Consider the following 72089-nt stretch of genomic DNA (forward strand, 5'->3'; position numbering starts at 1 on the left):
CCAGCAACAGCACATCGAAGACAAGGGTGCAACAAGCAACGGTGGTGAGGGTGCAGCAGCAGCATGAAATGACAGCGACAAAGAGTCATGGATTTCACGACGATGCAAACCAGAGCAGAGATAGGACTGTAGGAGAAGTAGTCAAACTCGTGAACGGTGATAGCATGATGGAGTTGCGGATAGTAGAGATATGAAGAAATACCAAGCAGAGGGCAATATAGGTAAAATTCATGGACAATGGCGCAAATCAGAGCAGAGGTAGTAGACGCAGGCAAACAGCAGCAGCTCAACAGGAAATGGCGACTGCGGCAGAATATGGAGATAGTGAGAATTGAGAGAAACGACGTGGATGATTGAGTTTTGAGTGAGTTTTCTTTCATTCTTTCGGAGTGCTATCGTAACCCTAATAAAAAGAAGTATTTTTTTGGTTTCAAAATGACGCTTTTTTTAGCAAAAATGAAGAAAAATACAAACTAGTTAACTCGGTCCTAGACTCACGAGTTTGTCCGAGTTTGACCGAGTCTAGCCGAGTTTATTTAGGATAGAGTCTAAGCCCGAGTCAACTCGATTCCATATCTAAACTCGTAAACTCGAGTGTTTGATAATAATGCATCTCACCATGTCACCCCAAATCATTCCAACTTACTTACCAACACAGAATATTCTGGCCTAGATCAAGTTCTTATAGGTGATGGATCAAGTTTGTCTATTATGAAAATTTAATTCTTTATGCACAAGACTCAAATAGATAGTTTCAGTTACAAAAGCTAATTCACACACCACATATCACAAAGAATTTAATCAGTGATTTTAAATTTGCTCAAGATAACAATGTTTTCTTTGAATTTCATGCCTTTATTTGCTTTGTTAAATATCAGTTCTCCAAGAAGGTTCTTATGCAAGGATTTCGTAGAGGATGAATCTACAAAATTGTTAATGTTGTTATTCCTCATTTTTCTTCTTTAAATTTTGTACCTAGAGTTCTAGCTATTACATGTTCTTCTTTTGAATTGTGGCACAAGGGCTGGGACATGCTGCCAAACAAACTGTACACACAGTCTTAAAAAATGCAATATTATTACTCCAAATACAATTGACTCCTTTAATTCAACTTCTGATAATTCGTTGTGTGAAAACTGTGTTTATGCAAAATTACACAAGATGCTTTTTTTCTGTTATACTACTACTTACATTGTACCCCTTCAATTAATATATTCTGATGTTTAGGGTCCAACCCATATTATATCTTATATTGGTTTTAGGTACTATATTGTATTTGTTGATGCATATAATAGGTACACTTGTCTATATCTATTACAATCTAAATCTCAGGTATATATTGCATTTTTACAATATAAGACTTTTATTGAAAACTTAACAGGACTTAAATGGAAGGAGTTACAAACTGTTCATGGAGGAGAGTATAGCTCCAATAGTTTTAAAGAATTTATACTTAAACATGGCATGCATCATAGATATTCATGTCCTCATACACATGAACAAAATGGTAGGGTTGAGAGAAAGCATCGCCATGTTATAGAAATAGCTTTGGCAATGCTTTCCACAGCTTTCTTTCCCCTTACCTTTTGGTATGAAGCAGTAATTACTGTTACATACTTAATTAATAGATTACCTACTCCTGTTCTCCAAGTTAAGACACCATATGAATTGTTATTTAATCAAATTCCTAATTATCAACATTTCAGAATTTTTGGCAGCACATGTTATCCACTGCTGAGACCTTATAACAGACATAAGTTTGATTATAGATCTCACAAATGTCTTTTTTCTGGGATATGCAGCCAATCACAAAGGTTATAGGTGCTTGTCACCCACTGGTAAGGTATTTATTAGTAGACATATTGTCTTTGATGAATCTATATTTTCATATAAAGAATTATTTGTAAATTCATCTAATGACAACTTATGGTATACGAAGACTAGTACTAATAATAATTTCGTTAATTAGAGTTCTTTTCAGACTATTCCTACTATACCAACATATGCTTACTTACACAAACACTCTCTCATGATCAGCCCTCCCATAATTCAACTATTCATAAGTCGAGTAATAGTACTAACACTAGCTCTAATATAGAATTTTCTCTGATTAAGTTTCTCCTTCAATTCTGCATTATGAAACCCATATTCCTGGTTCTACTATAGAGAGTCAGTTATCCTGTGATAGCTCACAATACAGTCATAGTGTACTACAAAATTATTCCATTCTACCATACATTAATGTCCACCCTATGAACACCAAATCTAAGACAGGCAAGTCTAAATCCAATATTTTTCTAACTAAACATAGTGATGAAAAATCTGAAGAAAAGACCACCAAAAATTGTAGCTACTGCTCTCACTATACCACACTGGTGTGAGGCTATGAAAAAAGAATATAATACCCTTATAAGAACTAATACCTGAAATAATAGGCTCTAAATGAATTTTCACTACTAAAAAGAATCCTGATGGATCTGTCAAAAATACAAAGCACAATTAGTTGCACAAGACTTTGGACAAAGTGAAGATTTTAATTTTGACCAAGTTTTTAGTCCAGTGATTAGGCCTATTACTGTGATAATTGTGCTAAGCTTAGCCTTATCCAAAGGTTGGATTATTCAACAATTTGATTTAATAACCCATTCTTGAATGGAGATTTATCTCAAATTATTTATATGCAGTAGCCCAGGGGTTTTGAAGTCAATTCTGAAACCTTAGTGTGTAAACTAAACTGATCCTTATATGGTCTGAAGCAAGCACCACGAGAATGGTTCCTAAATTTGAACAAAACTCTAGAAACATTTAGCTTTACCACTGCAAAATAAGATGCCTCTTTATTTTTGAAATACACTTCTAATCATGTCATATATCTTCTATGATATGTAGATGACATGATTATTACAGGGAGTGATTCAACTCAAATTGACTTGATGATTAAAACTTTAAATACAGAAAGCATCTAGGTGAACTGAGCTATTTTCTAGATGTTGAAGTTAAAAGAACTACTGTAGGACATATTCATTTATCTCAAACAAAATATGTGAAGGATTTACTCTCAAAATTAAACTTGGGAGAGGCAAGTGCAATGCCAACTCCCATGATATCATCTCTTTAACTGTTGACTACAGGTTCAGAAGAATTTGAGGATCCAAGACTATATAGATCTGTTGTTGGAAGTCTTCATTATCTCACAATAACTAGACCGGACGTTTCCTTCGTTGTGAGCAAGCTTAGCTAGTTTATGCATGAACCCTTGCTTGCACATTGGAAGGCTCTAAAGAGAGTTCTTCGATATCTTCAAGGCATTAAGCAACAAGGATTACTCTTTCATAAGAATACAGACTTCAGATTATATGGATTCGCTGATGCTGATTGGGCATCAGACTTTGAAGACCGCAAGTCAGTCACTGAGTTTTGCATTTTTTTAGGATCTAATCTTGTGTCTTGGTATTGTAGGAAGCAAATCACTATCAGTAGGAGCTCGCCAGAGGCTAAATTTTGAAGTCTTGCAGCGTGTGTAGTAGAGACAATTTGGATCATGAACTTGTTGCTCGAATTGAAAGTTCAACTTCAAACATCTCCAATAATTTTCTATGACAATTTAAGCACTGTAATGCTTGCTTCCAATCCAGTGTTACATGACAAAACTAAGCACTTTCAACTTGATATAAAGTTTGTTCGAGACAAGATCAAAAGCAATGAACTACATATGGTCCATATCCTAGGTCAAGAGCGGATTGCTGATATATTGACTAAACCCTTGTCAGCAGCAACCTTTGATAAGCTCAAAAAGACAAGTACAAACTTAGAGTGGTCTCAAGACCAATCATAAGTTTGAGAGGAGTGTAAAAAATGTAGTGGACACTAAGATAAATTTGAATAATAGTGCTAGTGCAGGTCAAGAAAAACAAGACTCTGTTAATATGAGTCATAGTATAAATAGGAAGTCCTTGCTTTCAAAATGAAAAAATGTGTAATACATATTTCTCATAATTCCGTTTTACTTTACTGTATTTTCTTCTTTACTAAGTTGCCCTAAGTTCTTTCTTGATTTTCACTATCTAGCTTGTATACATCATCATCATGTCCCTGTTTTCTATTCATCTTTCTTCTGGAAAATTACATGCTTCAATTCTCTTGAGAAACTAAAATTAAAAAATTTAACTAACGTGAGTATCAACCTCAAGGTCGAGTGCTCCTATAATATGTCAGGTCGCATTCGATTTGTTGATATCCGAAAAACATACTTGTGTCATTAGAATTTTCTGAGAATCTAAAAATCTCTCCAAAACTCACAAATACTTTAAAAACACGCAAAATCTCACGCATACACACGTCAATGTTCACGTACACACGCACACACCCACCCACACACACATGTCCATGTATATGCACATACTAACTCCCACACCCATACATTTACACACATATTTGTTTGTTTTTATCTATATCTATATCTATATCTGTATTATTTCATACTACAAATACGCTTTTATAAGTATTTTCTTTTGACATTTTAATTTTTTTTCTTTCAATTAACTATTTTTTTGTGTTATGTCAAATTTAGAATTTTGTTGTTAAATTAAATATGGTTAAAATAGTAAAAATACTCCACTCCACTTTCATATATTTGTACACCCATAAGATAACTACTATTAATGCACCTCCTTTTTCCTTAATTTTGCTTTTAGTTTATCCTTCATATGTTGATTTCTTTCTTTCTTTCTTTCTTTCTTTCTTTCTTTCTTTCTTTCTTTCTTTCTTTCTTTTCTTATTTTTTAAAAAACACATATATATTTATTATTTATCTATATGTTACCTATTATATTTACCTATTATATATAATTAGAATAAACGATTAAAATAGTACCTAAAAATTTATATTACTAATACAAATAATTCTTAAAGATGCAAACGATAAAAATTTTTTAAAATTTAAATGATTTAAAAATGTAATAAAAATAACTAATAAATATTATATTTTTTATAAATGACAAAAAGTTTTATATTTAACAAATAGATTATCCATTTGATCCAAATTTTTGTGGCAAAACTTTTAAAAAAAATTTAAAAAGTACACAAAAATATTTGGAACAAAATTTGATCTCTAATTTTTTTTTTCAAAAAATGTGATCGTTCACAATAAAAATTTTTTAAACAAAATTCACTTGAAATAAAATATATATTTTATATGTAGTTATTTTTATAATGTTTTAAAATTTTCAAAAACTTATTTATCATTTGTATTTTTTAAAGTTATTTTTGTTAGAGATGTGAACTTTTGAGTATTATTTTAATAGTTTATTCTATATAATTAAGATCAAATTTTTGCATTTAAGGATAAAAATGATATGGCTTTTTTTAGGGTGTTTTCTAATTTATTTTGTTTCATTCATTAAATCAACTTAATTATAATTACTTTTTCAATCACATTATTAATTTTTTAAATTATTATTATTATTGCCAATACTCTAATCATATAGTATCTACTATTTTAAAAATTTAATATATACATCTAATTAACTAATGTAATTTTTTTACTATCAATATATAATAATTAAACTTAAAATAATATTGAGGTGACGAGATGTGCCCTAAACCATATACCTAAGCTTAAAACTAATGTAAGGTTTTTCCAATTTTTTTAGTTACATTAAAATTATACTATACACCAAAACAGGAACTTAAACCAAAAGCAGCACTAAAAGTAAATTGTTTCTTATAATTTTGCATATTTTATCATGTTTATTGTTTTTATATATAAAATAGATTAGACATATATCGTCAAGCTAGTTTGCCCGAGAGGTTAAGGGGGAAGACTTAAGATCTTCTGCACATAAGTGCGCGTGGGTTCGAACCCCACAGCTAGCACTTTTAATCTGTTATGCATCTCGTTACTCATAGAGAGAGGGAGAGAAATAATTAATGCTAACCTATGCTCTACCTTTATAAAACTTTTGCACTTATGTTACTTGTTATGATGATATTCATATTCCATCCAAGGCGAAATAATAGCAAGTTCAAGAGAATTGGAAAGTGCACCTAGTTGGCTACCAATTTCTCCTTGAACACATTCAACTTTAATTTGATATATTGATATGCAACTAATAATTGCGTATAACAAGAACAACAACAGAGAGAGTGGTGTGGTGCTCTAATTAGTCGCAAAATCTTTATATAGATCCATGTCTAACAGCAAGTCATCCCAATCCCACTGGCCGCTGCTCCCTTCGCCGGCGTTGATGATCTCTTCAACTCCTCCTTCGAATCGGAAATCCATAGGCAACTCACCAACAATGTCCTGATGCTCCAAGCATGAGTATATGTTGTTTTCTAGCTGCGATTCTAGCATGTTATGATGGCTTTGTCCGTCGGCATCAAACGACATTGTGGACGACATGCCACTGATTTCTTGTTGAGCAAGTAAATCGCTCTCGATCGGCGATGATGACTCGCCCTGAATTCCCCTTCTTCGCTTCATGGAGCTTGAAGTGCCAATGTTTCTAGCCTGTGGCCTTATCACTTCAACATTTTTAGTCGCTTGTGATCTGTCTTCGCCTTCCATTGCATTCAGTTTCTTGCTCAGATGACAATTCCAATAGTTCTTCACATCGTTGGCAGTCCTTCCCGGCAGCCTTCCTGCAATCAGTGACCACCTTAAAAGGAAAATGCGTGTTAGGCTGAATCACCAGAGATTAAGCACTACAACATAAGAACTAGAAGCTGCAAAATCAAAGTTAGAACTTAAGGTATTGGAGAATTTTTAAAATGCGTGTTAGCCTTCTAACGTTTATTTTCGAAACGTTTTCTTGGAATTTTTAAAATTTTTTACGAACTGTTTTAAGTAAATTGGAGAGAAACTAAACTGTATTGTCTAACAGAAATAAATATTAGAAACTGTTTTTTGTATTTTAAAATCTAAAGAATTAAAGTGTTTAATTTTAAAAGTTTCAAAATTTAATTTGAGTAATTATTCATAAATAAAAAAAAATTAAGAGTCAACATTTTTTTGAACCAATATCTTATTTTTATATTATTAGAATTTATAGTTTAGAATTTTATATAATGTTTAAAGTTGGCCAAATTAATAAATTTTATTGGTGATATATCATTATTTATAAATAAACAAATGTTAAAATGAGGAACAAAGACCTTCTTGGCATGAATAATGAATACAGAACTAACTGAACTGCAAGAATTCTTTTGTTATGAACCATAGTTGCATACGTGTATGAAACTAGTAATTTACCTTGTGGGGAACCATGCAGCCTGCTGGTCCCCTTTGGTTCCGCCTCTGGTTAGGGGGACCAAGAAATAGAGAATGAAAAAGAGGTGTTGATTGATTTTTTTAAGTTAACAAAAATAAAATAAAGGAGGGAGAGTTTTGAGAAAATGATGTAAAATAATTTTTAATTTAATAATTTCTAACTCTTTAAATAATATTATTGCAAAAAAAATTTAATTCTTTTATCTAATGGAAATTTTAAATCAAATAATACAATACATTTAAGATTAAAATTAGTCTTTTTTGTCAAAAAAAAAAAAAGAAGGGAATCTTGGAGTAACAGTTAGATAGTTTTTGAATAAAATAAACTCAAGTTTAGAAAATTCTGTCGTAGAATCAATCAAATATATAAAGAGAAAAATATCTATAGTCTATATTCACTATATATTTATCAGATAAACAATGATGTAATGTAAAGTTACTTTTTTTTTATAGATGAGCCACAATCAGTGATCAAATGAGATTTTCATTAAACTTCCTCTTAGGAAATTAATTTTAGAAAGAAAATCAGTTGTGAGGGACTCAAAATTATTTCTATAGTTTGATGTCCTTCTTGTTGCAATGAACATGGTATTAAAAGATTAGAGTGTTAATTAAGAGTTACCTATTTCCCAATAATTTGTGGAGTTTAACAATCATCTCCACTTCTTCCTCTGCAAAATTTCCTCTTTTTATGTTAGGACGAAGGTAGTTCAGCCACCTTAGTCTGCAGCTCTTTCGGCACCTGTTTAGACCTTCAATTCACAAATTTTGCATTCAAGAATTTATCAATGGAAAAAGTATTATATCTCTTGAAATTTTACTGAATATTTTCTTTTTAATGTAAAAATTAATCAAATTTTTGAAAGTTCTCAAACACGGTGATCTATTTAATCATCAGTCACTTATCGGATGAAAATATTAATAACCGTGCATTTCTTTTTAGTTTAGGCTCCACTTAGTTCCTCGGTATGAATCTTCTGCGTAAATATTTAACAATAATGCAAGAGAGATTATATTCCTGCAGGTTGCTTTATTTAATTTAATATCTACTATTTTGTATATGAAAAATACGGGTGAATAAATTATTTTTCTTTTTATGTCCTTTTTTTCTTCAACTGATTTTTATTATATTAATAAACAGACCAATTTAATTTAATTTGATTATCAAAATAATTTACTCATATAATATTATTGTATCATACAGATATATAATATCTACAATTATACGTTTATCACGTACAACACTATATAATTATTCTAGTAATAGTTAATAAATATTAAATAAAATAAAAATATTAAAAAATTATTAGAATTTATTATTTTTTTATTATCACTTAATTATTAATTCAATTCTTTTAATCTAATAATTTACAACATAATTTATCCCATATTTTTAGACGCAGATGACTTACTCATGGATAAAAACAATAAATTCTAAAAGTTCCTCTAGCGTGATGGATAAAAACAATAAATTTTAGAAGTTTCTCTAGCATTCGGGCTTAATTATTAAACCCAATTCCATCGGGTCGGTCTATTAAATTGGATTCCTAATCAGACTGGAGTTGCATTAAAGCTGGTCAAATCCTTAGAAATTAACGTGAACCGGAGGGGTGAAATACTGAAACGTGCACATAGAGGAGCAGGGGGCGTGAATGAAATTATGAAATTCTTAATGCAATCTTGGGACTTCTAGAATAGGGAGGGGGAGCACGCCCAGCACTCATCCACCAACCTATATATGAAGCTGTTTTTATATATATAGTTGATGTTTATAATTGATTTTGTGATATAATATCTCAACTTATATGATTAAAAGATTTAAAAATTAATTCTTGACCCACATGTTGGAATGATTTTAATAACTATTTTTTCATGGATGCCAAAACTTCTTATCTTATTTCCAAAAGTAATAGAACCCAAGTTCTCCCTAAAATGGTACTATGCTTTTACTATTATTTGAACAGTCTTGTTTGTATGCATAGAGTTCATGTATATATGTTATTGGACCAGCTTTTGACTTAACATCAATTTTTTAATAGACAGAAAATATTGTGTCATGATTCCTTAAATCATAATATTGAAATGAAATTCTGATAATCTTGTGAAGGAATAAAAAACTATAGCCTATAATCATTCTCTATTCTATTAGTACTCTTCTAGTGGGAGTTGAACTTTCTTGAATAAGACATAAGCAAATTCCAATATTGAACAAATCATCACTACACCGTTATATATAGCATGATTTCCTCGATCTTTTCTTTCGATCAAAACGAAATAAAAAAAATGATTAGAAATATAATTATTTATATATTTTTTATTAGTTCAGAATTTTTATGAAAATAATTTCGTAACATAATATTAGAATTTTTTATGATTGAAAAGTCCATTGACAAAAAAAAAAGAAAATTTATGTAAACTCTACGAAAATTCAAAAAATTCTTGTATACAAGACATATTAAAAATATAATCATATTTTACGGAAGAAAACTAACAAATAATATGAAGAAATAAGTAAAAGAAAGGTAGTTGAATTGAGTTTACCAGCCAATAGAGGAACCCGATGCCATTTGCCTTCACCATATTGTTGTATGCATTTCTTAAGCAAGTGATCCTCTTCTTCAGTCCAAGCAACTCCACCCATATTGTTGTATTAAATTCTCTCTCTTCTGATGATGCTACGACTCATTCATTCGTTCATTCATTCATTCGGTATTCGTATTCGGCCCCCTTAGAGGTTCATATATATATAGTTGTTTTGTTGAAATGCTACCCGCCAAAATAACAAGGCAATCCAGCAAGGCAATAACAATATGAAGATTTGTGAAGGGAGAATGATAGTAAATGGTCCAGTGGTCTTTCTAGAACTCTGAGGGAAAGCTCTATATTTTTAAATAGACATCATAAGTATGCAATGGTGGTCCTCATCATTGGATAAACATAAGGGGCTGTGTACTTACATCAAAACCCCATCTAATTCCTGTTTCAAACCCAAACCCGTCCCATCTGTATGCTTTGCTCATTTGTCATTTCATTTCAAATTAGGATAATCCTAAAATCACAATCCATAAATAAATAAATAACTTTCTCTTTGCAATAAATGATCTGCCTATGTCAATCAAACTATACTTTTAAGCTGCCTAGATCCGATTTTAGATTCATCCTTGCATAGTCATATAAGCTCAACTTTTAAGGGAAGAAAAAAAAAGAGGGGGGGGGGGGGGGCGTTGGTTAATTTTTTGGTTAAGTTTGAGTTAATTATAAATTTAATTAATTGATATTGCTAGATCCATTATAACAATATTTAAATGGTGAAAAAGATCTTTTAAAATAGGTAAGATAATAAAATAAAAGATTAATATGTTAATTTTATCTTTTTTTATCATATGAGTCTCACAACTTTGAGTTAAAATAAAGTAATTAGACAATATATTTTACTAGCTTTTTTTGTTTTAGAGAAACTTGATTCTTACGTGATAATTTAAATTTTCTTAACTAGAGTATTTTTTTAATGGGTTTAGCTAACACATGTCCTAAAGCAGATGATAAATTTATCATTAGTGAAAGGTTTTAAATTTTTTATATAATAAATACAAAACAAATGTATTAAAAATTTAAATTTTTTGTATTTCCAATAAAATTTTTTCAATTTATAATGTTAACTTAGGACCTATAATGCATGGGTACTGATACAGACACAGATACAAGATACGATACGATATAGAACACGCGGACACGTAAATTTAAAATTCTTATAAGACACAAGGACACAGTATATATATAAAATATAAAGTATTTTTTACTTAAATTTTAATAATATTTTAATATTTTATTGATATTAAAATATAAATTAATTTTTTTATTATTTTTGATATCTTTTTTAATTATATATAAAGTATTTAAAATATTTTTTGTTTTAATAATTAATAATATATACTATTTCTAAATTCATTTCAAGAATATATATTAAGAATAAGACTAGAAACGGTGACATATGATGGTATTTAAGTATGTTCAAACGTGTCCGAAGAAGAATTTTTTATTTTTATAAAGATACAGTTTGACACGGAAGACACGCGTGTTAGACGAGTGTCAATGTGCGTTATGTCTAAATGTATCCGACATGAAAGCACGACAAATAAAAAAAGTATCTGTACTTCATAACTTAAGACACATGATAGATAAACTCTTTTTTTAATAGATTCCATAAGATTTTATATTTTTTTGAGAATTGAATTGTAAAATTTCAATCTTTTTAGTGTTTAATACTTTAATTAATAGTTCATTTATGAACTGAAATCCTACACTTAATATTTCACAAAATTCCATACATGATACATCTATCATTTTCAATACCGTAAAATAAGAATTTACCATACATTGAATTAACTCTTTAATTATAAGGTCTCTTTCACCGAATTTCCACTCAAAAAAAAATTAATTCTTTAGACACTTGCACATGTTTGAAAAATAGTCTTTAATTTCAATTTTCTTGGTATGCAAATAACACTGTTGCTGAAAAAGTTACCTTTTTTCTTCAATGTGAATTTCGGTCCTCACCTTTATCCCAAGGTTTTGAATAATAATTTTGTCAAAAGGACTAAAATTGAACTTTATGATATAGAATCACAATAACATTAACATCAAGAGATATGAAGAAATGTACATAAAAACAAAGGGGTGGGTAAAGTATAGTATAGTTGGGTGATGACAAAAACAAGAGAAATGGAGTTTTTGGATAGGCTTTATTGAAGGCAAGGCAACCTTAAGTAGGTTGCTTGGTTAGATCTATGCATTGCGGTCCATGGATGCATAGATTCCAAAGACGAAGACAAAAGCTTATTAGAGAGGGAATGAGGACCAGTATATATCAACCAAGGCTTACTGGTCCTTGAGCCGTGTCTTTTTGTTGTTGTTGTGATTGCGACCCAATGTGTGCCTTCTTCATTAATGTGACACATTGTTGTGACCTATCTATCTTCTTTCTGATAAAATCCACATGCCCTACCACTACCATATCAATCCATTTAATGAACAAGCTTAATTATTTCATCACAATGCATACTGCCACACAAAATGTTTCTCATTCACAACATTCATGATTTATTACTCATCCTCCTGCCCACTTAATTTCACTTTTTCTTTTAGCTACCCATTCACATAATTTTTTTAGACCATTAGTTTTTACTAATTTTGGAAAGTATTTAGCTAATATAAATATTAAATTATTTTTTTCAACTAATTTTATTAATTTATGTGTGTAAATTCTGATAAATATAAATATAAATTATGTGTTTCTTATATGCAAATTTCCATAAATATAAATGTAAATTATTACTGATCATGTGTTGATCCAAAATGATAATATTTATTATCATTTAACATTACTAATTCACAAAAATTGTTTCTCTATTTTATTTTTTAAAAATAATTATGTTTATATTAAAAATTAACTATTGAATTAATTATTATGTATGTGTATAAATATGTGTTATTAATTTATTTTTAATATATATTTTATATTAATAACTAATTTAATAATTAATTTTTTATATACACATAACATGATTATTTTCTCTAATAGGATAGTAAATACTTAATCTTTTGATCAATATCCTAAATTTAACTATTGGAATTGAAAAAGTGCTTTGACGAAAGAACTGTTTTTTCTTCCTTTCATACAGTACCTCAGTCAATTTGAGAGATTTTGAATGGGATTCTTGGTAAAAGATCCATAAGGCCAGAAAAAAAAAAGGTTAAAAATTTAATACTCAAAAGTATTTTGTATACAACCACTAATTATTCATCTGCATTTAAATGCTTAGGATATTTATATTTTTTTATGTTTTTTTATTTTATTATATATAATGGGATAAAAGAATTTTAATACTTAATTTTCTTTTTTTAAAATACTCTTTATCATATATGATTCATATATAAAAAATATCTTTTTGTTATTTCTAGAACTTAAACACAGATTTCTTAGTTAAAGTGCAAAATATACTTACTATTTTAACAAACAAAAACACACTATATTTACAAAAAATAGTATATTTTATACGAATATTTAATTTTATAGTTAATTTTAAATATACAAGTAACATAATTATTACTGTCCGTGTAATATAGGTTCCCTCCCTCAAAAGAAAACCAGTATAATTGTATAAAGAATATTTTAGGAAACTTTGCTTTTGGGTAGAGTTTGAATATTTAATACGCACGTACCGAAGAAAACATAATCATATACAATTATTATACCGGTTCCGCTACGTTACCAACAGCATATCTGCCAACTCTTATTTATAATTGTGTTTTATGGAAGTGTGTTCGTAAATGTGTCTAATAATTAATAAAAATATCTTTTTTATAACTGTGTTTAATAGAAATATCTTTATAAATATATTTTCTGGATGTGTCTTTTTATATATGCATTTAAAATATATTAATTATTAGACACATCTACGAACACACTTCCATGAAACACAAATATAAATAAGAGTTGGCAGAAGTTGGCAGATAATATGTTGGTACCCTATACTTTTCCTTATTATACTTGCTTAATTGTACTGGTTTTTTAGCAATTACTACTGTTGTAGAAATTCATCCAATCATAATGAATCAGATTATCCCCTATTTTCTATGGGAGATTACTACTTCAGTGCAAATAAGAGTAGGTAAAAAGGAGGTGAAGAGAATTAGAAAAATGGAGAAGAACAATAATGCTTTGTTCTTCCATTAATAAAAGAGATATATATATAACAGAAAATGTATAGAAGAATACAAAATTTTATTAATTATATTATATATACATAAAAAAATTGACTACTAATTAATTATTAGTATAAAATATTTATTAAAATATAAAATATATAATAAAAAATTAAATAATACATATATTTATACATAAATATATAATAATTAATTTAAAAATTAATTTTTAGTATAATTTAATTAAATTAAGGACAAACATGACGCATGTTAGTTAACTTATTGGAGGCGAATTTAATTTATTATTTAAAATCTAAAAGACTAATTTGACTGCCTTGTAAAATTTGAAACACTAAATTATTTATTTACCTAAGAAACAATATTTAAATATTTTCATTGTACACTTCAAATAAGCAACTTTTTTTTTAGTATTGAAAGAAATTTTGTTGTATTTTCTTTTTTATCTTACTGTATACACTTTTAATACCAAAAAAGGAGTAAAAGGGAGAAGATTCTTAGTATCAAAAGAAAAAAATTGTTATATTTTTTTCTCTTCTTACAATGAAAGAAAAAGTGTACGGGGACAAGGGGGAAAAATAAGGAGAAAGGAAAGATTGGAAGGGGAAAAAATAAACAAAAATATTTTGTGAAAACCACTTTCCAATTACTACTAAAATAATTATTTATTCTCTTGACGTGTTTCCATCTCTTGCCACATACCACTTGTTCTTCTTTTTCTCCATTTTTTCCCTTTATGATCAAATCAAACTTACCATTAAATTAAAAAGTCTCCTTTATAATAAAAAAATGATAATAATAATAGTTTATTTTTGATGTATTAATAATAACAAAATATTTTATATAATTATTTAATTATTTTTTTGTGATGATTATTCACGCATTAAACTCTTAAATGTAAAAGATGATTATTTTACGAACATAATGTTATGTTATTAAATGAAGCATATAAAACTATTTTGTATTAAAAGTATATTAAAATTAAATTATAATAATAATAATTAAATACTATCAAATAAAATAATAAAACTATGTACAAAATAATCAAGTTAAAAGTTTAATTTAAAAAAAATATATAAAATAATTTTACACATGTATAATATATTTAATTATGTAACGTCATATTAAAAAATATATATTTTATATTAATTGTATAAATAATCATCTAAAAGAATGAATATTGTTTGATGACTCTATCACTCACCAAACTAAAAATCTAAGCATTCAAAATGATAATGATATGAACAAAAAATTAAAGAAGACGACGTTGACGATCATGACAACAACAAAAGACAGAGTGTCGTTAGAAATAAGGGGAAAATGGCCCCCCACGAGACTTATTTTTTGTATGTTGCCCCTCCCCTCCCCCAAATTTTGGTCCCCATCAAAACAATAAATAGTTTTACATCTCAAGTAACTTTAATAAAAATACGATAGAAAGTGTTTCTTGATGATATTTATTTGGTGTTTGTTACGGTACAATGATAAATTCATACGTACCGATACGTTTAAAATATAGACAAATAACAATAAGATATGTGGAATTTATTTTCCACGTCAGCATTTAATTTTTTTTTTAAATATATAATATATCACCACTTTTACTAAAACACCCTTTTAATTAAATAAAAATAAAAAACATTTATTTATTTAATTTTATAAAAAGACTTAAACATCCTTCTTTTATTTGATTAGACAAAAATATTCCTTTTAAATTAATCAAATTTTAAAATTTAATTAATCCTAATTTTATAGTTTCAAATAATTGAAACAACAAAACAAAAATACATTAAAAAAATAAAAAATTAAAATTGTTCTTCATCTATGTTAAACATATTAGAAAAACAAAAAAAAATTGTTCTTGGGTTTAGAAACCTTCTGGTGCAGGAATCACAACGCTAGCAAAGCCAAGGATAACTTCATCATCTGCAGAGTCTCGCAGCGCCACGTCGCTTGAACAAGAATTAGTGCACGTGCGTCGATCATCATCAACCTCCTGTAACGGCTTGAGGCAAGGCTTCTCCGTGGAGAATTTGGCTTCATCGTCGGATTCAGACAACACAATGAGATCAATGGCGACGTCTCTGGATGGCGGAACTTTGGAACCACGCGCTACTGCATGGAACTGGAAATCACAGAACAAGAAGGTTAAGAATAACACTGGACAGTGAAACGAGGAAGAGTGAGTGAGACTCACATGCTTGGAGGAAATTGTATTTGGTAACGGGGGAAGTGTGATCGCGAGAACGAGTGTCTCTAGGGTTCGAGAACTTGCTGAGGATGCGGCTAGAAGCATTCTCGATGTGCTCGTCATCTCCGCCGAACTTGAACACATCGAATTTGCTGCTTGAAGCTGCGGAAGAAGACGATGATCGCGTGCGACGAGTCATGGAGCGAGTTCCGCGAGTGGGACTTCTAATCCGAGATGAAGAACAATTTTGGTTTTTTGTTTTTTTAATATGTTTAACATAGATGAAGAATAATTTTGATTTTTTATTTTTTTAATGTGTTTTTGTTTTGTTGTTTCAATTATTTGAAACTATAACATTAGGATTAATTGAATTCTAAAATTTGATTAATTTAAAAGGGTATTTTTGTCTAATCAAATAAAGAAAAGATGTTTAAGTCTTTTTATAAAATTAAATAAATAAATGTTTTTTATTTTTATTTAATTAAAAGGGTGTTTTAGTAAAAGTGGTGATATACTATATATTTAAAAAAGAAAAAATTAAATGTTGATATGAGAAATAAATTCCACATATCTTATTGTTATTTGTCTATATTTTAAACATATCGGTACGTATGAATTTATCATCGTACCGTAGCAAACACCTATTTATAATATGGAGTTTTATACATTAAATTTTTCTATACAATCATCAGAAGCAATTATAACAAAATAGTGATTAATGCTTTTCTTCTTTTAAAAATAACTGCATATGACATGCAAAAAGAAAAAGTTGTACATATTTACGGCGTATTTATTGTGATAAACAGTGGATCGAGGTTTGAACTCTGTAATATATCGACATATTGATGTGTTTTATATTTTTTTTGTAACTTTAACGTATCTATTAGGAGATATGTGTTGTGTTTTTTAGGCTGTTTCATTTTCAATGATTGTTTTCGACTTTACGTTAGCGGTTACTTGCATAGTTCTTGCCTTCTTTCTAAGGGTCTTACTACTGATCATTTAATTTGAGTTATGTAAATATTAATATATGTATTTGTAAGACTAAATATTTTCGCCTCCTTCAGTGTTGAAACCGAGGAGAAAGAAGAGGAGAGAAAAAGAATTAAGCACCTCTTGTATGAAGAAGGAAGAAGAGCTCTCAATTTTTTGAAAATGGAATTTGGAATTATTTCAAAAATGATGATAAAAAATAACAAAAATGATTCTGCCATACATCTAATTATTTTTGTCAATTAAATTTAATCAAGTTGATTTGAATTTAACAAAATTTACTGTAATATGCGCATATATAAATTACACACTTTTTTATATTTTTTCTTTTTCATTGAGTGTTTCTTTCTCGTTGCTATTCTTTTATTGGTGTTGCTTGACTGCGTTTATTTTATTTCTTCTTCTACTCGTTCTCTTCTTGGTGGACATTGTAATACTTTTTATTTTTTTTTTATTTGATTTTTTTTATTTGTATTCTTCTTAAAAAGGTGAAATCAGAAAAATTATGAGAAAGTGAAAAAAGAAGGAGAAGATGAAGAAAAAGAAGAAAAAGATTACGAATGAAGAAGTGGAGGAGAAAAGAGTTTTGAATTGTACAAAATTTATCAGAAAATAGCACCAAAACCTTTTAGCCGTGACACATAAAATTTTTTTAATTTTGACACCGAAATTTCTTAACTGTGACAGAAGTTCTTATTCACAGGGTGAAATACCTGTGAAATAAGAATTATGAGAATATGAAAGAAGAAGAAGGAAAAGAAAAAGAAGAAGAAAAGGGAGGAGGAGGAGGAGGAGGAGGAGGAGGAGGAGGAGGAGGAGGAGGAGGAGGAGGAGGAGGAGGAGGAGGAGTTTCGAATTGTACGTGTAGAATTTATCAAAAAATTAGTATCGAAACTCTTGAACCATGACACAAGAAGTGTCTTAATTTTGATACCGAAATTTCTTAACCGTGATACAAGAATTTCTTAACTGTATTATTTTTAACTAAATAATGTAATTTTCTTATCACTGAACTAGTTGAATGGTATTAAACTCATATATAAGAGTTTTAGCTATTCCTATGTTATTTGCAACAAATTGATGTATTTTTTTTATTTCAAAATATTTGAATGTATTTTGTTGTTTGAGTGAGTTAAAGTTTTGGACTTATAATCCTTTAATGATTTTTTGTGTCATTTACTAAAATTTATGTGTCATTTCAATTAAACGATGTATTTTTGTAATCACTGAATTGATTGTGTGGTATTAAATTAATATATAAAAAATTCAACCATTCCTATATCATTTGTAATAATTTAATGTATTTTTTTAAATCTAAAACACATTTAAATGTATTTTGTGTGAGTTAGTTTTGAATTTGTGGTCTTTTGAAGATTTTTTGTGTCATTCACCAAAAATTTCTATAACTTTTTGTGTTATTCACCAAAAAGTTTGATATCATTTACAACTAAGTGATGTGATTATATAATCGTTAAACTAATTAATTGTGTAATATTTAACGAAGAAGAGGTATCATTTACAACTAAGTGATGTGATTATATGATCGTTAAACTAGTTGTGTAATATTTAACAAAGAAAAAGAAGATGAGAAAAAGAAGCAAGAGAAAAAAAATCAAATGAGAAAAGAAGAAAAAGGAGGAGGAGGTGGTGGTGTTGGTAATGAGAATGATGACAACGATAATAACGAAAGAGGAAGATGAGAAGAAATGAGAAAAAGAAGCAGCAATAGCAGTACTTGTAGGAAGAAATGTGTATGGGAAAAAAAGGAAGAAAAAGCGTGTACACAGTAACTTTGTTAGACTTGATTAAAAAATTACTTGATTGTCTAACTTTTCTATAAAGAAAAAGCCCTACATACATGTGTATACTGGATGAGTATAGAAAAGTTTATGTATAAATTCAGTTTTTTACGTGCCAGATATACAATGGTTAAAAAATTGAATTAGTAGTCTTCATGTAACAGGAATTTTTTTATAAATAAATAATTTAATTATTTTATTTACCAAAATATGTAATTTGTAGCGTATTTACCAATTTACATCACAATGATTTATCCCATTTACAGTATAAATGAAATAATTATAAATGTATTTCGCTTACACTATAAACGACATATATAGAATTTGAAAAATAAACATATTTTGTTTACAGTGTAAACGAGATAAATTCATAATTATCTCATTTACAGTGTGTTCCTGTGTGAGTAACTGGCGTCAAGGTATAACTCGTCCTGCTCGATGTTCAAACTTGCTTCTTCTCAAGTAAGGCGAGATATACATCAGATCTTCAAAGAAACGGCAGCAGTAGGCACCTGTAAAGGCACTCTAACACTCAACTCAGAAAAGGATATAGGATAGTAAAAGTGATATTCAGAGTGAATAGCGTACCTCTTTGCGTAGTTAAGGTTTTGGTGGTTACTCAGTGGGTCTAATATAGCGAAGCTATTGAGGATGTTAGCCTATTTATGTGGTAACTGCTCTTTAGTGATGTTCACGTGTTTATTTAGTTTTAAGCAAATTCTGATTTATCATTTTACCTGAGTCGGATTATAGCCAATGGATCACAGTCCCCAAGCTTAGCTTGTGAACGTTTTCAATTAAACAGGTTGAGTTTCGACCTATAAATCGAAATTATGATTATAGCAGCCCTGAAGCTCAACTTGTTGGATTGAACAGAAAGAAACAAGGAAAACATTGGTAGTGAAAAAGATATATCAAAAGATTGTGAATGATCAAACAGATGAAATAAATAACCAAATAAATAAATAAATAAAGATGGATAACACAGATTAGAAAGTGAGATAGTTATGTCTATCTATAAATTGGCTATGCAATAAGTCAGTGAAGCACGGACACTTCCTTGAATTGTCGTGTCCCCGTGTCAGACACATTTCAAACACGATATACGTCGACACTCGTCCGACACCCGTGTCTTCTGTGTCCAACCGTGTCTTAATAAAAAGCAAAAAATTCTTCTGCGGACACGCTTGGACACACCTAAATATCATTATGTGTCAGCATGTCCAATCTTATTCTTAACATATATTATTGAAATGAATTTAGAAATATTATATACTATTAATTATTAAAATAAAATATATTTTAAATACTTTATATAATTAAAAAGATATTGAAAATAATTAAAAAATTAATTTATATTTTAATATCAATAAAATACTAAAATATCACTACAATTTATCTAAAAAATATTTTATATTTTATATATATACCGTGTCTCTGTGTCTTATAAGAATTTTAAATTCGCGTATCTATGTGTCCCGTGTCGTGTTGTATTCTAAATCCGTGTTAGTGTCCATGCATCATAGCAATGAGTGGTAGCCCCCAAACTTAGTCAGCTATTACTCGACGCTTATTCAAAAACCAATTGAATGGTAAAAGTTGTTCGATCAGTATAATTTTGTAGGGAATACTTTTTCGCTTGAGAACAAATTTTCATGGCATGCATATAGTATTTGATTGACGCGAACTGAAAAGTTCGAAAATATGTATTCGTTGACGAAATCGATTGTATGATTCGAGGATATAATGATTAATTATCTTGAGAATTGTTTCAACCCATAACAACTTATTGACGAATTTCTTGTTCAAAACAATTAATTATTGAATATTGAGTGAATAATAAAAATGTTGTAGCATAAATAAAATGTGTTGAAAGTAAACATACATAAATAATGGTAAAATAGGAAAATAAAAGGGATGAGCCAATCAACCATATATCAAGAAACAATAATTACTAATTGAGATAATTGCTAATTGAGTTTGTTTTTAGATTGGTAAAAAGTCTTTTCTTTTTCTGGATTGATTAATTGATTAATTTTGATATATGACATGATAAGATACATAAATAATGTGAAGTAATTCAAGTATATAGAGTAGTAAATACTTCATAATAAGAAGCTATGATGTATTAAAACTTGACATAAAAAATTTATACAAACAAACTAAATTATGCATATACATGATTTTATCGAGGTAGAAATGACTTAGTAATTTAATTTGTTGAGGTCATTTGCCTTTCATTGCATTCTATTGCTGAGTCAACAAGTCAGTCATTATTTGGACCTCGACTTATAGGTCAATGTTCATAAGTTATAACTCGGTCTGAGTTGATGGAGGAAGAGATGAAGTTTGCTCACCAGCTATGATCGAGGTTAAAGAAAATCTCAGGACCATGAAGAAAATCTCATGCCCTAAACTGTTCAAGCTGTGATGTTGATGGTTTGATGAACCAGAAAGAATTAAGAGAAGAAGAAAAATAAGTTCTTCTCATTGTTGAAGAGAATGAAAAATCTCCTTGAAAAATATTTGTTGAGTTATTACACCTTATATACTATATACTCTTTATGTACTCTCACTAAAAAAATTACAATTATAAGCCTATTATTGATAAAAAAAAATCTAGGTAACACCCTCCTGCAAGCTAGAATTGTGTAAATCTAACAATTCTAGCTTGGAAACATTAGCAAGAAAAGGACCCTGTGGCTAAGAAAATCAGCAAATTGATATTTAGAACGAATTGGCATAAGATGGATGAGACCAGACAAATGCTTTTCACGAACAATGTGGCAGTCCACTTTAATGTGTTTGGTTCTTTCATGAAAGATGGGATTATTGGCAACGTGAATGGCTGACTGTTTGTCAGAGTGGTAGACTTTTAAAGTGGCAAACCAATGAAATCCATCAAGAAAGATAACCAACTAGCTTCACAAGTGGCAATAGTAAGAGACCTATATTCAGCTTCTGTAGAGGACTTGCCAACTGTGGTTTGCTTCTTACTCTTCCAGCTAACAAACGAGTTCCCAAGCATGAAGCAATAACCGGAAACAGAGCGACGAGTATCGACACAGGTAGCCCAGTCAGCATCGGCAAATCCAGTGAGATGCAGATTAGAAGTAGAGGAGAAGAATAGACTAATTGCAGGTCGGCCTTTTAAATATCGAAGTACGCAAAAAGCAGCCTGTAGGTGAGAAGTGATTGCATAGTTCAAAAGTTGGCTCAAACGTCCCACAACATAAGAGATATGGGGTCTAGTGTTTGTAAGGTAAAGGACTCGGCCAATAAGCTGTCTGTAAATAGTGTTGTCTGTTAAAATGGTACCTGATTCCTTTGAGAGTTTTTGACTATAATCAAATGGGGTAGAGAGAGGCTTGCAATCTAGATAACCTAAATCCCTAAGAAGGTCCATGGTGTACTTCCGCTGATAAATATGAATTCCAGAGTTAGAGTGTGCTACCTCCATTCCCAAGAAGTATTTGAGATAAGTAAGATCCTTTATTTTGAATTTTTCATCCAAATTTTGCTTGATGGAATTGATTTTGCCAATATCATTCCCGGTTAAAACCAAGTCATCAACATATACTAGAATGGCAGTGAAGCTTTTAGATTGTTTCTTGATGAAGAGTGAATGATCATAAAAAAACTACTTATAACAAGCATCCACAAGAGTCTGAGTGAGCTTAATGTTCCATTGCCTACTTTCTTGCTTAAGCTCATATAGAGACTTTTGCAATTTACAAAACAAACCTGGTTGTGACACAGCCAAACCGGATGGTATCTTCATATAAACTTTCTTGTCCAAATCTCCATGAAGGAAGGCAGTATTGACGTTCATCTGTTTCAAATTCCATTTCTTTGCCGCTGCTAATGCTAACATTACTCGTAGGGTAGTCATTTTGACAACTGGACTAAAAGTATCACCATAATCTACTCCTTGCACTTGAGTGAATCATTTTGCAACTAGCTTCGCTTTGTGCCTCTCTATGGTGCCATCGGGATTGAATTTTACCCGAAAAACCCATTTGCAACCCACATCCTTCTTGTCTTTTAGAAGTTCATTGAGACACCAAGTTCTGTTCTGATCTAGAGCTGTCAATTCATCTTATATTGTCTTTCTCCAATATTCATGTGCAGCCGCTTCCTCATAAGTGCTAGGTTCTGGATTTGAGGTGATGGCTAGAGAAAGTGACTTATATTTTGGGGTTAGTTTATCATATGACAAGTGTTGTGAGATAAGATATAAAGAGTTTGCACTTAAAGTTGCTAGAGTGAGCTGCGTGGGTTATCATACAATGGTAGTCCTTCAAATAAACAAGTAGTTTCTTGACTCTTTTAGATTTTCTAGTGATGTAGTCATGTGTGATGTCAGAGTGTTGTGATGCAGGTGCATTGTTAGTGTGTGGTGTGGTAATGGGTGCAATAGTGTGTGAAAAAATTGGTGAGTGCATTGAGCTTGAGAAATGTTCATTTGAATATGTGAGCGTGGTATGTGTGGGTGATTGCAAATGATGTGTGGATGGTGTATCATATTGAAAAAGATCAATGCATTGTGGAGTACGAGTGGGTACCGCAGAAATGTCAGTGCTAGTGGAATGTAAAAATGGAAAATAAGTTTCATAGAAAGTTACATTTCTGGATATGAAAATTTTCTTTGATTATAATCAATAAGTCGAAAGCCCTTTGTTCCTAATTTAATACCGAGAAAAGCTATTTTTCTGTCTCTTGGGTCTAATTTTGTTCTTGAATTTGTTAATGTGGAGGCATATGCAAGAGAACCAAATACTCTTAAATATGAAAGGTTAGGTAATTTATCATATAAAAGCTTGTAAGGACTAGCATTATCTAGTTTAGTGCTGGCAGCCTATTAATTAGGTGAATGACGTGAGCAACTGCGTATTGCCAAAAACAATGTAAAATTCCTGATTGAAATAGCAGTGCTCTAGCAACACCTAAAATGTGCTGGTGTTTTCTCTCTATAATCCTGTTTTACTCTGGTATTTCTACACAAGAAGTTTGGTGTAAAATTCTAGTTGATGCAAAGTGAATTCTAGCTTATTGTTAGTCGTTATACACTTAACTTATTTTTTAAATTGTACTTTTACAAAATTCACAAAATTAATAACCAATTGTGATGCTTCAGATTTGGTTTTCATAAAAAAAAATTCAAGTAAATCTGCTCTTGCCATCCACCACAGTAAAAAAATACCTATGTCCTTCATTGGAAGGGACAGAAATAGGACCCCAGATATCCATGACCTAAGTAAAAACAATCTTTATTTTCAATTGTGCTAAGATCAAAAGATAATTTCTTTTGTTTTGCAAAATGACATGAGTCACAAGAAAGTTTTGAAGCAATACAGTCTATAAAAGGATAATACTTCTTCAGTAAAATCAATTTATGCATGGGTATGTGTCCTAATCTAAGATGCCAAATATTGTTGTGCTCAGTGTGTGAAGGTGTTGTGGGATGAGTAGTAGTTGTAGTTGTCGCCAATGAAGCTTGCTTTGTTGGAGGAGGGGGAAAGTGAGAGACCTTCGGTTCTCTACTCATTGTATATAACCCTTCTATACAATCAGTAATGCCAATCATCTTTTATGTGGATTGATCTTGTATCTCACAACACTTATCATTGATTAACAGTTGACAATGTAAGTTTGAGGTTAATTTTGACACAAAGATCAATTTAAAATCAAAAGAAGGAATGTATAAAACATTTTTGAGAAAATTTTTTTTAGAGAATGTGATTGTGCCATTGATGGTACTAACAGTTTTGGTCCCATTTGGCAATATCACATTGATTGGATCAATATTTTGAAAGCTTGCAAAATCTTTTAAGTCAAAAGTCACATTATCTGTTGCACCGGAGTCAATGACCCATAGTGCAAATTTTGGAGTGATAATGCTCATAAATCTCGCATTAAAATGTAATGTAATGGTTTTACCTGGAGTGGAGGTCTGAATCGAATTAGTCAAAATTTTGTTTGCATTATGGGGTTGTTGTTGCACACTCTTGTCTTTGACCAACTCTAACAAGGCAAATCTTTGCTCTGGAGTGAACCCAGATCTTGATATTCCAGTGTTCTCTTGGAGACAATTGAGCTGGAATTATTTTTCACTGAGTATAGCATGCCTCTTAGTGATCACGTGATTGATGGTGGTGTTATGTTGCTGTCGTTGATAGAAATGGGAAGAGTACCCATGTAGTTGATAGAAATGGGAGGACTACCCATGCTTCTTATAGCACACATGCCTTGTTTGTTACAATGAGAGCATGCCAATGTAGCTCCACGATCTCTACTACCTAAATTTTCTCTAGGATGGAGAAAATAGGGGTTTTATTGATATTGAAAACCACCACTCGAGGATGTGTTTACCATATCTGCCATTTTGAGAAATCAATGAATCACAGAGTAATAAGGATTCAGATCTTCTTCCTTCCAACTCGTTGATCAGAACAACTATATTCACCAAGAAAGAATCTTGAGAAATAGCCTCTCATCAAACTCTATTAGATGAGTTTGAAGGAAGAAGTAAGAATGAGAAAAAGAAAAAGGTCGAAAGAAGAAGTGGAGAAAGAAAGAAAATGGCAAAATTGGATTGGATCTCAATTCACAACTTTTTTAATTTGATTCACACCTTGGTTGCTCTTCACGCTCACAACTTTATCAAAATAAGTTCTTTTCATTGGTGAAGAGAATGAAAAATCTCCTTGAAAAATATTTGTTGAGTTATTACACCTTATATACTATGTACTCTTTATGTAGTCTCAGTAAAAAAATTACAATGATAAGCCTATTATTGATAAAAAAATAATCTAGGTAACAGAGGTCCTACAAAAAAGAGAAAATAACAAGTGAAAAAAATATGGGATAACGTTAAAGTCGGGCATTTATTTTCGCAGATTTAAATTAGGTAAGTCCCAATTTATGACACTATGAATGATAATGACGATTTCATCTACGAGAAATATGGCTGACATTGTTGTCAAACTCTCGAGTCAACTCGTAAACTTGTACGAGTTTACGAGTTTAAATATGAAATCGAGTTGACTCGAGCATAGACTCTATCTTGAGTAAACTCGGCTAGACTCGGTCAAACTCGGATAAACTCGTGAGTCTAGGACCGAGTTAGCAAGTTTGTGTTTTTCTTCTTTTTTGCTCAAAAAAGCGTCATTTTGAAACAAAAAAATACTTTTTTTATTAGGGTTACGATAACACTCCCAAAGAATGAAAGAAAACTCACTCACAACTCACTCATTTGTGTCGTTTCTCTCAAGTCTTACTTTTTTCATGTTCTGCCGCAGTCGCCGATTCCCGTCGAGCTGCCATTGTTCGCCTGCGTCTACTACCTCTGCTCTGATTTGTGCAATTGTCTTTGTGAATTTTATCTATGTTGCCCTCTGCTTTGTATTTCTTCACATCTCCACTATCTACAACTCCATCGTGCTATCACCGTTCACGAGTTTGACTACTTCTCCTACAGTCCTATCTCTGCTCTGGTTTGCACGTCGTGAAATCCATGACTCTTTGTCGCCGTTGTTTCGTGCTGCTGCTGTACCTTCACCACCGCTGCCTGCTACATCCTTATCTTCGATCTGTTGTTGCTGGGACTTTCCTGTTGCTGGGACTTTGCCATTTCTTTTCCTCTGTATCCTCTATTTTTTGTATGTCTTTTGCCCTTTCTTTGAGCCTTTGCTTCTTGATTTAGTTTTTTTTTTTGCTTTTTAAATTTTATTGCTTCTAATTTTAGCCTATTGCTTATCGTTTATGTTAGATGGTCAGATGGTTCATCCATTCATGGCTGATTAGTAATTAATTATTTTGATTAGAGTTAATTTGATTATTTAATATTATTCAATGTTCAATTAAAGATTTAGTATTACAGATTTAGAATTTTTAATTTTGTGTGTTCTATATTGTATTTGTATAACAATAATTATAGAGAATTTGAATGTGTATTTTAAAATATTTGTTATATTGTATGCTATTATTTTAATTTATTATGTGCTTTAAGATTGATATTACTAATTTTAAAGGATTAGAATTGAGTATATATATAACAGGTGAACTCGTACGAGTCTACGAGTTAACTTACGAGTCGAGTCTAGGTCAGCTCCACGAGTTTATTTAGATTTGCGAGTTTGACAACCTTGATGGCTAAGTATAATGACAAAGTAATATAGCAGTAGTAGTATTGGTGTTCTTCTACATAAAGAATAAATTAAAGACAAAACAAGCACTGAAACAAGAAAGTTAAAAATCACCATAAAGTTTTTTTGATTCAATTGTTTGGTTACATTATAAAGCAACAGAAGTACTTAGTTTTGCATGCAGTTAGAGTTAAAAGAGAAAAACTAAAAATTTCATATATGCAAAAGTCTTTTAAAATAAAAAAGATTTTAGGTATGAAATGGAGCTATAATTTCTAAAAACAAACAGTTTGGGTTTGACATCACCTAATTGAATGAGATCTTGTTAAAATTTTATAAACTTTCAATAGATAACAAAATACATAAATAAATAGTAAATAAATAAATAAAGATGTATTCAACGTTTTGGAGTGAATGTCCTACAATAGTATATAGCAACCAAGTTTTTTAATTTTAGGTATTTGAATTATATGATTAAGTGATTAACCATTCTTATAAGTTGAAGGTGAAAAATTAAAGGTATATAAAACATGTCATGTTTCAATCATCAATATATTAAGAAAAAATTTTGTTAAATAGTTCGAAAAAATTTATAGAAAGATGAAAGAGTAAGTCCTTTAGCATATAACATGTTATGCATAATTCATTAAACTAATAACATCAGATACCTTTACATGTCGATTTTGAATTCTTTATTTGTGCTGACATTATAAATATATATCTTGAATTTATTGGCTAAAGTTAAAACTAAGCTCCATCGTTCCAAAAAGTAGATAATTGAAGAAAATAAAAAAATATAAATAAGACAGCATGGGCATTGAGCAATTAAAATACAGTTAAAGAACAAAGTAATAATTACTGACAATAACAATATAAACAAACAGAGAAGTTTTCAATAATACATGAAAACAATTGAGAAAGAATAAGAAAAAATGTATCTTATTAACGTGTTAATAGGAATAAAAAGTAATTCTGTATTATGTTATTTTGTTCGGTGGAGCAGAAATTAGTTTATTCGGCCTTATAGTGGGCGCCAAATATTTCTGTGTGAGTAACCGACGTCAAGGTATAACTCGTCTTGCTCGATGTTCAAACTTGCTTCTCCTTGAGTAAGGCGAGATATACGTCGGATCTTTAAAGAAATGGCGGCGGTGAGAACTTACAAAGGCACTCCAATGCTCATGTCAGAAAGGATATAGGATAGTAAAAGTGATATTCAAAGTGAACAGCGTACCTCTTTGCATAATTATGGTTCTATATATAGAGTTGTTGTGCATAGAAGGTTATTCAGTGAGCCTAATATTGCAGAGCTGTTGAGAATGTTAGTCTATTTATGTGGTAAATACTCTTTAGTGATATTTGACTTTATAGGATAAGTTTGTACAAAAACAAAATATGTATTCTATATACTTCTGATATAGCACGTATTTATTTAGTTGTAACTTTTAAGCAGATTTCGATTTATAATTTTACTTGAGTCGAGATATAGTCAACGGATCACGGTGTAAAAGAGATATGTATATTATTATAAAAAAATTATAATTAAAATAATATTAATTTTCTTAAAAACTAACTCATTTAAATTAGTACTCAAAAGAGTACATAGAAAATAGATCGAATTAGATTGATTTAAATTTGAAGAAAAAAAGTTTTATGAGGATGAAAAGTTACGTATAAAAATTGAAACATTGAGTATGTGAAAAAATAGTAGGGATGAGAAATTACGTGTTCAGGTTCCATGATGATAGAATATGAAAAGTTACATGTTCTGGCCAGAACACATACAACTTTTTTTTAATTTAAATTAATCTAATTCGATCTTTTTTTATTTTCTCTTTTTAGGTAATAATTCAAATGGGTTGGTTTTTGAAAAAATAGTGTACTGATTTTAAATAAATAGTTTAAAATCACTAGTTTTAAATATGTAGCATAACCATTTTAAATTATAACTTTTAAAAGTTGGATTAATTTAAAATAAAAATTAAATGAATATTATTTTAATCGTAATTTTTTTATAATAATACACATATTTCTTTTATAATATAGACGAAATAATTATGAATGTATCTCATTTATAATGTAAAAGAGATACATTTATAATTATTTTGTTTACACTGTAAATGAGATAAATTAATATAATATAAATTGATAAATACATTACAAATTACATATTTCAATAAATAAAATAATTAAATTATTTATTTGTAAAAAATTCCATGTAACAGTAGTCAAATATTGAATAAAATGCGAAGAATGCTAGGAAATTATTTTTTAAGTTAATATTAGTTAGTTTTTTTAAATTATTTTGTTTATGTTAAATTCTATATCTTATATCATAAACTCTTAATCTTACATCCTAAAATTAGCTAGTGTTGAGTGACTAAAAATTAATTTCATATATTATCTTGTCAAAAGCAACTAAACAAAGAAAAAGATTATATAAGAAAAAAATAATATCAATTAAATGAATGCATATTTGTGACAAATTATTTTTAATATAAAGATAAATATGGTATTTTGGTTGAATATTGATATTTGAAATGTATTATAATATTGTGGATGTGCAAAAAATTTGTCTAACACGCGTACTGTATGTTTTCAGAATGATAACACGTGTCCAACACACTTTACGTGTTGACTTTCTACCTGCAAAATTTACCAACTTGTAATTATATCAAATAATCTCATTTTCAACAAAAATACCAATATTTTTTTCATATAAAAAATTAGCCTATTCGTGAATATCTATTGTAAAAGTATAAATATATTTTAAATTTTATTTTTATTATCTCTTAATACATGTATGATACTTTGAACAATAAAGTATCTCATGAATACAAAACACCATTTATCAAGGGTACGAAATATGGCTAACTCAGTTAGATATTTAATTTAGTTTGTTAGAACCTTAATTAGTTGAGATTTAGAGTTGATGCAATATATAATAACTAGGGAGCTTAAGTTTAGTTAGTTCTAAGGTTCTGAAAATCAGATCTATTATAACATTTAGAAGACTAATTCAGAAATAGTTCAATAGTTCAACTATAGTTTAATCATAGCTAAATCGGTTTAAATTCTAATAATTGATTCGATAATTCAATTATTTAATCAAAAATAGACGTATTTATTATCGGTAATAAAATTTTTGAATATAAAATTTTGTAATTCTAAATTACACTTTAATTTAAAATCTTCCTTAAAAATCTCACAATTTTATTGATTTTTTAGTTTTTATATTTCAATTTTTTACTCTCCTCTAACTTCTCTCTCTCTTCTCCTTCTTTTGCTCATTACTCTCGATCGTCTTCTTGTATCTCTCACCACTTGCGTTTACCATGAAGTGAATAAAATGTGTAAAATAAATTACTAATATACCGACTACAAATAAAAATGTGTATTGGGATACGATGAAATAAGTGGCAAATTAGCTGTGGCGAGAAAATCAGAAAAAGGGACTCATTACTTCTGATTTTTAGGTTTTTAACTAGCTTTTTGCAAACAGGTTTGTTAAATAAATGAAAAATAAGAGAAATTAAAAATTTGAATTTGAATATTTAAAATTTCGTGTTCTATCTTATAAATTAAATAAAATAGATAAGATGATTGAGATTTTTAAAAGAAAGTGATTATTCGAACTCGTACACAATTAAACGAGTAAAATTTTATATTATTAGATTAATTTTATTCAATTATCCTAAGCACTTAATTAGTAACTTATCCTTAAAATTTTGTAAAATTTCTAAAATACCTTTATCACTTTTAACCTAAAGAAAAAAAAACTGAAAGAGACAAAGATGTAGAGAATGAATGGTAATGAGCGTGTTAGTTGATAAGTAAAAGATATACACTCAAGAGGGAGGATGAATTGAGTATTAAAGAGAATTATAAATTCTCGTCCAAAGGCAACGTAATTCTATTTTTCATGGGCTTAAAGGCGAACTTCAAGCATATAAACCATGTATTTAATATTTTTCTTACCACTTGGATTAGATAACATAAAATATGTGTGAATAGTAACGTACGCGTACTTTTTAAAGGACTTGCAAGCAAACTCCAAATACTTATAGTGGTTGACCAAAATGCAAAAAAAGATATAATCTGCTTCGATCACTCATATTATGTCCTACTTCTAATAATTCTACCAATGGTATCAGAGATTTTTTTACCATTGACCAATTCTCTAGGGTGTTTGATAAACTACTGTAAATAAGAGCATTGGAATATTTTCAATATTCTCAGGAACTAAGTCATGGAAGTGTGTCGCACATAGAGATAAAAAATAGCTTTTTTCTTCCCCTCTTTTCTTCTACCATTCTCCCTGTTGTCATAAGATTAAAAGCTTTGCCAGTTACAACTTAAACTACATGATCCTCTCCAATTTTTTCTTTCACGTCCAATAGCAAAACTTTTTTTGGCATCTTTAATCGCATCACTAGTGTCTACAGACTTTCAAAAAATACTCCCACGTTAACTATTAGCTAAAATATTATTTAGTAATATATATTTGCCATATGTTCAACTATCACACATCAAAGCATAACCCCACTTCTCCAAGCCATTTTTATATTTTTTTTTCATATTATTCTATATATTATCAGCATCTTTCTTTAAGTAAGAAACTCTTACCTCATGATACTAGGATCTAGGTTTCAAACCTTTAACACAGTCACCAATGTTTTTCACTGTGTCAACAAATAAGGGAATTCTCACTAAGTTAAATGGAAAGCACTATTAGATATGTCGTTACAAATACAATAATAAAGTCTTATCTCACTAGGTAGAATTGGCTACATGGATCAAATGATGTTATTATGCCATATCAGGTATCATGTCTACAACGAGGCTCTTGACATATAGATCTTCTTTGACCATCCTATGTATGGTCTTTTTAAGTCTTCTTCTATAATTTATCATCTGTCCACTTTTTACTTCATCCATCCTCCTAAACATGTATTCTGTTGATCTTCTTTTCACATGTTCTAACCACCTAAGATGAGATTCTACAATCTTTTCTACAATAGGCGCTACTCCAACTTTTATATATTCATTCCTTATTTTATCCGTATGTACGTGGCCATCCTATACTTTGTTCCATGTAACATAATCGGTCTAATGGCAATATGATAAAATTTTACTATTAAGTTTTAAAAGTACCTTTTTGTTGCTTATAAAACCAAATGTATCGTTTCTCTATCTTTCAATATTTAGTTCATTATCTAACTTTTGAAATTTTAAGTGTTCATTTCTTTCCTATACTAACAAATGAGTCCATCACCCCTTTTTGTATGTTTAACTACATTTCTATGTTGAACTTGAACTTCTTTAAAATGTAACACCCTACCATACAAAGTCTTATGCTTAAGTCATAATTCAGAGATGGCAAGGTATTACGACCTCTAAAACAAAAATTAGTACATATAGTAGTATGAATAATTGATTATAACTAGGAGCCTTTGTAGAAAAAAAAAGGGTAAACAAAAACCGCAACCATAAAGCGCAACACTCCGATCGAAAACGTAACATATAAGGATAAACCAACGAGAGATTATATATATATACAAGGAGTGTCAAAAACAGGAATATCAAGACTCAAGATCCGGATGCGAAGATAACCGGTCCGAGCATAACAATATGTACATATGATAAAATAAGGAAAACCCCAAAGGAAACCCAAAGGGACACAAATACATAAAACCTATTCTCCAAAATCTCCCATAAGAGGAGTCATCACAGTTTATATTATTTAATGGAGATAAAAGTATCTAAGCAAAACATATAAACCAAAACATAGCCCCGAGAACAAAGGATCTTCGCAGTAATAGAAGTCTCCAGCATGCATCAGCGGGACGCCTCACGTCCTGCATCTGAAAACCACAAAATTCGCATGGGTGAGAACCAGAGGTTCCCAGCAGGTAACAGCTTCCACATATATAATACATAATAATAGAGGAAAGCCAAAGGCAATCCTAGAACTTCCTCCAAATAATATCAAAGCTTACAAACAAGCTAACCATATAAGGGTATCTGACTAAAGATTCTTCAGTCTATCTAATACTTCCCTTTCCACTTCCTTCAAACCTCCCAACCACCAGCAGGAGTATAATATAGCAAACACAGTTATATCAAACAAAGAATATACAAATAGGAGCAGTTAAGACATTTAGACAAATAGCAATTAATATGCAGTCAAATAGGCAATCTCAAACAATTCACATAGTATGCATATGATGAATGCCTGTCCCTAGTGGCCGATGATATCATCTTGTCGGTTATATAGCCAACCCGACAAGTCCTGGTCGCTAACCATTGGACTGTCCCTCTGTCGTGCATCCCCAAACTCGAGTTATACTCGTTATAAACTTGATCATAAACATGATCCATATCAATCACCCTCACTGGTGAATATTTACGGGGGTTCGAGCTCATCCGGGCCTTTCACAGTGCCCGGCCACACTTACAACATAGGGTTAACAGAGCTTCGAGTCTCAACCTGGAGCACGTGGTGGCTAGCCACTGCTACTACCCAAGGAAACTCGTACTCAGATAGTGGAAGTGCAATTTCACAATTATTAATAATTCAGCATCAACATGCGTGAATTCTCATCCATGGATCAATATCCATATCAGCCATTCCGACTCACGGTTCAATCCAGAACCAGCCAACATTCATAGCATACACAGCTATCCCGGCTCATGGTTAAATCCATAACCAGCCATTTCATTAACAATTATAGCCTTTCGGCCCATGGTATAACAAGCACTTCCACCACCATCCTCCACATCTCACATAATCATCTTGATCCTCATTGATCATTCATATTTCCCTTGCTTCACTTACAAGTTATCACATTCACTAGCCCCTTTTTAGTAGCTAGGCATACCATAATGATTTAAGACATAAATGGTGAGATCGGAGGCTTAGAAGTATGAGATTTGGCTTTTAAAACTCAAAAATCAACTTTGGGATGAAAACAGGGCCGCGCGTACGCGCACTCCACGCTCACGCGTGGGTGGCCTCAAAAACTCATCGACGCGTAAGCGCCATGCACGCTAACGCGTGGATTCCAAACTTGCCCATCGACGCGCACGCGTCAACCACGCGTACGCGCGGGTGTTCTCGTGCCCCAGGCACAACACCGGCACAGTTCTGGCATAACTCTCTGGAAAAATGGCTGGGCATTGGGTGCAGCACAATCGGCGCGCCCGCGCACATCACGCGTACGCGTGGATGGCACTTTTCGGAAGACCGGCGCGCACGCGCCAGGTGCGCCCACGCGCAAGGGGTCATTCTGCTAAAAATTTTCTAAGTTAAAAACTGCAGAATTCACAGATTTATACCCCAATCTTTCAACGGACATAACTTCCTCATTTTAAATCGTTTTTCGCCCGTTCTTCGAACGGCATGGACATCCCGGATCCAATTTCATTTCTAAATAGATTTGGTACAAAACAGAGATCCGTAGTCCAAGTTATGTTCCGCCAAAGTATGCCCAAAAACCATATTTTCATACAAAACCACAATATGCCATTTTCAAAACAAACCATTTTCAACTCTTTCCAAAACCAATCAAAACATGCCAATTTCATCCCTTTTCTTTAAAATCAATCAAAATGTATCAAATTCAACATCAAGCCTCCTCAATTCACACATTGACACATTACCACAATATACAAAATCACTACCTCATCATTTTACCCCACTTCTCCCAAGTGGCTCAATTCAAACATATTGACATATCATATACTATTCCTCATGCCAATTATCAACAACACCAATTCCAATAAATCATTATGGTACACAATTAACATCATACTCACCATCAACATGGTCCAACCCACAATTCAACCATAACCAATTATCAAGCATATATCACAACATGCATACTTCTCATACATCATACCATTAAGGCATCAATAATCACCATCACATATATGACCACATCATATATCTCAATCATTCAACAACATCAACCATTCAATGCCTATCTTAGGGCCTCTAGCCTAAGCATTTCCTACCACATTACATATTAGATACGGGAAACCGAAACCATACCTTAGCCGAATTTCCCAAGCTCCACCGGAGCACTTCCAAACCACTTAACCACAAGCTCTCAAGGCCTCAACACTTCCAAGAACAGATTTTGCACCACCAAACCCTTTCCAAGCTTTTCAAAGTCACCAATCAAGCTCCAATATCCACACACACACAACCTAAGCCACAACCATCATACCCATGCACAACATCTCAAAATCCAAACATCATAAAATCACAAAAATACACTAGGGTTGAGAATCTTACCACACCCAAGGTCCAAGGAGACAAGATTAACCTTCTCCTTCAAGAGGGTTGGGTCCTATAACATCAAAGAACCCAAAATCTCAACATTTTACCCATGAAACTCGAAAATAGGGGCTGAGATTTCGAACAGAAACTTGTGGCTTACCTCAAGATTGATGGTATGGGTTTTGTAGAGCTCTCCGCGGTGAACGCGTGGCCGCAAACGGGGCGGCAATCGGAGCTCTAGATCAAAAGTTATGGTGATTTGAAGATCAAGTGAGAGAAGGAAGTTGAGAGAGTGTTCTTCCTCCCCTTCTCTCTAAGTTCAGCGTGTTTTAGTGTGTAATGAGGAGAGAGAGTGCTGAAAACTAGGGTTTTGGTTAAGTTATGTTGGGCCAAGGGCCCACTTTGGGTCCAATTGGCCCGGTTTGGCCCGTTCGGTCCAATCTTGGTCCGAATTCTATAAAATTGGTACCAAAATTCTTGTCTCAATCTCCTCTATCACATTTAGCCATAAAAATCACATTTTAGGCTTTCTAGAATAAATTCTCATTTATGGGTTAATTAGCCGTTAATTAACCGGGTTTTACATTCTACCCACCTAATTGGGAATTTTGCCCACAAAATTCAAATGCAATTACCTGAGAATAAATGCGGATAGTCCGTTCGCATCTCTGACTCAAGTTCCCAAGTGTGTTCCTCAACACCGCCTCGACTCCATGCCACTTTGACCAATGAAACCTCTTTTCCACGCAACCGTTTGATACTAGTATCATCAATTCTGACCGGAGCCACTGGAAGCGTCAAATCTTCCCTCAACTGAACCGATTCAGGTTCCAACACATGGCTAGCATCAGGAATGTACTTCCGAAGCTGCGACACGTGAAACACGTCGTGCAGGTTCGAAAGATGAGGTGGTAGAGCCATCCGATACGCCACTGGTCCAATCCTCTCCAGGACTTGAAATGGACCAATGTATCGAGGATTCAACTTCTTTGCCTTAATCGCCCTACCTACTCCCGTAGTCGGAGTAACCTTAAGGAAAACATGGTCTCCTTCCTCAAATTCTAAGGGCTTTCGCCTCTGATCGGCGTAACTCTTTTGACGACTTTGCGCCGTAAGCATCCTATCACGGATTTTCTTGACTTGTTCAGTAGTCTCAGCTATCATTTCCGGCCCCAACAAGCTTTTCTCTCCAGCTTCATACCAACATAGTGGAGATTGACATTTCCTCCCATACAAGGCCTCATACGGAGCCATTCCGATGCTCGCATGATAACTATTATTGTATGCAAACTCCACTAATGGCATATACCGATCCCAACTTGCCGGTTGGTCCAAAACACAAGCTCTCAACATATCCTCTAGTGTTTGGATCGTCCTCTCAGATTGACCATCTGTTTGAGGATGGTAAGCCGTGCTCAAGCTTAATCGGGTTCCAAAAGCTTTCTGAAATGCACCCCAAAACCTTGAAGTGAAATGAGGATCTCTATCAGAGATTATAGTAGCAGGTACACCATGAAGTCTCACAATCTCCTTTATATATAACCGTGCTAGCTCCTCAAGGGTGTAAGTCATCCGAATGGGCAAAAAGTGAGCTGACTTCGTCAGTCGGTCCACAATCACCCAAATAGCATCAAAACCGGTCCTAGTCCTTGGCAATCCCGACACAAAGTCCATTGCAATACTTTCCCACTTCCATTGTGGAATCTCTAAAGGTTGCAACATCCCGGAAGGTCTTTGATGTTCAATCTTTACCTTTTGACAAGTTAAGCACTTTGAAACATATTCCGCCACATCATTCTTCATACTCGGCCACCAAAACATTGCCTTCAAATCATGGTACATCTTAGTACTTCCCGGGTGAATGGAAAATCCGCTTTTGTGTGCCTCCTTTAAAATATCTTGCCTCAAAGTGCCAACATCCGGCACAATGATCCTACCCTTGAATCTCCATAACCCATATTTTTCTTCCGACACTCTCCACCGTTTTCCTTGCTCAATAGCCGGTAACACCTTCCATAACGCTTCATCATTTTGATGAGCCTTTAGGAGTTCGGACTTAAAGTCACTTGAGATTTCTAATCGGCTCAAACACAAGGTTCCGGATACTTCTTGAGTACCAATTTTCAGACTCTCGAATCCCTTGAGCAACTTCTCCTCTTGAAGCATCATCCAAGCCGCATATAATGACTTTCGACTTAACGCATCCGCCACTACATTCGCCTTTCCCGGATGGTAATGCAACTCAAAGTCGTAGTCCTTCAACAATTCCATCCACCTTCTCTGCCTCATATTAAGCTCTTTCTGATCAAAGAGATACTTCAAGCTCTTATGATCGGAGAAAACTTGGAACTTAACCCCATAGAGATAATGCCTCCACACCTTCAAGGCAAACACAACCGCAGCGAGTTCCAAATCGTGCGTAGGGTAACTAACTTCATGAGGTCTCAACTGTCGTGAGGCATACGCCACCACATTACGATGCTGCATCAGCACGCACCCTAGACCCTTCAATGATGCATCACAATACACCTCAAATGGCTCATTCGGCTCGGGTAACACTAACACAGGTGCAGTGGTCAACTTTTTCTTCAATGTCTGAAAGCTCTCCTCGCATTCAGGAGTCCAAACAAATGGAGTGTCTTTGCGGGTTAACTTTGTCATTGGTAACGCTATCTGTGAAAAGCCTTTGATAAACCTTCGGTAATAGCCAGCTAAACCCAGAAAACTCCTTATCTCTGTTGTGGTGGTTGGTTGTTTCCAATCCATCACCGCCTCCACCTTAGTTGGATCTACGGCTATTCCCTTCTTACTCACCACATGGCCCAAAAACTTCACCTCACTCTTCCAAAACTCACACTTAGACAGTTTTGCATAAAGCTTCTTCTCCTTTAGAATCTGCAACACGGTCCTCAAGTGTTCCGCATGCTCTTCTTCAGTCTTGGAATAAATCAGTATGTCATCAATGAAGACAACAACGAATTTATCCAGAAACGGACGGAAAACTCTATTCATGTAATCCATAAACACTGCAGGAGCATTCGTCAACCCAAAAGACATCACAGTGTACTCGTAATGACCATAACGAGTCCTGAAAGCGGTCTTAGGGATATCCTCACCCCTCACCCTTATCTGGTGATAACCGGATCGCAAATCAATCTTGGAGAAAACTCCAGCTCCTTGTAACTGATCCATGAGATCATCAATCCTCGGCAATGGATACTTATTCTTTATTGTAACCTTGTTCAGCTGCCTGTAATCCACACAGAGCCGCATACTCCCATCTTTCTTCTTCACCAGTAACACTGGAGCACCCCACGGAGAGACACTTGGCCGTATAAAATTCTTTCCCAACAAATCCTCTAGTTGAGACTTTAGCTCGTTCATCTCTAACGGTGACATCCTATAAGGAGCACTTGAGATTGGTCCCGCCCCGGGCACCAACTCAATAGCAAACTCAACCTCTCGGTTAGGTGGAAACTCATCAATATCATCAGGAAATACTTCCGGAAACTCACACACAACCGGAATCTGTTCCAACTTTTGATCATCACCTGAAACACCCGCTGTTAACAACATGATACCCTGACATTCGGTTCCGGAACAATTCACCATCATCGAATTCAAGTAATAATTATTCACCACGACCGGCCCTTCAGTATCTTCCGGCATAAAGTACACCGACTTTGTAGAACAATCAAGCAGAACATGGTTCTTAGATAACCAGTCCAATCCCAAGATAAGATCAAGACCAATCATCGGCAAGCAGATTAAATTATGAACAAAATCACGCTGCTTGAATCTAAAGGAAACTTCCGGACATCCTAGCCTAGTTACCATGGCTTCATGGGTAGCATTATATACCTTTAGGTCATAACCTAAAGTTGCAATCTTCAACCCTAACTCATGGGCTTTCTCAAATGCAATGAATGAATGTGATGCTCCCGAATCAAATAAAGCATTTAAAGTTTGACCAGCTATTTCACAGTTACCTCGAATGAGTGTCTCAGATCCCTCAGCTCCTACAGCTGAAGTGGTGAACACCCGACCAGTCTGTTGTGCCTTCCCAGCACCTTGTTTCTGCCTCTCCAGACAATTGGCGGCTTTATGCCCCGCTTTTCCACAATTGTAGCACAAATCCCATCCGGCCTTGCATGGTGCTCCCGGATGGTGACTCCCACACCTAGTGCAAGCTTGATCATTCTGAGGCTGCTTCCCAAACTTCTTTCCTTGGGAATTGTTGTTGTTGTTGGGCCTCCTGAAAGAGCTTCCTCTCTTGAAAGACGAACCTCTAGGTGCAAAGCTCTTCCCTCGGTTCTGTGGGAATGATCCCCTTTGACTCCCTTTCTCAGCGGTTGCCCTCTTCACACACTCTTCAGCAACCCTACACTTGTTTACCAACTCGGAGAAAGTCCTAATCTCCATTGGTCCCACTGAACTGAAAATATCACTCCGGAGTCCTCCTTCATACTTAACACACTTCCATTCCTCATAGTCCACCGGAGTCCCTTGGCACATACGAGAGAACTTGAACAGCTCCTCAAACTTGTCAGTATACTCTGATATGGACATAGTACCCTGCTTCAGCTGTAACAATTCAAGTTCCTTAGCCGTCCTAGCAGAAGTCGGAAAGTACTTCTTATAGAACTCCTCTTGGAAAACATTCCAAGTGATATAGTCATCACCCTGCTGTAGAAGACGTCGGATACCTTGCCACCAATGGGATGCTTCACCGACAAGCATATAGGTAGCAAACTCGACACGCTGTCCTTCAGGCACCACTTGCGCTTGCAGCGCTCGCTCTATAGCTTGAAACCATGTGTCAGCCTCAGTCGGACTAGTAGTTCCCTTGAACTTAGGCGGATTGACCTTCAAAAAGTTTGCCAAGGTCATCGGACCCTGAACTCCACCTCCATCATTACCATGGTTGTTCATCTGTTGACCAAGAGCCTCAGCAGTGGCTTGCATAGCAGCAGCCATGTTCTCCAACGCAGCCATAAAGTTTACCGGGTCATTAGGGTTATTCTCCGGTGCACGAGCATTCGTACGACCTCTCGCACTACCTCTACCGCATCCACGAGGCGCCATCTGGTTCCTATACATACCCAACAATCGATATTAAGTTGATCAGTCTCAATATCGGAAGTCTAGTACTTCAAAGTCCCAAATGCATGCTCATGAACGTTTATGCCAATTATATCAAGCAGATATACTAATAGCACATAACACACACATACAGAGAATGCACAGAAGCATAATCAGTCCATCCCTCAGGCTCTACAGGAACGAACTGCTCTGATACCATAATGTAACACCCTACCATACAAAGTCTTATGCTTAAGTCATAATTCAGAGATGGCAAGGTATTACGACCTCTAAAACAAAAATTAGTACATATAGTAGTATGAATAATTGATTATAACTAGGAGCCTTTGTAGAAAAAAAAAGGGTAAACAAAAACCGCAACCATAAAGCGCAACACTCCGATCGAAAACGTAACATATAAGGATAAACCAACGAGAGATTATATATATATACAAGGAGTGTCAAAAACAGGAATATCAAGACTCAAGATCCGGATGCGAAGATAACCGGTCCGAGCATAACAATATGTACATATGATAAAATAAGGAAAACCCCAAAGGAAACCCAAAGGGACACAAATACATAAAACCTATTCTCCAAAATCTCCCATAAGAGGAGTCATCACAGTTTATATTATTTAATGGAGATAAAAGTATCTAAGCAAAACATATAAACCAAAACATAGCCCCGAGAACAAAGGATCTTCGCAGTAATAGAAGTCTCCAGCATGCATCAGCGGGACGCCTCACGTCCTGCATCTGAAAACCACAAAATTCGCATGGGTGAGAACCAGAGGTTCCCAGCAGGTAACAGCTTCCACATATATAATACATAATAATAGAGGAAAGCCAAAGGCAATCCTAGAACTTCCTCCAAATAATATCAAAGCTTACAAACAAGCTAACCATATAAGGGTATCTGACTAAAGATTCTTCAGTCTATCTAATACTTCCCTTTCCACTTCCTTCAAACCTCCCAACCACCAGCAGGAGTATAATATAACAAACACAGTTATATCAAACAAAGAATATACAAATAGGAGCAGTTAAGACATTTAGACAAATAGCAATTAATATGCAGTCAAATAGGCAATCTCAAACAATTCACATAGTATGCATATGATGAATGCCTGTCCCTAGTGGCCGATGATATCATCTTGTCGGTTATATAGCCAACCCGACAAGTCCTGGTCGCTAACCATTGGACTGTCCCTCTGTCGTGCATCCCCAAACTCGAGTTATACTCGTTATAAACTTGATCATAAACATGATCCATATCAATCACCCTCACTGGTGAATATTTACGGGGGTTCGAGCTCATCCGGGCCTTTCACAGTGCCCGGCCACACTTACAACATAGGGTTAACAGAGCTTCGAGTCTCAACCTGGAGCACGTGGTGGCTAGCCACTGCTACTACCCAAGGAAACTCGTACTCAGATAGTGGAAGTGCAATTTCACAATTATTAATAATTCAGCATCAACATGCGTGAATTCTCATCCATGGATCAATATCCATATCAGCCATTCCGACTCACGGTTCAATCCAGAACCAGCCAACATTCATAGCATACACAGCTATCCCGGCTCATGGTTAAATCCATAACCAGCCATTTCATTAACAATTATAGCCTTTCGGCCCATGGTATAACAAGCACTTCCACCACCATCCTCCACATCTCACATAATCATCTTGATCCTCATTGATCATTCATATTTCCCTTGCTTCACTTACAAGTTATCACATTCACTAGCCCCTTTTTAGTAGCTAGGCATACCATAATGATTTAAGACATAAATGGTGAGATCGGAGGCTTAGAAGTATGAGATTTGGCTTTTAAAACTCAAAAATCAACTTTGGGATGAAAACAGGGCCGCGCGTACGCGCACTCCACGCTCACGCGTGGGTGGCCTCAAAAACTCATCGACGCGTAAGCGCCATGCACGCTAACGCGTGGATTCCAAACTTGCCCATCGACGCGCACGCGTCAACCACGCGTACGCGCGAGTGTTCTCGTGCCCCAGGCACAACACCGGCACAGTTCTGGCATAACTCTCTGGAAAAATGGCTGGGCATTGGGTGCAGCACAATCGGCGCGCCCGCGCACATCACGCGTACGCGTGGATGGCACTTTTCGGAAGACCGGCGCGCACGCGCCAGGTGCGCCCACGCGCAAGGGGTCATTCTGCTAAAAATTTTCTAAGTTAAAAACTGCAGAATTCACAGATTTATACCCCAATCTTCCAACGGACATAACTTCCTCATTTTAAATCGTTTTTCGCCCGTTCTTCGAACGGCATGGACATCCCGGATCCAATTTCATTTCTAAACAGATTTGGTACAAAACGGAGATCCGTAGTCCAAGTTATGTTCCGCCAAAGTATGCCCAAAAACCATATTTTCATACAAAACCACAATATGCCATTTTCAAAACAAACCATTTTCAACTCTTTCCAAAACCAATCAAAACATGCCAATTTCATCCCTTTTCTTTAAAATCAATCAAAATGTATCAAATTCAACATCAAGCCTCCTCAATTCACACATTGACACATTACCACAATATACAAAATCACTACCTCATCATTTTACCCCACTTCTCCCAAGTGGCTCAATTCAAACATATTGACATATCATATACTATTCCTCATGCCAATTATCAACAACACCAATTCCAATAAATCATTATGGTACACAATTAACATCATACTCACCATCAACATGGTCCAACCCACAATTCAACCATAACCAATTATCAAGCATATATCACAACATGCATACTTCTCATACATCATACCATTAAGGCATCAATAATCACCATCACATATATGACCACATCATATATCTCAATCATTCAACAACATCAACCATTCAATGCCTATCTTAGGGCCTCTAGCCTAAGCATTTCCTACCACATTACATATTAGATACGGGAAACCGAAACCATACCTTAGCCGAATTTCCCAAGCTCCACCGGAGCACTTCCAAACCACTTAACCACAAGCTCTCAAGGCCTCAACACTTCCAAGAACAGATTTTGCACCACCAAACCCTTTCCAAGCTTTTCAAAGTCACCAATCAAGCTCCAATATCCACACACACACAACCTAAGCCACAACCATCATACCCATGCACAACATCTCAAAACTCAAACATCATAAAATCACAAAAATACACTAGGGTTGAGAATCTTACCACACCCAAGGTCCAAGGAGACAAGATTAACCTTCTCCTTCAAGAGGGTTGGGTCCTATAACATCAAAGAACCCAAAATCTCAACATTTTACCCATGAAACTCGAAAATAGGGGCTGAGATTTCGAACAGAAACTTGTGGCTTACCTCAAGATTGATGGTATGGGTTTTGTAGAGCTCTCCGCGGTGAACGCGTGGCCGCAAACGGGGCGGCAATCGGAGCTCTAGATCAAAAGTTATGGTGATTTGAAGATCAAGTGAGAGAAGGAAGTTGAGAGAGTGTTCTTCCTCCCCTTCTCTCTAAGTTCAGCGTGTTTTAGTGTGTAATGAGGAGAGAGAGTGCTGAAAACTAGGGTTTTGGTTAAGTTATGTTGGGCCAAGGGCCCACTTTGGGTCCAATTGGCCCGGTTTGGCCCGTTCGGTCCAATCTTGGTCCGAATTCTATAAAATTGGTACCAAAATTCTCGTCTCAATCTCCTCTATCACATTTAGCCATAAAAATCACATTTTAGGCTTTCTAGAATAAATTCTCATTTATGGGTTAATTAGCCGTTAATTAACCGGGTTTTACATAAAACATTCAATATTATAATCATTTTTTTGCTCTTCTTTTTTGTTTTCTCCAAATAACATAACAAATATTTTCTCAACTTTGTTTGAAACACTTTCACAAGAAATTATATTTTCTCTTATTTTTCTTTTTGGTTAAGTCATTTATAATAGACAAAATAGAGTAAAATACCAAAGAAATATGTATTAAATAATAATATAAAAGATAAATCACCAAAAATGCACTCTAATAATTTTGTTGTTAACAAAAATGCACCAGAAATTTTTTTATTGACAAAAATATCCTTAAATAATTTAAAAATATGATAAAAATATCCAATATTTAATGTGTATTTCTCAAAAAATATTTTAGAGATTGAATTTTGATGCGTTTTTTTGCAAGTATGATTAAAAAAATGAGATATTTTTATTCTTAAAATTTGATTAAAAATTTGCAAGTATGATTAAAAATTATATATTTTTTGTGATTTTTTAAGAGTATTATATATATATATATATATATATCAAAAAATTAATAAATTTTAAGGATAAAAATATCTCATTTTTCTAATCACACTTGTAAAAAACCATATCAAAATTTAATTTCTAAAGCATTTTTTGAGAATGCATATTTAATGTTGGGTATTTTTGTCGTGTTTTTGAATTATTAAGGCTATTTTTGTCAATAACAAAATTTGAGTACATTTTTATCGATGATAAAATTATTCGGGTGCATTTTTGATGATTTATCCTTATATAAAATATCAAAAGAAGGTAAAATATCATAAAGTATACCTATGATATAATTAAAAACTAAACTAAACAATGACAAAATATAAAAGTACAAAAATACAATTATAAAATAATATATATCTATTATTATTATTATCAATCGGGGCATAAAACTAATTTTAATAAATACCTACCTAAATAAATCTACAATTCTCTATGATACAACCAGATGACCGGAATACAATACCAACAAAATCAGCTCCATCAAAATTTCACAAATAAAACCTACATTATTAGAATCAAACAAAAGAATAGGAGCATTCAAAACAATCAGAAAACCTTAACTAATGAGAAAGAGTTTTGTTAAGCAGACAACAAAAAATCTGAACATCGAGTTGATTTCTTGGCCTATGAAGATAAAAAAAAGCCACGCAAATCAAGTAACAAAAAACCTTTTTATCTTACCTTTTTAAATTTTAATCATCGGTCACTGCTGTCTCTCCTGAAAATTGCTCGATCTTCCCAACCAGTCCCCCACTGGCATTGCTCTTTTCCCACCAGATATCATCGTCGCGCCTTGGTTTCTCATTGTTGTCGCTGCTTCTGTAACCAGCCCCTCACATAGGCATCACTCTCTCCCAACCAGACATCATAATCACCGCTAAGCTCGTGGGCACCGTCGTTGATTCGCCAACCATCCCCACCGTTATCGCTCTCTCCCTCATCGGACACCAAGCTCGCCGCTGAGTTTCTTAGTGTCGTTGCTGGTCATTGTTTTGAAATGTTAGTTGATGGCTAGGGGTTTAATTGATAACCATCCACGTACTTAGTAAAATGAACATCTATCAAATTTCATTGTATCTACTTAAATCCAATCCAAATTAAATAAACATCCACTTTAAAATAAAAATTACTATCCACATACTTAGTAAAATAAACATCCACATCCGGAAAAAGAGAAGAAGAAGAGGAGAATGAGGAGAAGGAGAACCACAGCGGCGGATGGAGGATGGCGACAAGAGCCGCAGTGGCGCATGGGGAACGTGTACAATGCCATCACTCGCGTGGCAGCAGCCGACATCGGCACCTCAACAACTCCACGAGAGGATGGTGCGACACCATAACAACCACAACTAGAAAATGGATTAATACAGACAGATTTACAGACAGATTTAGTCTTTTTACAGACGGATTTTTGGTTACCGACAAAATTACAAACGGATTTTGTCCCTCTGTAAAAGCCCCGTCGGAAATTATTTACCGACGAATTTTTTTCCGTCAGAAAATTACCGACGGATTTTTACTAGTTACCGACGGATTCTCCCTCCGTAAATTCTCCATCCATTTCCCCAAGGCGACGAACTTTCTGACGCATTTACCGTCTGTAATTACAGATGAATTTTTGGTCTGTAATTACAGACTTACAGACGGATTTTCAGACGGATTTTCCGTATGTAATTACAGACGGATTTTCCGACAGATTTTCCGTCTATAATTTGAATTTTGGAAAATCATCTCACACTCTGATTATAGATAGAAAATCCGTCTGTAAATCCGTCAGTAAGGTAAAATAATTTTTTTTTATTTTTTAATTACAAAATAAGCTTTTTTTCATACAAAATAAATATAAATTTAATACAAATTTTTATCTAATTTGTATTCGAATATTTATAATATTTCAAAAAATAAACAAATTCATCGTATTATCAAACTAAAAGAAAAGTACTATAAACAAACAAGTTAATATAATTCAAAACATAAACAAAATGTATTGATCATCAACTATAATAATAAGTAACAACCATACATCAAAGTGTATTGATACATCAACTATAATTCAAAACATAAACTCAATGTATTGTTCAACTATACTAAGTTATGCAAATAACAAGACCATATAAAAAATTCCTCATGTTTGAAATTTCAGGACTAAAATCTACTAAAACATCAAGTCATTATCTTTGTCTCATTACATATCTATTTATAGCTTCTATTTTTGTTTTGACACCATGTGCAATCTTTCCAACTTCATCAATATCCTTCTCCATCCTCTTCTTGATAGCTGAAAATGATGTTGCATTTCCGTCAGTGATCATAGAGCATTAAGTTTCAGTCACGCATAATGTCCTAATGAAAACGGCAATATATTTAAAAATTATTGATTTGATGTGATATGAACAAGCACAATCAAGTTTTATTCCATTGTGTAGAGCATTGATATAGAATAGACAATAGATATTGAATAAGCTTTATCCATTTTAAAGATTTACCATATAAAGATCTTATTATCTTAATAGAGAAAAATGAAATATAAACTAAATCAACAAAACAAGTAAAAAATGATGTGATCACTATCATTTCAAAGTTATAAAAAAAAGGTGTAACCTGGAGTAGCATAGCCAAAAGTACCAGCAAATATTGTCCAACTATGTGAACCAGGCTTGAAAAACTTAGCAGTCCCAAAATCTAAAACATGAGCTTCATACTCTGAATCCAACATAAAGGCCTATAAGCACACTCTCTTGGATAATTAGCAGTCCAACTATCATAGCAGTGGAAAATCAAATCAGGAGGAAGGAGACATGAACTAATTTGAATAGGTACATCAACTTTAGGTCAACGTGTATTGAGTGTCTCTGTCCTACTCATTGCAAAACAAAAGCTTGTATGAGCTTCCTAAATCTTGGAAGCACAACAAGGAACAGATGCATAAGGAATTCACTGATAATTTCAAAAGTAAAAAAAGCTAAGTGATCGATATTTACCCCAATACTTCTTATAGTCCACAAGCTTACAGCCATTAAAGATGCATGATTCTTAAGTTTTTGCAAAACAACAGTCAAAGTAATTCTGTAACTAGAAAGGCATGCTCCCTTGACGATAAATGACTTTACATATTGTCTTACCATTAGTTTCTGAAGAAATGGTCATTGAACAAAGAAGAATGCAGTAGTTCTCTTATTTGTTACCCTTTTATAAATATGGTTTAATCCAAGACCTTTAATATTTTGTGCAGTTTCATTGCCACTATATTTTTTGAAAATATTATCTTTTGATATTTCCTATTTCTGCAAATGCTGTATCCAACTGGAACCAAGTTCCCATCAAATGGACCTTTTAGGAACAACTGCCTCCTCCTTTAAGTTTTCCAAGGATTCTTGAACCTTCTTCCGAACTAGATATTTAGAAGAATCAGAATCATCCAAATTTGATAGAGATGTCACAGACCCTTCCAAGGATTTATGGATGTGGAGATAATTAAATGTAGCTAGGGCAGAAGCAGAATGCCATGAAAAAGACAAGGATTTATAGATGTGGAGATAATTACAACACAGCTCACATCAACACCTTACATGCATGTATTAAAACTAGCTGAAGAGGGAAATTTTAGAACCCTAGGAGCTAGAGCCGCACAATTCATGCGTACAAAAAATGAAATTGAGGAAAGAATAGACAAATTGTTGAGTAAGCAAACCTGATTATCAAAACAAGTAAAGAGCTTGAGATTAATAACCTGATTATCAAAACAATTTTGAAGGGAGAACAAATAGTAGAACAGTATATAACTGTAACAGTTTTACAAAAATTATTGAGGATAAATATACCACAGGCCATCGCAGAGTCCTGCGAACTACGGCTCTTGTAGCACTTTCACTATAATTCTCAGCAAACTTTGAATCGGCAAGGACAGTGCCATGGGAAGCAATTCATGAACTGTCACATAAACAATCAAGTCATCACAAAACTTGACACATAGTGAACTAGTAATAGACAAACACTAATTCATAATATTCTAAGAAGATAAAGTTAAATCACTAGTTTTCTTCTTATAACTTAAGAATGTAGAAACTAAAGTGCATTATCAATTTTTGCATACCTTTTTCAAACTGCATAGATGCTGGCAAACTACATCTGGTCCTCCTTTCCTCCTTTCCTCAAAACTACCAAAATCTTGGAACTTTTTTCAGTAAGTTTTTGTATGTCAAGGAGAGGATCTTGAGGCCACTCAGGTGGAAGAGAATGCAACACAATGTCTTTCCTCAGAACCTGGAGTTTCCCTTCAACTCTGACACCAGTTAGTGTCTCATAAACCTGTATAGTTGAAACAGCACTTCTGAATTATTTAGTCATTGTGTTTATCACATATTAAGGGAATGTGGATCATCTGTAAATATGGTTTGTGATGTAATAAGGAGAAGAAGACTAGAAATCAATATCATAGAATATCTCAAATAAATAACGCAATAGGAAAAGACAAAACAGAAATCTATAGATGACTGGTGCTTATATCATCATGTAAACAATTGCAACAATTTTCAACATCTAATAGAAATCCAGTCATGTTTAACTAAGAGAGTGTTTGATATTTGTGTTTTTTTCATAATCAGTTGATATGATTGTGTTAAACATTTCCTTAAAAAAATATAGAAAAGAGGAAACAGAACCTACATAGAAACATAAAGCATTTGAGACAGTACTTATACTAACAGTATTATTCAAAATCAATATTTTTCTTCCCTATTTCTAGGCTCCTTTCTACCATGTAAATGCTTCATTTTTCTTGTTTTGCAGAGGATAGCAACATGGAAACTTAAATTTCATCCGTCCCAAAGTATTCAAATCAGTTCTAGTAGCATGGTCCGGGTGGCTTATTATTTACATATATGAATAGTGCTATCCTCCTTCATATTGACGCTGTCTGTCATATGCAGAAGATTTGATTTCCATGAATTTTTCAACTATGAGCATTGGAAAATATGAGCATAAAGAATTATATCCTAAATGTACCATCCTTTGTTCATCAGCCAATACATCAAATGGACAAGCTCAATTTCCTCCCCCTTTTCTTCCTTTAATTTTATATGATATAATTCATAAACAAGACTTCGTTGCAATTTTCTGTTTCTTATTTATGTTGAATAAAATGGAATACTGATGATCAAGTTGAAGTGAAGGAAACATAAATCCATATATATTGCATTAGAGCACCTGATAGATACAGTTGATGAGCAATAATTGATAGTTGAAGTGGAACTTTCAAAGATGCTGATTTATGAATAACGATTCCTTGAATATGAGAATATATATCAATAGCACAATATTATGACAACTTATTTGAAAAAAGTGTTACACTAATATTCCTGCCAATGAGTGAAAAAAATATTTATTGATGCTAACCATGTCCTTCACAAAGATATCAAGTGCTGAATATGGTGTCTAATCATTATCTAGCATGTGTGGGACACGATTTTCAAGCATCCTGTAACAGTAGAGAGAAAAATTATTTTAAAAATTAAGATATGATAATAGAAAGCACTCTATGACAAATTCTTTTGAAACAACCATGAGAAGAGTACCAAGAGTAGCAACATAACTATAACAACACATGATTGATTATGAATGTGACTATAAAGTAAGCAAGTTCTTTAAATTTTTCTTATAGTCAAAGAGGGAACAACAGAGAACAATCACTTCATCGAGGACACATACCAGGATGTACCCCCACTAATTGTAATAAAATTAAACAACAGTCTTGTATTTAGACCCAGTCTTGCTCCAAATGCCATTGCCTCAGCAGCCGATGCTATGTGAACTCCAGCAAGCAATTGGTTAACCATCTTTATACCACTGGAGAACAAAATACACCAAAATTATATCATTAGACATTCATTTGAAATAAAATTTACTATGTCCACTCAATTTTATTGTCAACTTGAATCACATTTATCATTGCATTACTTATCTAAAGCAGATAAAAAGCAGCACTAGCCAAAGGACAAAAATGGATAAAGAAACGTTGACTCATAATTAACTAAAAAAATATACCTTCCAGCACCACAACCACTTTTAATAATGTAAAGCTTATCACTTAAGGCTGATCACAAAAAACTCAAAATCAATTAAAAGTGATTATTGAATTTACTACAACCCCAGAATCAAAATTAAAATTTTGCATTTTATGATAAACACTTATTAGTTATTACCTGCTAAGACTAAACCAACACTATCATTGGATCCCGAAGCCATTATCTGGAAAATAGACAAGATTTGAGTTACTCAGTTCATAAATGATGAGAGGAATTTCAAAAAAAGTCCCAAAGATGAAATTTCAGACCGTAAGTGTTTCCATTGAGGCCCTCTTAACTCCACCAGAAACAAGGGCATCCCCTAACTTCAAACTTTTACCCTCATCTGCGTTATATTCAGTTCAACGGTCACAACATTACTAAATATAAGAGCAGATTAAAATATAAGAGCAGATTAAAATATAGCAAAAAAGTGGTGTAGTGCGATTTCTCACTCTAATTGAAGAAGTCCATCGTAGATCCCAGGCATCAGTGAAGAATGCGAGACAACAGTAGGGATGATGATGGAGGTTCGAAGCAGAAGCAGAACCAGCTGAAGAAGCCTCCATTGAAGAAGACAAAGACTGTGCCTGCTTTTTCAACAACGCATCTTAGAGTGTCAGTTGAGAACGCGATCGCAGTTGAGGAGCAATGGAACTTCCCTTCCTTCCACCCATCTTCAGTACCATCATCACCATCCCTTCCACCTTTCTTCAGAGAAAACCTGCAAAATTCATCAAAATTAATATCAAACTATGAAAGTTAAAAACTATAGAAAGCAATGGCCTACCATGAATTTTAGGTCAAAAAAGCATCGATTGCATAAAATAATTCATCAAAATTAGAGTGAACTTGCAGATTCAAACAAACCACAAAAGCAGAGTATGATAAACCTAAAACTGGCATAGAAAAATTGAGCCCTGAGATTTATCACGAAGAACAGAATCACAAAATCAGGATATATATACCTGAAATTTGAGATGGTTACGAGAAGAACTTAGAGAGCGAGTTGAGATTAGATGGAAGAGGAGTCAGAGGGAGTAGATGCGATGAGAGTAGCGGCAGAGAGAGCTCTGCGATGATGGGAGTAGATGCGACGAGAACGGCGGCGGAGGGATCTCATGCGACGCAAGGGATGATAGAGAGAGATTGTGCGACGCAACGGTGGCAACGGCAGCAGCGGAAGAAGCAGAAGTAGTAGCCACGGAGAGAAGAAGTAGCTCATGCTACGGAGAGAAGAAGAAGCTCGTGTTTCATTTGGAAGAAGCTTGTGTCTCATTTAGGTTTAATTAAATATTTCTGAAGGAAAATTTTAAATTACAGACGGATTTTTCCTCTGTAATAATTTAATAAAATATAGCATTTTTATCTATTTAATTACAGATGGATTTTCTATCTGTAACCATTTCTCACGGAAAAAAAATTAATTTTTCCGACAAAATTATCGACGAATTTTTTTCCGTATGTAATTTATGCTAATTTATTTTTTTGTTTTCCGACAAAAAATTTCCTCTGAAATTCTGTCTATATTTCCGTGAGATAAAATCCATCGGAAATATCCGTCTGTAATAACTAATTTTCTAGTAGTGAACACCACCAGAAAAGAAGAGCGCAAAAACAGTAAGACAACAACTGCAGTAGCGGCACTCCTATACGCGTGAATGGGAGAGTCAGAAGCAGCATAAGAAGGTGATGGAAACGGACGGATGTAGCTGTATTGCATCGTTTGCACGTACTACAAGAAAGGAAGGACAACGACATTCAAAAATTTTGTCACTGTGAAGGATGGCCTTTTAGTCTGTACTACAGAACTATGTTGCTTCCGCCATTACTCAAATCACCTTTTGAATTATGGTTGTTTTGTAAATTACGAACAAACAATAATGCAAATAAAAAGTTAAAATGATGATTTAATTTAATTAATTCAAAATCTAAATTTTAAATCTGATAATTAATTAATTAATTTAAGGATTTGAATTTTAAAATTAATTTTATTTTTTTTATTTTATTATTCGTATTCATTATTTACCAATGAAATGAAAAAACTAAACCAATTAAAAGGTAGGAATACTCACCATGAGCACAGGGCAGCCCCGAAATCTGATTGTGAGTAAATAAAGTTGCCAACGATAATTTAAAAAATCGTTTCATCAAATTAGTTCTACTAACAATTTGATCAAATACAAAATTTAAACTAAAAGTATTTAGAATAAAGTATATTTTTTGTCTTTAAAATTTGACTGAAATTTTAAAAATATTTTTAAATTTTATTTTGTTTTAATTTTGTCTTAAAAGTTTTCGATTTGTATCAATTATACTCTTGACGGCTAATTTTTCAAAAAAAAAATTTAAGACCAATTCATCAAAAATTTTATAAGAACAACTCTTAACACAAACAAATCAAGCATAATTTTCAAGCATTATTGTTAGATTAGTCTTAAATTTTTTGAAAATTTAGCCGTCGAAAATATATTTGATGTAAATAAAAAACTTTTAGAACAAAACTAAAACAAAAGAAAACTTAGGAATATTTTTAAAATTTTTGTCAAATTTTAGAGATAAAAAATATACTTTACCCAAATATTTATATATTTACTAAGGTCAAACCATTGTTAATGTAATTTAAATTATAAATTAAATTAAATTAAAATTTAATGAAAATTTTTAATTTTGAGTGTTATACTAAAATTTGATCAATAGCTAAAAAATTTACGTCAAAGGTTCTCTTAAATAGCATGTATATATTTTCCCTTTCTATGATTATCAATCATAAAAAGTATTTTAGTATTTTATATAATTATTAAACGTAAAACTTGTGCATAAATATTAAATAAAATATATTTTATATCTTTAATATTTATAAAAAATTTTAAAAATATTTTTAATTTATTTTAATTTTATTCTTAACGTTTCAAATAATATGTCTTAATTATATTCTTGAACATTAACACCATTATCGAAAATACTGACATGTCAATGACATCTGATAATCAGTTACTACATGTAAGCATATAATTATTATATCATATGTTGCCTCACCTAGAAGTATAAACGAAAAATATTAAAACGTCACCAGTAAGATTGAAACCAAATGTTAATTATAAAATTGAAATAAAATGTAAATAGTGATGACAAAAATATTATTTACAATTTAGTATTTTTTGCTAAAAAAAATCGATAACACCCATAAAATGTATCATCATTTTTATTCCGACTCAATTTAACCCACTAATATTTCTATTAAAAATAAAATATATTGTAAATATAACATATACTTATTAAAAAATTATATAAAAATATTTTTTGAAGTCTATCATTTTTATTATATACAAATAACTTGAAAGAAAAAGTCTAGCGGACCAGCAGTTTTGTTGAATTTTGGCCAGCATGTAACCAGCAGAGAAATGTGAGTCATTTGATGAAATCTCACACCAATCTCACACCATTAAATTATTATTGATGGCTATTTGCTGGTTACCAATCACAAAAGTTGCTGGCCTAACATTGCTCTAACTTGAAATGTTTTAAAATTTCTTTATATAATTTACTAAAATATGTAACTATGGTAACTTGGTAAGTAACTAAGTATTATATACTCTTATTAGTAAATTATATAAAAATATTTTTAACTAAAGGCATCCAAATTATTTTATGTAATTTTTTAAGAAGTATATGTGATACTTATTATAATTTCTATTTTTAACAAAAAATATTATCGTATTAAAAAGGTTACGGATGCTCGTCATTCTTATATTATGTCAAAGTCCAAAAGATAAAGCATTCTTGATATTTCATATATTCAAATAATCACTATTACTGAATTCACATTGTGGAATAACCTTAATTAGCTTGAAGTCTTTTCTCTATTTTCATTTTTTCAATGAGTACAGTTCATCTTTATATCCACACGCTGAATAAAGTATGTGATTGTTTATTGTTCAAATCACTTGGAAGTATTATTGACATTCTCTAGTTGTCAAAAGATTTTCAAAACATTTTAAGGTCAATAATTCTAACAAGGAAATGGTTCATAAATTCTTGCATAATTATATCTCGAGAAATACTTGAACTGTTTTGTGATATTATTTTTAACAATCAATAGTAACTAAATATCAACAAAATAATCAACAAGAGCTTTTCTGATAATTATTAAGAAAAAAAATACTTACTAATTAGTCATTTTCGATAATTTTATACTTTTTTTAGAACGAGAAATCATGCATATAGAACGAGAAATGTGAGCCATTATATGTTTTAGAACAAGAAATGATAAATATATATATATATATATATGTATTCATGTGTACTCAAAAAACTATATTTAATTTTTAAATAATAAACTATTACCAAAAGAAAGGTTAGTTGTATCACTATTAATACTCTAAATCAGTTGTTATCTATTAAAGAAATTTTTTTGAATAGTATAATTCTTAATAAATTTTAGTTACTAATTCAACCTTAAAAAAGTTTAATTTTTAGATAAATTAACCTTTATATCAGATTACTCATAGATGTTAATAAACTCGTGAATATTTTTATCTAAATTTTTTAATAGAGTTTAATGGGAGATTAATTTGTCTAACGCAATAAAATGTTAGAAATTGTTTTGATAATTAAAATCTATTAAAACTAAAATTTTCCACTAAATCTCGAAAACTTTTGGTATTTACTCTTCTTGAAATCTTGAAAGTAACACAACTCCTTCGCAACAAAACCAATCATGCACGCTTCTTGACTAGTCACTGTACTTAACATATGTGGAACTTCATATGAATGTAAGCACCGGATTCAACACTAATTATCTTTCAATCATTGGCTACATAATAGCTATCTTTTCACTTATTAATTTAACCCATTCAAATATTGAAGATACATACTTCCCACGCATGTGCATCCAATAATTTCTCAATCAACGAGTATAGTGAGATCATGCTAGTGAGTTCAAATATTATTGTTGATGTTGAGAACTGAATCTCTCGTATCTAAAAAGAAAATATACTGCTGACCTACTAGGAAACATAGCAAGATATTGACAATGACTAGGCTAGATGTGAGTTAAGTACATACAACAAGAGGAAAGAAACAAAATTCACAACTTTTTTCCACATGATGAACAACTTTAGGAGTGGCAAAACAAACAGAATTCGTCGATTAATTTGTTAAAATTGTCAAAACAAAACGAATTAGACTGAGATTTTGAATCTATCAAACTCGTACTGTTGAATCCACTTACTTTGGTGAACGAGGCGGGTCTTCCCGGCAGACTAATGCCACTATTTTTTTATATAAAGAAAAGTATTTAAGTAACTGTAATAGCGTGCAAATTAAAATTAAGTTTAATTGCTCATGAATTTTAATTTTACAACTACAATCTTTACCCTTCACCTCCTCCACTTTCACTCTCTCCCTCTCTCTTCTCTTTCACATCCGTAACTGTCACCTCCAAGCTGCAAATTCAGTCTTTCGGTCTCTCGCTCCTCCTTCTCCAGCAATCTCAGCTTCCCAGCCTCACCATTTAGCTGCTCCTCCTCCTTTGGTAATCTCATGCTTTTAGGGTCACACTCACAATTTTGTAGATCGCCATATCCTCTTTATTCAGCAATCGCAGTCCATTGCTAGTCCACAGAGTCGCAAAGTTGCAGATTTGCTGTCATAGAGTCGCAGTTCGTTGGTCGCTGTCTGATTCGGGTGAGTTTTGTAGAAATAGATTAAGTAAAAAAAAAATAAAATTAGAGATTAAGGATAAATAAATTTGTAAGAAAAACATTTATTAATGTCAAATAAATAACACAAAAACTAAAGATAAGAAATAGAATTAAGGGAAGAATAAGAGTTGAGACTTTTACTAATGTTACAAGAGGATGAATGAACTTTTTTAGAGTGGACAAAAGTTAATTAATTTTGCTGTCGGGTTGTTTTGGTGAAACACTCAAATGCCAATTTTATGAATTTTTGTTAGAAGTTGACGAATAAAATGAAGAACAATGAAAAGAATTAGAAGAAAGAAAAAATGGATAGAAGCTCTCTGATTTTTTAGAGAAAAAGTCTCTCAAGAGAAGTGAGTTGAGCTCCTTTTATAGTGTAAAGCTATTTTGAAGAGAGTACATTATTCAATGATTACAATGTGATATTTAGCTTACTCCTTTTATCCCAAAATTTGTTACTAAATAGGATAGTTGGTAGAAACTATTTTTAGGTATTCCATCATTTCAATCTTTTTAACCAAAAATGGGTGTAAGGAGGAGGTTGATCCCCACAAGTTAAGTTAAAATTTCGAACAGTGTTTCGGGTGTTTGTGGTGGGGAAGTGTCCGGGTAAAAGAATGCTCATGACATGTGACATTAGAGAATAGACATCTAGTTTTGTTTCTTTTTAACTAGACGACACTCTCTACACTTCAAATCCAACAAATTCACTTTCACAAATTTAGTCTCCATTGAAGAGAAATTCAACTCCTTAAAGTATTTTTTTGGATTTCATCCTTTTACCCAACATTTATAGGAAAAATTTAACTCTTTTTTTGCCATATTATTTTACCATCTTAAAATTATTTTTATACAAAAAATTCATAATTTTGGTGCATAATTACCGTCTCAAAGTCGCAGATTCACCTTCAAATGTTCACTCGTCGTTGCTCGCCATTACTCGCCTCCTGTTGCTCGCCTCCCGTTGCTCGCCGTGTTTGGATTCTGGATTAGTTATTATTTTGTGTATTACTGCTCTCTAATGAGTGTTTCTTCTTCTATTTCTACTGCATTTTACTTATATTCTTGATTATGCTAAAAAAATTGATTCAGCAAGAAAAAATCTAATTGTGTTCTGATTGTACGAAAAAATTATTTGTTTGTTTTTGTATTATGTTTCAGAGACACCGAAGCTAGTTGATTTCTATGGTCTTCCGTGTTATTTTTTTCTATTTTTTTTCAATCACAAAAAATTTTAATTAGGCAATTGCATTAGCTTCCAAAATAAATTTAGATCAGCAGGCCAACCCATTGACTTGCTATTAGGAGGTGGTTTAGCAATCCTACCCCAGTTGATTTTGGCAGACTAACCTGTACCTCTTCATTTATGAGCAAATTTGAGTAAGATGGGGCTCACTTTGTCATTCCTAAATAACTTTATGTTTCAACAAGTTATTTCCTATTATATGTAGTGTTTTTATTTTTATTTTCTTCTTTTTTATTATTCTATTTTTTTGGGTTCTAATGTGTACTATAATAATTTAAATTAAAAAAAGTTGGTTATTCATGATTGATATACAAGGTTAACGAGATTTTTGTTCAACAGATCTGGACACGGTGCCACATGTCTTTTATTTATTTGTTAAGACACAAATTTTGTATGAACATGACAAATATATATAAACAAAACACATGTCTTGAGCATCTCTCCTTAAAGTTGTAACATTAAAAAATAATATAAAAGATACAAATTTTGATGATAGTTATTTTTTAAATTGCTAATTTTATCCTAATCTTAACCTTTCTTTTGTTCCGCTCCTTCTCTTTTCTCATTTGCTCTTTTTCCTCTTCTCTTCGCCGTCCTTTACTACTGCCATTTTTGTACCACCCTTATAAATCTCGAGTAATTAATAATTAGTTAACCAATAAATTATCTTTTATTTAAAAAATTAAAATATTAAATTTGATAAGTTAGAAAGGTAGAAATAATTTAAATATGAATTTTGACATTGATTTTAAAATTTTTTATCCAAAAACAGGCCAACAGGTCAAACTGATTGAACCAGATCCAAATCAGACCCAAGGACCACCATATAAATATAAGAATTCAGCTTTCTCTTCCTCATTCATTCATTTGAAGCACGCTGAACTGAGATTTGGGGGAGGAGAATAAAAAACAAACCCTAACTCCTTATTCCACTTCCAACTTTAAATCATTGTAACTTTTAATCTGGAGCTCCGATTAATGAGCTGTCAGCGGTCACACATTTATCTTGGAGTCCTCTTCAATTCTAACAAATATTGTGGTAATAATCCTTTAGTTTCATGTCCAGCTCTTTGTTCTTCTCTTTTTCACATTTTTTGTTTGGGAATTGAGGACTTATGATGATTTTGGTGGTATAGGTACAATCCAATATTGGATAATTGCTTGGTTTTACTCGAATCGTCAATGGATAAGGTAAGAAAACTCTAAATCCTTGTGGTTTGTCTAATTGTGTGAACTCTAGTTAATAATTTGGTGAATTTTATAGAAATAGGTTGAATTGTGTTGAATTTGGTGTTGATTTAGCAAACTGGAGCTTGTTGGAATTGAATTGGAGTCTTGGAAGCTTGATGTTTAGTGTTTTGTGTAACACTCTAACTTTTATGAAATATCCATTTTGTCTTTGTACTTTATTTATTATCCAAAATACTCCAAAACGTATATAATTACAAAACTAACTTCAATAATCTAAAGAGAGTAGGAATAAAATAATATATTAACTAAAGGGATCTCTACCACAATAGAGCAGAGGAAAAAGATAAAGAAAAAGTTTTAAAAGACTATCTGCCACAAGAGAGCAGATGCGACCTTGTTTGGACCTTAGTGCCAAATGTATAATGGGAATGCCCACACACTGAGAACTGTTTTCCAAATGTAAGTATAATGAAATACATTTAAAAATTACACTATATGCGGCCTAGCCGTAAGACTTATATGCACATTGTATGCATCTGGAAAGCCATATCTGAGACTTATGCCCGGGTAATGACGGGAGTAGGTAGGCAATCGACACATGAGCTCATGGCCTGTGATAGGAATAGACATGTATCATACTTGTCTATACATATTTGTTTATGAGTGTGTTTCTTGTGGCTGTTGCTGTGCTAAACGGTTGTTTGAATTCTGTGTTCTATAATTGTTGAGTTGGATTGTCCCTTATTGACTTTTATTACTAACCAAGTATATATAAAATGAACTAAACATCTAACCCTAATTCTACTAAGAACTCCCCAGTTCTTACCTCCTATTTCCATCCCTTTCAGCTACAGGTGCGATGGCTTAGTGCGGAGATACATGAGTGATGAGCGGATAATTTATACGCTTTTTGGCATTATTTTTAGGTAGTTTTTAGTATGATCTAGTTACTTTTAGGGATGTTTTCATTGGTTTTTATGCTAAATTCACATTTCTGGACTTTACTACGAGTTTATGTGTTTTCTGTGATTTCAGGTATTTTCTGGCTGAAATTGAGGGACCTGAGCAAAACTCTGATAGGAGGCTGACAAAGGACTACTGATGCTGTTGGACTCTGACCTCCCTACACTCAAAATAGATTTTCTGGAGCTACAGAACTCCAAATGGCGTGCTCTCAACGGCGTTGGAAAGTAGACATCCAGAGCTTTCCAGAAATATATAATAGTCTCTACTTTATTCAAGATTTGATGACGTAAACTGGTGCTCAATGCCAGTTCCATGCTGCATTCTGGAGTCAAACGCCAGAAACACGTCACGAACCAGAGTTGAACGCCCAAAACACGTTACAACTTGGCGTTCAACTCCAAGAGAAGCCTCAGCTCGTGGATAGATCAAGCTCACCCCAAGCACACACCAAGTGGGTCCCGGAAGTGAATTTATGCATCAATTACTTACCTCTGTAAACCCTAGTAGCTAGTTTAGTATAAATAGAACTTTTTTCTAGTTTATTAAAAATCTTTGATGGTATTATTAAATCTTTGATTGTATTATTCAATCTTTGGACGTTTAGTTCTTAGATCTGGGGGCTGGCCATTCGGCCATGCCTGGACCTTCATCACTTATATATTTTCAACGGTGGAGTTTCTACACACCATAGATTAAGGGTGTGGAGCTCTACTGTACCTCAAGTTTTAATGCAATTACTACTATTTTCTATCCAATTCGATTTATTCCTGTTCTAAGATATTCGTTGCACTTCAACTTGATGAATGTGATGATCTATGACACTCACCATCATTCTCACCTATGAACGCGCGTGACTGACAACCACTTTCGTTCTACCTTAGACTGGGCGCATATCTCTTGGATTCCTTAATCAGAATCTTCGTGGTATAAGCTAGAATTGATGGCGGCATTCATGGGAATCCGAAAAGTCTAACCTTATCTGTGGTATTCCAAGTAGGATTCCGGGATTGAATGACTGTGACGAGCTTTAAACTCCTGAAGGATGGGCGTTAGTGACAGACGCAAAAGAATCACTGGATTCTATTCTAACCTGATTGAGAACCGACAAATGATTAGCCGGGCTGTGACAGAGCATTTGGACCATTTTCACTGAGAGGATGGGATGTAGCCATTGACAACGGTGATGCCCTACATACAGCTTGCCATGGAAAGGAGTGATAAAAAACTGGAAGGAAGAAGTAGGAAAGCAGAGATTCAGAAGGAGCACAGCACCTCCATACACCTATCCGCAATTTCCACCATTGAATTACATGAGTAACTCTATCTTTATTTCCTGTTTATTTATTATTAATCTTCGTCCACTATAATTTCTTAATACATTTGAATCCGCCTGACTGGGATTTACAAGATGACCATAGCTTACTTCATACCAACAATCTCTGTGGGATCGACCCTTACTCACGTAAGGTATTACTTAGACGACCCAGTACACTTGCTGGTTAGTTGTGCGGAGTTGTGACAAAGTGAGATTCACGTTTGAGAGCACCAAATCTTTGGATCCATTGTTGATGATCACAATTTCGTCCACCAAGTTTTTGGCGCCGTTGTCGGGAATTGTTCGAGTTTGGACAACTGACGGGTCATCTTGTTGCTCAGATTAGGTAATTTTCTTTTTATTTTCCTTTCAAAAAAGTTTTCAAAAATATTTCAAAATTTTTTTCTTTATTTTTGTTTTTCAAAAATATAATTTTCGAAAAAAATAATAAAAATACAAAAAAATCATAAAATCATAAAAACAAAAAATATTTTGTGTTTCTTGTTTGAGTCTTGAGTCAATTTTTAAGTTTGGTGTCAATTGCATGCTTTATAAATCTTTCTTGCATTTTTCAAAAATTCATGCATTCATGGTGTTCTTCATGATCTTCAAGTTGTTCTTGACAAGTCTTCTTGTTTGATCTTGATGTTTTCTTGTTTTGTGTTGTATGTTGTTTTTCATATGCATTTTTGCATTCATAGTGTCCATGCATTAAAGAATTCTAAGTTTGGTGTCTTGCATGTTTTCTTTGCATAAAAAAATTTTCAAAAATATGTTCTTGATGTTCATCATGATCTTCAAAGTGTTCTTGGTGTTCATCTTAACATTTATAGTGTTTTTGCATGCATAATTGGTTTTGATCCAAAATTTTCATGTTTTAGGTCATAATTGTGTTTTTCTCTCTCATCATTAAAAATTTAAAAATAAAAAATATCTTTTCTTTATTTCTCTCCAAATTTTCGAAAATTTGAGTTGACTTGGTCAAAATTTTTTAAAATTAGTTGTTTCTTACAAGTCACGTCAAATTTTCAATTTTAAAAAAATCTTATCTTTTTAAAACTTTTTTAAAAATCAAATCTTTTTCTTAATTTTATCTTAATTTTCGAAATTATGCTAACAATTAATATGATTGATTCAAAAATTTGAAGTTTGTTACTTTCTTGTTAAGAAAGGTTCAATCTTTAAATTCTAGAACCATATCTTTTAGTTTCTTGTTAGTTAAGTAATTAATTTTAATTTTAAAAATTAAATCTTTTTCAATCCTATCTTTTTATCATATCTTCTTATCTTATCTTTTTATCATATCTTTTTCAAAATTTTATCTTTTTCAAAAATTTGATTTCAAAATATCTTATCTAACTTCTTATCTTCTTATCTTTTCAAAATTGATTTTAATATCTTTTTCAACTAACTATTTGACTTTTTGTTTGTTTCTTATCTTTTTCAAAACCACCTAACTACTTTTCGCTCTTTAATTTTCGAAAATATCTCATCTCTTTTTCAAAAATTCTTTTTAATTGTTTTAAATTTTAATTTTAATTATATCTTATCTTTAATTTTCGAAAATCATTAACTACTTTTTCAAAATTATTTTCGAATTCTCCCTCTTTTCTCTTCTTCCACTTATTTATTTATTTACTAACACTTCTCTTCACCTCTCTTCATCTCCAATCACTGCCTCTATCCTCACCCTTGTGATTGGATTCTCCACTCTTATTCCTTTCTTCTTCTACTAATAATAAGGATCCTCTTTGTCCAGATATAGAAGATTCCTCTTCCTTTTTCTTTTTCTCTTCTCTTTCATATGAGCAGGAATAAGGAAAAAGGCATCTTTGTTGAAGCTGATCCAGAACCTGAAAGGACTCTGAAAAGGAAACTAAGAGAAGCTAAATTACAACAATTCAGAGGCAACCTTTCTGAAATTTTGGAACAAGAGAAGGAGATGGCAGCTGAACCCAACAACAATAATGCAAGGAGGATGCTTGGTGATTTCACTAAACCAACGTCCAAGTTTGATGGAAGAAGCATCTCAATTCCTGCCATTGGAGCAAACAATTTTGAGCTGAAACCTCAATTAGTTGCTTTGATGCAACAGAACTGCAAGTTTCATGGACTTCCATCTGAAGATCATTATCAGTTTTTAACTGAGTTCTTGCAGATTTGTGAGACTGTTAAGACAAATGGAGTAGATCCTGAAGTCTACAGGCTCATGCTTTTCCCTTTTGCTGTAAGAGACAGAGCTAGAACATGGTTGGACTCACAACCTAAAGATAGCCTGGACTCCTGGGATAAGCTGGTCACGGCCTTCTTGGATAAATTCTTTCCTCCTCAAAAGTTGAGCAAGCTTAGAGTGGATGTTCAGACCTTCAAGCAAAAAGATAGTGAATCCTTCTATTAAGCTTGGAAAAGATACAAGCAGATGACCAAAAAGTGTCCTTCTGGCATGTTTTCAGAATGGACCATATTAGATATATTCTATTATGGTCTATTTGAGTTTTCCAAAATGTCATTGGACCATTCTGTAGGTGGATCCATTCACTTAAAGAAAACGCCTGCAGAAGCTCAAGAACTTATTGACATGGTTGCAAATAACCAATTCATGTACACTTCTGAGAGGAATTCCGTGAATAATGGGACGCCTCAGAGGAAGGGAGTTCTTGAAATTGATGTTCAGAACAAAGTGTTGACTCAGCAAGTCAACATGATTTCTCAAAGTCTGAATGGATGGCAAAATGTATCCAACAGTACTAAAGAGGCAGCTTCTGAAGAAGCTTATGATCCTGAGAACCCTGCAATAGCAGAGGTAAATTACATGGGCGAACCTTATGGAAACACCTATAATTCATCATGGAGAAATCATCCAAATTTCTCATGGAAGGATCAACAAAAGCCTCAACAAGGCTTTAATAATGGTGGAAGAAACAGGCTAAGCAATAACAAGCCTTTTCCATCATCATCTCAGCAACAGACAGAGAATTCTGAGCAGAGCCCCTCTAATTTAGCAAATTTAGTCTCTCATCTGTCTAAGGCCACCTTAAGTTTCATGAGTGAAACAAGGTCCTCCATCAGAAATTTGGAGGCACAAGTGTGCCAGCTGAGTAAGAAAGTCACTAAAAATCCTCCCAGTATTCTCCCAAGCAATACAGAAGAAAATCCAAAAGGAGAGTGCAAGGCCATTGATGTAATCAATATGGCCGAATGCACAAGGGAGGAGAAGGACGAAAATCCTAGTGAGGAAGATCTCCTGGGACGTCTCTCAAACAAGAAGGAGTTCCCTATTGAGGACCTAAAGGAATCTGAGGCTCATATAGAGACCATAGAGATTCCATTAAATCTCCTTCTGCCATTCATGAGCTCTGAAGATTATTCTTCGTCTAAAGAGGATGAAGATGTAACTGGAGAGCAAGTTGCTCAATATCTAGGAGGCATCATGAAGCTGAATGCCAAGTTATTTGGTAATGAGACTTGGGAAGGTGAGCCTCCCATGCTCATTAGTGAACTTGATACATGGGTTCAGCAAACTCTACCTCAAAAGAAACAAGATCCTGGAAAATTCTTAATACCCTGTACCATAGGCACCATGACCTTTGAAAAAGCTCTGTGTGACCTAGGGTCAGGCATAAATCTTATGCCACTCTCTGTAATGGAGAAGCTGGGGTTCATTGAGGTACAGCCTGCCTTATTCTCATTACAATTGGCAGACAAGTCAGTAAGACAAGCTTATGAATTAGTAGAGGACGTGATGGTAAAAGTTAAAGGCTTTTACATTCCTGCTGATTTCATAATCTTAGACACTAGGAAGGAGGAGGATGAATGCATCATCCTTGGAAGACCTTTCCTAGCCACAGTAAAAGCTGTGATAGATGTTAATAGAGGAGACTTAGTCCTTCAATTGAATAGGGACTACCTTGTGTTTAAGGCACATGGCTATCCTTCTGTAACAAGGGAGAGTAAGCATGCAGAGCTTCTCTCAGTACAGAGTCAAACAGAGCCCCCACAATTAAACTCTAAGTTTGGTGTTGGGAGGCCGCAACCAAACTCTAAGTTTGGTGTTGAACCCCCATATCCAAACTCTAAGTTTGGTGTTGGGAGTCCACAACATTGACCTGATCACCTTTGTGGCTCCAAGAGAGCCCACTGTCAAGCTAGTGACACTAAAAGAGCGCTTGTTGGGAGGCAACCCAATTTTTATTTATCTAATTTTATTTTATTTTCATTGTTCTTTTATGTTTTTATTAGGTTCATGATCATGTGGAGTCACGAAAAAAATATTAAAATTAAAAACAGAATCAAAAACAGCAGAAGAAAATCACACCCTGGAGGAAGGACTTACTGGCGTTTAAACACCAGTAAGGAGCATCTGGCTGGCGTTCAACGCCAGAACAGAGCATGGATCCGGCGCTGAACGCCAGAAACAAGCAACATCCTGGCGTTTGAACACCAGGAATATGCCCTGAGGAAAGCTGGCGCTGAACGCTAGTAACAAGCATGGAATTGGCGTTCAACGCTAGAAACATGCTACACATGGGCGTTTAACACCCAGAATGAGCATCACTTCGGCGTCTAAACGCCAGAATTGCATGCAAAGGCATTTTACATGCCTAATTGGTGCAGGGATGTAAATCCTTGACACCTCAGGATCTGTGGACCCCACAAGATCATCCCAGGATCTGTGGACTCCACAGGATCCCCACCTACCATATTCTCACCTTACCTCCTAATAATCTTATAACACACTTTCCCAAAAATCCTTCACCAATCACCTCAATCTATCTTTCCAATTACCCCCTTCACCACTCACATCCTTCCACTCTTTCCCATAAACCCACCTACCTTCAAATTCAAATTTTTTTCCCACCTAAACCCACCCTACATGGCCGAACCTACCCCCTCTTCTCCCTATATAAACCCCTCCATTCTCCTTAATTTTCACACAACACAAACCTCTCTTCTCCTTCTTGGCCGAATACACCTCTCCTCCTCTCCTCCATATTTTCTTCTTCTTCTTCTTCTTCTTCTTCTTCTTTTCTTTCTTCTCTTGCTCGAGGGCGAGCAATATTTTAAGTTTGGTGTGGTAAAAGCATAAGCTTTTTGTTTTCCCATTACCATTGATGGCACCTAAGGCCAGAGAATCCTCTAGAAAAGGGAAAGGGAAGACAAAAGCTTCCACCTCCGAGTCATGGGAGATGGAAAGATTCATCTCCAAAGCCTATCAAAACCACTTCTATGATGTTGTGACCAAGAAGAAGGTGATCCCCGAGGTCCCTTTCAAGCTCCAGAAAAATGAGTACCCGGAGATCTGACATGAGATCCAAAGAAGAGGTTGGGAAGTTCTAACCAACCCCATCCAACAAGTCAGAATCTTAATGGTTCAAGAGTTCTATGCCAATGCATGAATCACTAGGAACCATGATCAAAGTAAGAACCCAAACCCAAAGAATTATCTTACAATGGTTCGGGGGAAATACTTAGATTTTAGTCCTAAAAATGTGAGGTTGGCGTGATGCAAGGAGATGCACGCCCCTACACTAGAAGGGTCAACTTTAATCAAAGGTTAGACCAAGTCCTTAAGGACATATGTGTGGATGGAGCTCAATGGAAAAGAGACTTCAAAGGCAAGCCGGTTCAACTAAGAAGACTGGACCTCAAGCCTGTGGCTAGAGGATGGTTGGAGTTCATTCAACGCTCCATCATCCCCACTAGCAACCGATCTGAAGTTACTGTGGATCGGGCCATCATGATTCATAGCATCATGATTGGAGAGGAAGTAGAAGTTCATGAAGTCATCTCCCATGAATTCTACAAAATAGCCGATAAGTCCTCTACTTTGGCAAGGCTAGCTTTTCCTCATCTTATTTGTCATCTATGTTACTCAGCTGGAGTTATCATAGAAGGAGACATCCTCGTTGAGGAGGACAAGCCCATCACTAAGAAAAGGATGGAGTAAACAAGAGAGCCCACTCATGGAACCCAAGAGACGCATGAGGAAGCTCATTACCAAGAAATCCCGGAGATGCCTCAAGGGATGCACTTTCCTCCCAACAACTATTGGGAACAACTCAACACTTCCTTAGAAGATTTGAGTTACAATGTGGATCAATTAAAGGTGGAACATCAAGAGCACTCCATCATTCTCCATGAAATTAGAGAAGATCAAAGAGCAATGAGGGAGGAGCAACAAAGGCAAGGAAGAGACATAGAAGAACTCAAGGACATCATTGGTTCTTCAAGAAGAAAGTGCCACCATCACTAAGGTGGATTCATTCCTTGTTCTTATTTTTTTTCTGTTTTTCAGTTTTTATGCTTATTATGTCATCTATATTTGTGTCTCTACTTCATGATCATTAGTGTTTAGTAACTATGTCTTAAAGTTATAAATAAATTCCATGAATCATTCACCTCTCTTAAAAGAAAAATGTTTCTAATTCAAAAGAACAAGAAGTACATGATTTTCGAATTTATCCTTGAATTTAGTTTAATTATATTGATGTGGTGACAATACTTTTTTGTTTTCTGAATGAATGATTGAACAGTGCATATTTTTGATCTTGTTGTTTATGAATGTTAAAATTGTTGGCTCTTGAAAGAATGATGAACAAAGAGAAATGTTATTGATGATCTAAAAAATCATAAAATTGATTCTTGAAGCAAGAAAAAGCAGTGAAAACAAAAGCTTGCAGAAAAAAAAATTTTGCGAAAAAAATAGAAAGAAAAAGAAAAAAACATGCAGAAAAAGCCAAAAGCCCTTAAAACCAAAAGGCAAGGGTAAAAAGGATCCAAGGCTTTGAGCATCAATGGATAGGAGGGCCCAAGGAAATAAAATCCAGGCCTAAGCGGCTAAACCAAGCTGTCCCTGACCATGTGCTTGTGGCATGCAGGTCCAAGTGAAAAGCTTGAGACTGAGAGGTTAAAGTCGTGATCCAAAGCAAAAAAAGTGTGCTTAAGAGCTCTGGACACCTCTAATTGGGGACTCTAGCAAAGCTGAGTCACAATCTGAAAAGGTACACCCAGTCATGTATCTGTGACATTTATGTATCCGGTGGTAATACTGAAAAACAAAGTGCTTAGGGCCACGGCCAAGACTCATAAAAGTAGCTGTGTTCAAGAATCAACATACTTAACTAGGAGAATCAATAACACTATCTGAAATTCTACGTTCCCATAGATGCCAATCATTCTAAACTTCAAAGGATGAAGTGAGATGCCAAAACTGTTCAGAAGCAAAAAGCTACAAGTCCTGCTCATCTAGTTAGAACTAATATTCATTGATATTCTGGGATTTATAGTACATTCTCTTCTTTTTATCCTAATTGATTTTCAGTTGCTTGGGGACAAGCAACAATTTAAGTTTGGTGTTGTGATGAGCGGATAATTTATATGCTTTTTGGCATTATTTTTAGGTAGTTTTTAGTATGATCTAGTTACTTTTAGGGATGTTTTCATTGATTTTTATGCTAAATTCACATTTTTGGACTTTACTACGAGTTGTGTATTTTTCTGTGATTTCAGGTATTTTCTGGCTGAAATTGAGGGACTTGAGCAAAACTCTGATAGGAGGCTGACAAAGGACTGCTGATGCTGTTGGAATCTGACCTTCCTGAATTCAAAATGGATTTTCTGGAGCTACAGAACTCCAAATGGCGCGCTCTCAACGCTAGCAATATATAATAGTCCCTAATTTATTCGAGATTTAATGACGTAAACTGGCGCTCAACGCCAGTTCCATGCTGCATTCTGGAGTCAAACTCCAGAAACACGTCACGAACTAGAGTTGAACGCCCAAAACACGTTACAACTTGGCGTTCAACTCCAAGAGAAGCCTCAGCTCGTGGATAGATCAAGCTCAGCCCAAGCATACACCAAGTGGGCTCTGAAAGTGAATTTATGCATCAATTACTTACCTCTGTAAACCCTAGTAGCTAGTTTAGTATAAATAGAACTTTTTACTAGTTTATTAAAAATCTTTGATGGTATTATTAAATCTTTGATTGTATTATTCAATCTTTGGACGTTTAGTTCTTAGATCTGGGGGCTGGCCATTCGGCCATGCCTGGACCTTCATCACTTATGTATTTTCAACGGTGGAGTTTTTACACACCATAGATTAAGGGTGTGGAGCTCTGCTGTACCTCAAGTTTTAATGCAATTACTACTATTTTCTATCCAACTCGATTTATTCCTGTTCTAAGATATTTGTTGCACTTCAACTTGATGAATGTGATGATCCGTGACACTCATCATCATTCTCACCTATGAACGCGCGTGACTGACAACCACTTCCGTTCTACCTTAGACCGGGCGCATATCTCTTGGATTCCTTAATCAGAATCTTCATGGTATAAGCTAGAATTGATGGCGGCATTCATGGGAATCCGGAAAGTCTAACCTTGTCTGTGGTATTCTTCCGAGTAGGATTCCGGGATTGAATGACTGTGACGAGTTTCAAACTCCTGAAGGATGGGCGTTAGTGACAGACGCAAAAGAATCACTGGATTCTATTCCAACCTGATTGAGAACCGACAAATGATTAGCTGTGCTGTGACAGAGCATTTGGACCATTTTCACTGAGAGGATGGGATGTAGCCACTGACAACGTTGATGCCCTACATACAGCTTGCCATGGAAAGGAGAGATAAAAAACTGTAAGGAAGAAGTAGGAAAGCAGAGATTCAGAAGGAGCACAGCACTTCCATACACCTATCCGAAATTCCCACCATTGAATTACATGAGTAACTCTATCTTTATTTCCTGTTTATTTATTATTAATCTTCGTCCACTATAATTTCTTAATACATTTGAATCCGCCTGACTGGGATTTACAAGATGACCATAGCTTGCTTCATACCAATAATCTCTGTGGGATCGACCCTTACTCACGTAAGGTATTACTTGGACGACCCAGTACACTTGCTGGTTAGTTGTGCGGAGTTGTGACAAAGTGAGATTCACGTTTGAGAGCACCAAATCTTTGGAGCCATTATTGATGATCACAATTTCGTCCACCAATGAGCATAGAAGATTATATTCACGAGTTGAGTTGTTAGAATTTATTTTTCCGGCATCGTTTATTGTTTTTAGTTCTTGAGGGGTAGGATTTATTTTTGAGAATCTTGGAATAAGTATATGTATTAATGCTATGTGAATATATATACCTTTGTGGTTCAGTGGTTTAAAATAAAAGATTTTCATTTTCTTAATTAAAAATTTCAATTCGTATTCACAAAGGCTCAATATTAAATGAGTATAGTATGAAATTAAAAGAATAGAGGTAGGTGACAACCGGACTTTTAGTGTGATCATGAGGTGCTAAAAGTTAGGGTGTTACATTTTGAGCTTAGGAAAAAATCGGCCAAGGTATGGTTTTGTTTCTCGTAGATATTATATAATGTATTGTGAAAACTTAGGCTAGTTGACTATAGGATAGGTTAAATATTGTGAAATTGCTAATGCTAGTGGTTTTGGTGAAATATTGAGTTTGTTATAAGTTTGAGATGATGATCAATGAGAATGATGCTCTTGAGTTATAATTGTTGAGGTATTAATGAATTATATAGTTTTGATTGAGAATTGTTGGAATGGAATTGCTGAGATTAAGAATTGGCGTGTTGTGGAGGGTATTGAATAATTGAAAAACTATGTTGAATTTGTTTATTGTTGTCTTGGAGTGTAAAATATTGGTTTGAGTTGAGGTTGTTGATATGATTAGTGAATAAATATGTATTGGTGCATAATTAATATGAGATAGGATGAATATATGTATGGGCATATTGTGGTATGAGATTAATGTACATGAATGTAGTTATTATTAGTTTGCTTAAGGAAATTGTTGAATTGTTGGAATGGAATTGCTTAGATTAAGAATTGGCGTGTTGTGGAGGGTATTGAATAATTGAAAAACTATGTTGAACTTGTTTAATGTTGTCTTGGAGTGTAAAACATTGGTTTGAGTTGAGGTTGTTGATATGATTAGTGAATAAATGTGTATTGGTGCATAATTAATATGAGATAGGATGAATATATGTGTGGGCATATTGTGGTATATGTGTGGGCATATTGTGGTATGAGATTAATGTATATGAATGTAGTTATTGTTAGTTTGCCTGAGGAAATTTTGTGTGTGTGTGTGTGGAATTATTGAATGGTTGAAGGAAGGAAATTTGGTGTGAGTGTGAGGTAAGGTGGTTGAAAGGTAAATAAGTATGTGTGAGGAGTCTTGGTGTTGTTTTGATTGTAAAAACTTTGATTTGAAATTGAGATTTTGGAAAGAAAAAAGGTTTTGGGGATTTTTGGAAAAACTTGATTTTTAACCAACTTCGGCGGATTGTAACTTGAACATCGGATTTTGGATTTGAATTAAATTTGTTTCAAATTAAAGATAATTTCAAGAGATTTTAATCGATTTAAAGTTTGTGAAAATCAAGTTTTGTAGAGAAAGTTATAAACATTGGAAGATAAGTGTATAAAACTTATTTTTAATGACTTAGCAGCTTTTTGAGAAAAATGGAGTGTCGCGTACGCAACCTGCATGTGCGACGCGAGCTATGCTCATTGTTTTGTAATCTCGCGTACACGGGATAAGGCCTGCATACACAGAACCCAACTTATGAAAGGTTGCGTACGCAAGAGTACGCACGCGACGCGATCCCCTTGTTTTTGCCAAGAAGGAGATTTTTGAATGTTAAGTCAGTCCTCTGTCTTTCTAAACCTCTTTTACAATTGTTTAAGGTCCGTTAGTGAGTCTTTAAACCTTAGAATGGGAATGAGTCTATTAAATAAGTTGAGGAGATACTTGGGAGGGTTTTGTGAAGTGTTAACTGAATTAAGGCGTTGGTAATGTTGAATAAGAAGTAAATAATGAA

At 33.4% G+C, this 72089-nt stretch overlaps 3 protein-coding genes, 2 long non-coding RNA genes and 1 other non-coding gene across 16 annotated transcripts; 1 reads left to right on the forward strand and 5 right to left on the reverse strand.

Moving 5' to 3' along the window:
- The first annotated feature begins 5791 nt into the window (after nucleotides 1–5791).
- TRNAL-UAA (transfer RNA leucine (anticodon UAA)) lies at nucleotides 5792–5874 on the forward strand. Its single transcript has one exon. It is a non-coding gene; the product is annotated as a tRNA-Leu (tRNA).
- Nucleotides 5875–5918: 44 nt separating this feature from the next.
- On the reverse strand, nucleotides 5919–10130 carry LOC112796947 (transcription factor MYB113). The gene is made up of 3 exons (XM_025839637.3): nucleotides 9812–10130; nucleotides 7893–8022; nucleotides 5919–6659 (listed from the first exon to the last, which is right to left on the reverse strand). Exons 1-3 carry the CDS (start codon nucleotides 9909–9911, stop codon nucleotides 6158–6160), a joined length of 732 nt encoding a protein of 243 aa, XP_025695422.1. The 5' UTR covers nucleotides 9912–10130; the 3' UTR covers nucleotides 5919–6157.
- Nucleotides 10131–21851: 11721 nt separating this feature from the next.
- On the reverse strand, nucleotides 21852–22436 carry LOC112795014 (secreted RxLR effector protein 161-like). Its single transcript, XM_025836970.1, has one exon. The coding sequence runs from the start codon at nucleotides 22434–22436 to the stop codon at nucleotides 21852–21854; it is 585 nt and encodes a 194-aa protein (XP_025692755.1).
- Nucleotides 22437–32647: 10211 nt separating this feature from the next.
- On the reverse strand, nucleotides 32648–35760 carry LOC140184321 (uncharacterized). The gene is made up of 4 exons (XR_011880760.1): nucleotides 35568–35760; nucleotides 35423–35477; nucleotides 35177–35334; nucleotides 32648–32987 (listed from the first exon to the last, which is right to left on the reverse strand). It is a non-coding gene; the product is annotated as an uncharacterized lncRNA (long non-coding RNA).
- A 5147-nt stretch (nucleotides 35761–40907) lies between these two features.
- LOC140184322 (uncharacterized) lies at nucleotides 40908–44020 on the reverse strand. Its single transcript, XR_011880761.1, has 4 exons — nucleotides 43828–44020; nucleotides 43683–43737; nucleotides 43437–43594; nucleotides 40908–41247 (listed from the first exon to the last, which is right to left on the reverse strand). It is a non-coding gene; the product is annotated as an uncharacterized lncRNA (long non-coding RNA).
- Nucleotides 44021–46707: 2687 nt separating this feature from the next.
- On the reverse strand, nucleotides 46708–52485 carry LOC112796948 (uncharacterized). Of its 11 annotated transcripts, none has more exons than XR_011881213.1 (11): nucleotides 51776–52485; nucleotides 51263–51531; nucleotides 51077–51153; nucleotides 50946–50991; nucleotides 50788–50836; nucleotides 50452–50589; nucleotides 50140–50221; nucleotides 49951–50028; nucleotides 48839–49053; nucleotides 47371–48675; nucleotides 46708–47088 (listed from the first exon to the last, which is right to left on the reverse strand). XR_011881213.1 is itself a non-coding variant. In XM_072235698.1 (7 exons), the coding sequence occupies exons 3-7, from the start codon at nucleotides 51089–51091 to the stop codon at nucleotides 50179–50181; spliced, it is 291 nt and encodes a 96-aa protein (XP_072091799.1). In that variant the 5' UTR covers nucleotides 51092–51153; nucleotides 51263–51531; nucleotides 51776–52485; the 3' UTR covers nucleotides 50026–50178. The 11 variants fall into 11 exon arrangements, 1 of the variants encoding a protein (XP_072091799.1); XR_011881210.1 differs by having other exon boundaries at nucleotides 46708–47023; nucleotides 47347–48675; XR_011881212.1 differs by lacking the exon at nucleotides 49951–50028 and having other exon boundaries at nucleotides 46708–47023.
- Between the last annotated feature and the right edge of the window lie 19604 nt (nucleotides 52486–72089).

Source organism: Arachis hypogaea, chromosome 4, assembly GCF_003086295.3.
Source record: "Arachis hypogaea cultivar Tifrunner chromosome 4, arahy.Tifrunner.gnm2.J5K5, whole genome shotgun sequence".
In the NCBI taxonomy this organism is placed as follows: Eukaryota; Viridiplantae; Streptophyta; class Magnoliopsida; order Fabales; family Fabaceae; genus Arachis; species Arachis hypogaea.

Coding starts and splice junctions, on each gene's coding strand:
- LOC112796947 (XM_025839637.3), bottom strand. CDS start 9,911: ATGGGTGGAGTTGCTTGGACTGAAGAAGAGGATCACTTGCTTAAGAAA. Junction 8,023..9,811: donor TCGGGTTCCTCTATTGGCTG/GTAAACTCAATT, acceptor TGTGAATTGAAG/GTCTAAACAGGTGCCGAAAG. Junction 6,660..7,892: donor CACAAATTATTGGGAAATAG/GTAACTCTTAAT, acceptor TTTCCTTTTAAG/GTGGTCACTGATTGCAGGAA.
- LOC112795014 (XM_025836970.1), bottom strand. CDS start 22,436: ATGGAGGTAGCACACTCTAACTCTGGAATTCATATTTATCAGCGGAAG.
- LOC112796948 (XM_072235698.1), bottom strand. Junction 50,837..50,945: donor TGTTGGTTTAGTCTTAGCAG/GTAATAACTAAT, acceptor TTTTGTGATCAG/CCTTAAGTGATAAGCTTTAC. Junction 50,222..50,451: donor ATTAGTGGGGGTACATCCTG/GTATGTGTCCTC, acceptor CTACTGTTACAG/GATGCTTGAAAATCGTGTCC.